This window comes from Podarcis tiliguerta (assembly GCF_965153285.1).
Source record: "Podarcis tiliguerta genome assembly, chromosome: 6".
Taxonomy (NCBI): Eukaryota; Metazoa; Chordata; class Lepidosauria; order Squamata; family Lacertidae; genus Podarcis; species Podarcis tiliguerta.
Genome location: NC_139539.1, coordinates 76748481 through 76820569, shown reverse-complemented (window position 1 = coordinate 76820569; position 72089 = coordinate 76748481).

The window sequence follows — 72089 nt, the reverse complement described above, 5'->3', positions numbered from 1 at the left end:
GACCACATGGACCAGAGCACACTAGGCACTCCTGTCTTCCACTGTCTCCCGCAGTTTGGTCAAACTCATGCTGGTAGCTTTGAGAACACTATCCAACCATCTCGTCCTCTGTTGTCCCCTTCTCCTTGTGCCCTCCATCTTTCCCAACATCAGGGTCTTTTCCAGGGAGTCTTCTCTTCTCATGAGGTGGCCAAAGTATTGGAGCCTCAGCTTCACGATCTGTCCTTCCAGGGAGCACTCAGGGCTGATTTCCTTCAGAATGGATAGATTTGATCTTCTTGCAGTCCATGGGACTCTCAAGAGTCTCCTCCAGCACCAGAATTCAAAAGCATCAATTCTTTGGTGATCAGCCTTCTTTATGGTCCAGCCTTCACTTCCATACATCACTACTGGGAAAACCATAGCTTTAACTATACGGACCTTTGTTGGCAAGGTGATGTCTCTGCTTTTTAAGATGCTGTCTAGGTTTATCATTGCTTTTCTCCCAAGAAGCAGGCATCTTTTAATTTCGTGGCTGCTGTCACCTTCTGCAGTGATCATGGAGCCAAAGAAAGTAAAATCTCTCACTGCCTCCATTTCTTCCCCTTCTATTTGCCAGGAGGTGATGGGACCAGTGGCCATGATCTTCGTTTTTTTGATGTTGAGCTTCAAACCATATTTTGTGCTCCCCTCTTTCACCCTCATTGAAAGGTTCTAGAGGGATTTTATTCGTTTTATTTGGTTATACACACACACAGTGTATTTTTTTGCATTTTATATTCAGCATTACATATGAAATAATAATAATGAAGAAGAAGAAGAAGAAGAATTCTTACCTTTATGTAACAAGCTGCATATAAGCTTGGAAAGAAAAATCCCCCTATCTGCTTTAGAGGATAAATATTTTTGAGGGTCATGGCACAGGAGGAAAAGGTTAATTTTTTCCCTTCACACCCCTGCTGTCATTTTCCTAATAATAAGTGTCCCCCCCCCCCGCTTTCTGCATTTTTAAGAACCTCTATATTAAATTCAAAGAATCAGTCTGAACTTCAGTTTCGACTCTCAGGTACCTAGTATATCACAGTCTTTTTGTTGGTTAGCTTGTTTTCATTTAAATAACACTGGCCATTTGACACACTTTTAAAGCATTATCCCCCCCCCCCCCATACGAATTGATCCTGTACAGTATCCATGCAAACAGAAAGCAGCCTGCTCATTTTAAAATGCAAGCCACATTGGTGGAAATGTTAAACGAGGCAACCCTGTCTCTTTGGATTCAAATTAGACTTTATCACCATTTATAATTCATTTTGTTCCCTCCTTAACATTGCTTCAAGCACCTCTTAGGTGTTTATATTGTAGAAAGATAAAAAATTCATAGATCTACAATGCTGACCAATAAATTACTTTCATGTCTATCACTTGCCAGGACAGACAATCCTGACCTTGGGAAAAACTCTAATCCAGTGCCTTTCTAGGGATGAGAATGCAGCATTGACAACTAGAAGTTAAACCCGAAGAAGGCCCAGGACTATGTTGTCATTGGTTAATCTTCTTAATATGGTAAGGCAAATCCCATTCTTCATTTTTACATTAACATATTTCAATTTTATTACCATTTTTAACTCTTAAATCGAGATCATTAGAGCTTGGATAGAATGCCAAGGGGAGAATCCATCGAATTAAGGCAGGAAGAAAAGAGAATGTTCCGGATTATTAGCAATCATTGCAACACAGTTTTCATTTCAAAGTTTAGAGGCACTGCTGTTTGCGGCACGCAAAGACCAGCTGTGATACAGTAACCCGTTAAGCAAATGTTGAATAAATGCACCTCTCTTCTCTTCTCCCATTGCTGAAGTGTGATCATTTAAGGCACTAATTGTAGAAGGCACTGCACATATTCTTACTGGGGTATGAAGAGTATTGGGTATATCAGGTTGTTGGTTCTAGATCACTCACTGAGGGCCAAACTAGGCAGAATGTGAAATGTGTCTTTACATTTAATGTGTTTGTTTTATTTTAAAGCAAAGAAGAAGAAGAAGAGGAAGAAGAGTTTGGATTTGATATTCCACTTTATCACTACCTGAAGGAGTCTCAGAGCGGCTAACATTCTCCTTTCCCTTCCTCCCCACAACAAACACTCGGTGAGGTGAGTGGGGCTGAGAGACTTCAGAGAAGTGTGACTGGCCCAAGGTCACCCAGCAGCTGCATGTGGAGGAGCGGGGAAGCGAACCCAGTTCCCCAGATTACGAGTCTACCGCTCTTAACCACTACACCACACTGGCTCTCAATAGTACCTACTTTGTGGGGGGCAATGATAATTTGGGGGATCAAAGCATGATGGGAGGGAGAGACTAACCCATTCCTTCTCAGCTCAGGTCCTGACAAACGTTAGTCCTTTTTATGCTGCTATTTCCGCCCTTGGCTGCACATTAAGTGGAAAGATGCATTTAACATGGCTTCTAAGTTTAGTCATGAACAATCTACATTCGATGGCAATGATTCACACATGCATACCTTATTCTCATTCCTTGAAGCTTCAGTGTTTGAAGAATTCAACTAAATCTATGCATAGAATTCATAGGCGCCACTGCAAATTGTTTGAGTTGACTTGCTAAGAAATTTAAATCTGTGATAGCTCCTTTGCATGTGCAAGTAGCTGCTAGAGGTCATGTTCATCATGAGAGAAACATGCATGTGTAATACAGCCTGTCTGTAAACATTTCAAGAGTATTGTCAGTTTTTAAAACCTCTTCCAGTGTTATATATAATTTATTATTTATACCCCACCCATTTACATTTGCTGTATGTGTTGAGATTTATCTATGTAGCCCTGTAGCTACAAAATATTAGCAAGGGCAAGAACACAAACACCTCCCCCCCAAAAAAACCCTCTTTTTGATACGTGTTATCTAATAATTACAAGAACTTTGAATGTGGTCTCCACCATTCTGATTGAAACGAAGTGTAAGTTAACCTAGAATCAAAAACCAGGCAAAGGTCCTTCTTGGTAGCGGCGTCCACCCTGTGGAATGCCCTCCCACCAGATGTCATAGAAATAAACAACTATTTGACTTTTTGAAGACATCTGAAGGCAGCCCTGTTTAGGGAAGTTTTTAATGTTTGATCTTTTACTCTGCTTTTAATATCCTGTTGGATGCCACCCAGAGTGGCTGGGGAAACCCTGCCAGATGGGGTATAAATATATTATTATTATTATTATTATTATTATTATTATTGTTGTTGTTGTTGTTGTTGTTGTCAGAAACATGAATTTTATCCACTTGCTTTCTGAAGTACAATACAGGCATTAGTAAATATGTAGACTAAAGTAAAGTGTCACCTGCAGACCAGCCCTTGCTTGACAGAAAGCACTACAAGGGCAGGTTGCCTTTACTCCTGCTTTGTGACCACATCATTTGGCAAAACAGGTGCAAATTCTGAGGGACTTTATGGACAATTTGCTCCAACAAGTAGTCAGATCTCTTTCTGAAGCAAATGGTTACCTTGGACTTCCGACTGATATCAACTTTTATTTGATCCCAGCCATTCTGATGGAACGTAATGGTGGGACCCACCAAGCAAACAAACGGAAACCAAAACTAAAAGACTACGTCACTTTTATTTGTGTTCACAGTGTCAAAAGAAGACTTACAGGAAAGCATTTGAAGAGATCAGGGTAGCCAACATGGTGCTCTCTAGAAGTTGTGATCAACAACTCCCATTATCCCTATCCACTATCCGTGCACCACATTGGCTCCCTCTGGAGCAAATGCATGTTCATTGGATGAAAATCCCACCGTATTGAAAGAATATTTATCAGATAGGCACTCTGTGTAAAGTATACAAAGATGTCAGTGAATCAAGGGTGGTATCCAACTAAATATATCTGCTAGAGCAAGGATTTTTACTTGCATAACAGAAATCCTCCTTCTTTTCCTCTCCCTGTATGCCCCACACCCCAAAGAGAGAGAGAGAGAGAATCTTTGCCCTAAATATTCTTCAGCTGTTGCTCAAAACTTGCCTTAGGATTGATTTATTTTTGCTGAATTTTTAATCAGTCTTCTCCAACATCATTTTTTAATTCTTTCCAGTCATATGTGGATTTGTGGCGCTATTTGGGATTTTGTTCCTTCTTACTTGAAAATGATAAATCTGCTCAGCTACTGCTGGTCAAATGAAGGTTAGCTTTTGACCTCCTGGATCATCCAATTGATTTGGGTAAAACTCCCTCCAAAAAAGAATTGCGAGAAGCAATTAGGCTTGCTAACTGGTCAGATTTTGGTCTGGCCTGGAAGGTCATGCCCTGGAGACAGGTAGGAGGGCCTTTGTTTTAAGAATGCAGAAAGAGCCTTTTAGTTACACACAAAAGCACAATTTTGAATTCTTTGGATGTGTATAGGTACTCTATGAGATGGCCCACGTTGGCTATAATCATCTATCGCATTTGTAAAATGGTTTGGCAAATCAGAAATGAGCAATGAGTTTGGCTGCACATGCAGAGCTCACAAGACTACTGCTGCTCTCAGCTGCTGGGGCTGGCTTGCCTGATGGTGAGAAGCTTACCCACTACAAGGCTAGCAGGAGAGAGAGGCTGGCTGTAGTGTAGATAGTGAGAGGATCGAAGTCTCACCTCTTACCCGCCCGCCTTTCTTGTTCTGTTTGCCACAAGCAGCAGTCCATTAGTTCCTGAACCCCACACATATCCCCTCCCCACAGAGCAGGAGGAAGGGGGGGAGGGCTCCAGATAAACACCCCACCCGCTGCATTTTGAGTGTTGGACTTGTTATGTACTGAAGTTCTCACCCTGGGCCAGCAGGGGGATACTGTAGATAGTTATGCAAATGAAGGATCGAAAGTGACGTTCAGTGATTGGATAGTTTGTATGCAAATGAAGGATCGAAAGTGACGTTCAGTGATTGGATAGTTTTAGAAAGTTGCTACAGTAACAAGGTACTGGAGCTCTATATAAGCAGGCTGACTGAGGCCTTCAGCTCAGTTCAGTTCTGGCCTCAGAATAAAGAAGAGCTGTTTGAAGAATCGCTGTGTTGTCTGATATATTCGCCCACAACTTAACAGGACGTAACCAACAGATTCATGTTTCAACAACTTGGAACTTTGCCTTTCTGGATTTTTCCTGGATTTTTCCTCTTATAAATGAGAGAACTTCACAGCTTTGTATTTTCTAATCTACACAAAGAGTGAAAATTTGCCAAAAGGTGTGTTTTTCAGGCACGCTTCTCAGAAACCTGAAAATGCCTATAGTTCTCTGCTGAATGTATACACAATGGAAAATGTGAGATTCTTGATGCAGATACAAGAATTCATATTAAGTATAACAGACCGTATGGGACAGGTAGCATACTTGAACTTTTTTTTACAACTTATTAAACTCTCTAGAATTTTATTACATTTGAAATGTATGTGCAGTTCATTAAAAGGAAAGGAAAGAAATTGTCATTAGGGATTCTATTGAAAGTTCTGGTACAGAAAAGAATTGGCGAGGGAGATTCTTTTATGTACAGATTAATAGCCATAGACTCTTGTCCAGTAGGTGGTTTTCTCTATTGAAAGGATATCAGAATGCAATATCATATTAAGATGAACAACCTTGATAAAACACTTTGATTCTTATCTTTGAAATATCTCCCATATTGAAGTTATCTCAGCTGGTACCATAGCAGTTCAAGGGTCTCTGATGCTTCTGTTGGTGGGGGTGGGGGGTGGGTTTCCTGTGCCAAAAAAAGTTTTTAAGACTCAATTTTACATGTGTGAAATCAGTTTGTTATCATCGTAGGTTTTAATAGTGCATCAAACCAACTCCCCCCCTCCTTGTCATTTTTGTTCTTTTGACTGGCATGACAACTAACCATGAAGTCAGCTGTTCCCATGATTAAATTTATGGGGGTTGAAGTCACTATTATTATTGACTATATGTACGGGGACTGTGTTCATAGGATGGGGATTGACTGCAGTAGAGATATCAGGACAAAAGTGTTAGAACCAGGACAGTAGTCAAATTCCAGTGGATTTGGTGGTAGACTTGAGACTTAATTGGGAAGATCTGTTTGTGGAAACTTGTGATGAATTTGTGTGTGTGTGTATGTGTGTGGGGGGGGCATTATCAGGGTCCCAGAAGGTGACAGCAAAAGCTGTCAATTTTGGAGAGTTCTGTATTAGCCATTTATAGATGTGTGTTTCAGCTGCCTCTTATCATAAGTGCTCTTTTTCATACCTTGTACTGAATGCATTGAAGAGTGAGGAGAGCAGTCACAGTTCTATTTCCCCAAGTTGTCTTGTTTCTGCTTAAGATTAACCCCAGTTGTTGTTTAATTTATTTATTTATTTTTGCTGGGTTGGACACAATGGGAAACTGTGGTTAGTTAAAAATGGATGTGAAAGATTGTTTTCTCCTCCTAGTGACCATGCTAGAGGAACAGAAGGGGGAGAGAGATAACAATCTCCAGGATCAGACACTAAACTGTTATGTACTGAAGTTCTCACCCTGGGCCAGCAAGGGGATGCTGCAGATAGTTTTCACTCAGGTCCACATATGCAAATAAGGAACTGAAAGTGATGTTCAGTGATTGGATAGTTACAGAAAGATTCTTACTGTTGCGTTGTAGTGGAGCTCTATGTAAGCAGGCTGGCTGAACCCTTCAGTTCAGTTCTGTTCTGGCCTGTGAATAAACAAGAGCTGTTTGAAGAATCGCTGTGTCGTCTGATATGTTCACCCACAACTTAACATAAACCATAGTTTTGCATTACACTCAGATGAGGCTATTGTGTAAAGTCTAGACAAAACATGCAATATGAAGTGAGAATATGCCTGATGTCCCCATTTCTTAATGCAACATGGGATCACTGCAAAGTCTGAAAAGGGGTACCTAGTCACACAAAGCCAGTGCTAGTAATGTACTGTAATTTTGTGAGTGGAGTCAGTATTGTGATCCTACTCCCTCCTTGATGTGCAGAATGGGTGGAAAAGAAGGCCTGAAAGTCTTAAATTTCTCTGTTTTTCTGCTAAAGAGCTCTGGTGACTGTTGCTAAGAGACTGCACTAAGGACATACTGTTTCAAACATCACCTCTACCATATACTAATTAAGTAGCCTTAGATAACCTATTCTGCCTCCCAGTCCCCCATGTGAATCATAGGAATAACTTACTCGCTTGCCTTACATCAGGGGTGGCTAATCTGTGGCCTCCAGCTGTTACCAAACACCAGCTCCCATCACCTCTAGGTGACATAGGTGGTCAGGGTTGATGGGAGTTGTAGTCTAGCAACATCTGGAATGCCTTAGGTCCATGATGGCCAAACTTGGCCCTCCAGCTGTTTTGGGAATACAATTCCCATCATCCTTGACCACTGGTCCTGTTAGCTAGGGATGATAGGAGTTATAGTCCCAAAACACAAGTTTGGCCATCACTGCCTTAGGTTCTCTATCCTGGCCATAAGGATCCTGCAATAATGAACATGAAGCTCTTGGAACACCGTGCTGGCATCTGTCCATCTCAAGAGACAATGGAATGCACCTCTGGGGGTGAAGTCCAACATGACCACTCCAGAGCATAAGCCTGGGCCGTGTGTGTGGAGATCCTGGGCTGACCAGATGACAATACCCCTCCTGGCTTTGCTGATATGGTCCAAAGGAAACCAGAGTAATATTTTAGCACCAGCTTGGCTGCAGGTGTTGTCTGTAAGACGCCTACTAACCATCTCACAGACATCATTCTAGAATTGTGTAGGGTTAACTCCTTAACCTTTCCTTCTCCCACAGATGTCTTGCAAGGCAGCAAGGATGGATTTCCCACTACAGCACATGCACCTCCTTGATTGTTGGACTCACTATTAATCTTGTCCACTCAATCCGCTGGAGTCTTTGCATGCCAGGGAAGTCCTTAACTCACTGAGGGTTTGAGACCCATTGGCTACCCTCACCTGGTTTAACTGGGCAGTTGAATCAGTTTCCTGGGGTGTGGCCACTGTTGCATGCTGACAGCTTCTAGGAGACACAAGTGACAGAAGAGTACAGGGTGGGGACCAAAGGTGGACAAACTAGCCCAGAAGGAGCATGGCATGTCCCCCACCAGAGGTACTACCCAAGAGTGCTGTAGAAGCATGAAGTATTATTACTTTGGCTAGTGTCCACCTGACGATTCAGAAAACCCAGTCACTGAATCCTCCTTTTTTCATGTTCCTCCATGCCCTTAAATGCACTGCTTATCCATGGAAGCATTCAGGGCCTTCAAATAAGCTGCAAGTCACATGGCATAAATCAGGTCTATCCTGCTGCAGCACTCTGAAAAACCCACTCGTCAATGCTTATTACTTAGTGCAGACTTGCAGCTTGGATCTCTGCAGCTTTTAGGAAAAACTTGATTTGGTTTATTGGTACTATAAAGCCAATTGATGTCGGATAGCTGTAACGCTGATATAATTTGGCTCTTGAAGGTCAGGCTGAAAGGTTGCACTTTGCAAACCCCCCCCCCCCCATTTTGTTTTGCTTCCTAGCAGGATTTGTGAATCAGGAGAGAAATAAACAGTGAAGTGTTCTTGAGGTCAAGCCAGCTGGGGTCTAGCAGGTAATGGAGATTTGCCACTTCATTTTCCAGAAAGGAAAAGAAAATCTACAGCTTGGGGCGGAGATGAATGGGACAAACTGTAGCATATCAGAGTTTCATTGGATTGTTTCTGTCTGAGAGGGAGGTTTGTTTGCCTGGGGAAAAAAGAGAGAGGGGGAGATATAGGAACATTTGTGGTTGATATGAATGAACAGAGTTTTGAAATATTCATGTTGTTCTTGTTGTTTAGTCGTTTAGTCATGTCCGACTCTTTGTGACCCCATGGACCAGAGCACGCCAGGCACTCTTGTCTTCCACTGCCTCCCACAGTTTGGTCAAACTCATGCTGGTAGCTTCGAGAACACTGTCCAACCATCTCGTCCTCTGTCGTCCCCTTCTCCTTGTGCCCTCAATCTTTCCCAACATCAGAGTCTTTTCCAGGGAGTCCGAGCTGCCTGGCCGCAACACTGCCCACTGGGAAAGGTGAATGGACTTCTCAAAAGGAGCTGTGCATTCAGCATTGTGAGTCAAATTCTGTGAAAGTACTTCCATGAAATCAGACAGGGCCCTTTTCTATGGAACTTAAGGTGCTTGGTGATTATTATTATTATTATTATTATTATTATTATTATTATTATGGCAGGCATTTTAAGTAAACTGCTTGGGTCTTTATTTATTTTAGCTGATTATAGCTTTATTGTATTTTTTTTGGTACCCTCACTCTACAGTGTTTAGAAATTAGAGTGTTAAGCAGTACATACATTGATAAAATAAATAAAAATAATTTGCTACTACTGATCAACCTATCCTGCATCGATCTCTCTGCTGCTATAAGATCTCTTGGGCAGATGATCTAGGCTCAATGGAGGAGTCACTCTCAGAAAAATCTAATGACCAAGTATAGCATGGTAGTACTGCCTGAGACATATTGTTATTTTATTTATTTATTTTAAATTGTATAAACTATTCTTTATCCAAAAGCAGAATTCAGAGTGGTGTGCAGAGAAATTAAAAACTGCAAAAATATTGTAATGCAAACCAGCAATAGAATAAAATTAAGATGAATGCAACCATTTAGGATGTGTTGTTGTTGTTGTTGTTGTTGCTGTTGTTGCATTTATGTCCCATCTTTCCTGTGAGGAGCTCAATATGGCATACATGTTTCTCCCCCTGCCCCAGTTAATTCTCACAAAACCCCTGAGAAGTAGGCTAAATTGAGAAGCTATGACTGAAATGTTCGAGCGGGGATTTGAACACTGTCTACCAGGTCTTAGACCACACTCTAAACTACACCATCTCACAGTTCTAGTCGCTGCTTGCTTTGTTTACATTTTTTTTATTCCCTCTAATTTCATTTCATGCACATAAACATTTCTTTTTTTTACCAAGGCCATTATCCTGCATCAAGAGCAGAAGGTGCAGTGCGCTCCAGCTGCCTCCAGCATCACATTCATGCTCATTCCTCACTGGGCATACAGCTGCTTTAGCAGAAAGCTGGTCACTGCAAACTGAGTTTCTGGCCTTCTCATAATCTGAAATGGCCCATTGCTTCCAAGGCCCCTGTACGTGCAACCAATCTCCAACTTCAAGTAGGAGCTCTGGAACAAACTGATGCTTGATTCTGGTGACTAGTACGCAGAAGGCACTTAAGTTGCAGCAAACAGCCCACCACATCACAGAGCACATGGTCCAGCAGCAGCAAATGCAACATGGAGGGTGTGGACAGAGTGGGAAAGCTATGCCGGATTCACATATGGAGCTATTCCACTGCATACCACTTTGCCTGCATTGAGGGAGCGAGACAGTAGTCAAAAGTGCTTATAACCATCTACTTAAGTGCCAGCAAGAGGTTCTCCGGACTGGTGGTTTTGGGGGGACAGGTGTATTCTGCAACGTGTCATTGATACAACAATAGTGTATTAGTTGTGGATATATACTGGATGGTTCACTTCACTCATTCCTTCAGTCATTCCACTTCACTCATCGTTCTGCGATGCTTCCCCAATGTTACTGAGATATGGGAGGGTACTCTTGTACTACAACAACAAAAGCAGAACAAAACCCACACATACACACCACACCCAAACATTTGTGGCCTAGAAAGATTTCAGCAGCAAGCTACAGGACATGAACTGGTTGGAAACAAAGCAGTATGTCCGCTCCAAAACTTCTGCAAAAGCGAACTGTGTTGAAGACAGGGCCATGTATAACTGCCCTGATACCGTCAAGATACACAATAAAAATTATGTCTGTCTAGGGGTGTCTTAAGGGACCTATTCCAAATGCCTGCCGTACAATGAAGGGTGTTTACTTCAGAATGAAGCATGGTAATATCGTCAACCCTATGTTCTGTCTTCTTGACATACTTCAGTTAAGATGGGTAAGTGGCTGATGCATTAGGCAGGAGTGTATACAGAGAAGAAATAATTTGAAGAGCTTCTGCCATCAGTGTAAAAAAGGAGGGAAGTGCTTTATGCTACTTTAGATAATGCAGTTCTGGGACAGCCCTTCTTGCCCTGCTTTAGACATAATCCATATAATAGCTATATTGAAGAGAGGCAGGCAGATCATCTTATAAGTACCATAAGAGTGCAATCTCTCATGCTTTCCCCATTTTTTCCTTATTTTTTCCCCCATTCAGACTTAAAAAGACTCCCAGAAGTAGTTTATCCATCTTCTGATGCAGATGAGATATTCTGAGTTGTTTTTCTAAAACTCTAGGAAGTAATTGTGATGAGTGGCTAGCACTTAGAATGCAGCATCTAGCCCTGTTTCTGGGACAAGGCATTGTAATGAGAATCCAGTCAGAATGACTCAAACAAAACACACAGAATCCCATTCATTAAAAGAGGAGTGTTTTGATGGAGAGAAACAAATTTGAATATGGATTGTGGGTTTTGCTGTAAATATAACATTCGTGTGTGTGTGTGTGTGTGTGTGTGTGTGTGTGTGTTTAAAATCCTTTAATATGGATTTGCTGCAATCATCCGCAATTTTTCATGGCCATTAGTGCTGAAAAGTGTCTCCAAGTTTTGGCTTTATTATTTATTTATTTATTTATTTATTTATTTATTTATTATGTTTTCTTCACTTTCAGCTGCCTTAACTTATGCTCTGTGTGGCCTCGTGTGGTTCAGCTCTCCACACTTCCACATTTTATCCCAATATACAGATTTTTTTGTATGCAGTTTTGCCCACTGTATTCAGTAATAGATGCTTTTCTATGCTGCAAAATTCAGTGAAGTGTGAATTTCAAAGAACGGCTGTGTTTCCCTTCGCATATTGCTTCAGAAAGTGCAAATTAAGCAGGTTAGCTTTTAAATGCCAGCTGAATTAAACTTCTCTTCTATCCCTACTATCCGCGCTATATGTGGGATTTCCTTCAATAAATGGTCAGTGTAGCAGAAATATCAGTAATGTCAGGATAGGATTCCTGAGTATTGCCAGCATCTTACAAGGATGGGGAAGGGAAAGAGCTGATGATTACCGTATTTTTCACTCTATAAGATGCACCAGACCACAAGGGGCACCTAGTTTTTGGAGGAGGAAAACAAGAAAAAAAATATTCTGAATCTCAGAAGCTAGAACAGCAAGAGGGATCGCAGCGCAGTGAAAGCAGCAATCCCTCTTGCTGTTCTGGCTTCTGGGATAGCTGCGCAGCCTGCATTCTCTCCATAAGACGCACACACATTTCCCCTTACTTTTTAGGAGGGAAAAGGTGAGTCTTATAGAGCAAAAAAATACGGTATTTAGGGGACACTCACACAATCTGCCCATACAACCTTTGTCAAATTCCTTGTTCACACACTCAGGCATGTGCCTTTTAAAACTCATTTGCACAATTTCTATGATGAGCAGCAGCTAAGAATCTACAGATGATAACACATAAACAGTGTGGGAATGAACCAGTAACATCCATCCCACCCACACATGACACACAACTTGTTATGCTCTTCCTACTTGCAACCACAACATATTCTGCTCTGGCACCATGCCATAACCTCCTACAATCCAAACAACATGTTTTTACAGCTATAATCTTAAGCAGACAGATGCTACCGTGGAAAACCCTAAAAAGAAAAACCCCACTTGGAACAGGTGGGGAAATGCAGGTTCTTAGATCATGCTAGAAGTTACTGATATTGGATCTTGGTCTGCTTTCTGTAGTGCACCAATCCAGTTCAATGGTCCCAAATTTACTTGGGGATCAGAATCCAAATTCTGATTGGTTTAGTATTTTCCCAGATTCTGCCATGTAGTTTCAGTATGCAAAAATGTGTAGTTTGTAGTTAAAATACATATAAAAATCCATCGTTTTCAGGAAAGTGCATTGAAAATGACTCATTTTGTGTGGATATTGTGTTAATAATAATGTGAACAATTTAAGTGTGTCCATTCTTTTCAAAATCCACAAAAAACAACAACAGTGGATGCTCTGGTTGCGAACATGATTCGTTATTCGGCGCTTCTGCGCATGTGCAAAGCGCAATTTAGTGCTTCTGCGCATGCGCAAGCACCGAAACCCAGAAGTAACCGTTCCGGTACTTCCGGGTTCGGCACGGTGGGCAACCCGAAATTGCGCAACCCGAAGCATCTGTAACCCAAGGTATGACTGTATATGACTGAGCACTGGTGAAAAAGAAAAAGGTCAGAATGAAGTTGCTCTGCACATCCCTAGCTATTTTGTCCCTTTCCAGAAAAGAATGTAGAGAGCAAGGCTGGGGAACCTGTAGTCCTCCAGGTGTCCTACAACTCCCAATATCCTGATGGTTGCTGATGCTGGGCAGGGCTAATAAGAGCTGGAGGACCACAGACCCAACCAGTTCTTAAATTCTTTTTCCTGCCCAGAACAAAAGTCAATTAAACTAAATCAGAAAAAGCAGCACTCCCAAAAAGATCCCTCCCAATAATGTGATAGGTGATAAATAGGAGTCCCAAAGGCAATTAGAGGTCCCCCCCAAAAAAAATCATACCAAACCCCCAAACCAGATAGCAAAGCCCATGCTGCAAAAAAAGGAAGGGCGCTGCAATGACAAGAAATGGAGTTTGGCGCAGAGCAGGTTTATAAAGTCTGATCCTTGTCCCTTCTTGATTTGCCAGTTTGCCCCACATGTCTGCCCCAGCTCCTCCCCTAGGAAAAACCATTACAGTCTTTTTCCCTGGGGGAGCACAAGGTGCAGCAAATTCACTCAGAGACATTTTCCCTAAGTTGTTACCTCTTGATATCAAAGTCCATTAATCGCCTTACCTGAATTCTGAACTGATATAGTCTACAAGGACTGTACCATGCGCTTTCCCTATATGTTTGAATCAACATGTGCAGAAAAATCTGGTGTGACAATAAGGAAATTATTTCAGCCAGCAGATGGTGGCGATCATATGTCACAGAAGGTAGCATTCATTTCTGTATTAAAATAGATGGAATTATGTAAGTCTACCTATGTCCTCCTTTCTCTGAATACTTTCTCACCACCTACATCTTCACTCTTTTGATGCATTGTCCAGGATGGACCTCAGGAGAAATATGGTTGACTATGTGGCTGTTTTCATAGTTTGTCATGATAAAGCCATTTCTCCTGGACAGGTGTAAAGACGCAAACTGCAGACAAAATAAACGAGGCATCTAAAGAGGATTTAGTGGAGGATTTTGTCAACTTTGTCTAGTATTCCGGAGCACCACCTGAAAGCATAGTGAGAACAAACCACGAAGGAAACTTCTTACATAGCTGAGTTTTAGCTGTAAGGAAGGGATGCATGAACCTCTCTGTTCCTCATTTTTCCAATTTTAGTTTTCCACATCTGTTTGTGATTTTTAAAAATAATCTCATCAGCATTTTTGTGTATCTTTTAATATACTTTTGTTAAATGGATGTATGCTTCATATACACATTTCTGAAAACAAATTTCCCTAATATATACAGTGGTACCTCGGGTTACAAACACCTTGGGTTACAAACACTTCGGGTTACAGACTCCACTAACCTGGAAGTAGTACCTCGGGTTAAGAACTTTACCTCAGGATGAGAACAGAAATCATGTGCTGGTGGTGTGGCAGCAGCGGGAGGCCCCATTAGCTAAAGTGGTACCTCTGGTTAAGTACGGTTCGAAACCCGAGGTACCACTGTACATGTTTAATGTTATTTTCACCAATGTTTACATTTTAATGCAGATATTGCCTTACTAAATGCACTTGTGTACACGGACTTGATCGTGGAACTCATTATCATATTCAGAGAAATGCAAATTTGGAAGGATCACTGCATTTCTCTTTGGCTACTCATTCAAGAAGTGTGGATTAAGTACACCTGAATTGAACCAAATTTACCCCTCATCCCTATTGTAGATACAGGATCTCCCATGCAGAACAAGAAACTTTCAAACCTTCTATTGAAGCAGATTTTCTTTCATCCCACAGCGTACACCCACAGCCAAGTGGGCAAGGCCAATTGTTTATACCCTTACCAAACCATCACCTGGGAATCACATAGTTTGTCCCACCCACCAGTTTGCAACCTATTAATATTGCATGCATTTTGAGAGTAGGGATGGGTGAATCAGTCCATTTCTGATCTCTCACATGGTGTTGCATTCTGCTTCTCTGTGAAAATAATTGTGGAATCTGAATTTAAACACCTATCTTTTAAATGTGTTTCCTCTCAGAATGAGCATATTCTCAATGTATTGTGATATAATTTTGACCCCAGAAGTGCTGGACGTCCATGGATCGTGAAGCCCATTAGCAATGATTAGTCCAAGAAGTGAGGACCAGGGCAAAGATCAAATCCTTCAAGCACCCCAAATGGCAGGGAGGACAACAGAAAAGAGACCCCAAAGGATGCCATCTTCTCAGATAATTGAGGGGACCCGACACAATGTCCTGATGCCACATGTGCAAAATTGCACAATGTTGCAAGGAGCCAGGGAGTGGAGCCAAATGCCATCTGAACATTGAGGGGCCCCGGCCCCCTAATAATACATGGGGGGAGCAGAAGTGTTCGGCCTCAGAAACTGACACCTATGACTATGGTGCTTAAAAGACACTACAAAATGCTGAAACATATTGTGAAAAATGCACCTTTATCAGGTTGCAGCTGAACACTTTGCCAACTTCACACCACAATAGCCAATCACGTTTACCCAGAGGCTGCAATGGTTTCCCTCTCAAGTGTGTTTAGGATCATCTCAGACATTTATTCAGAGCACTCCTTCGGTCTAATATTGCAGTCATGACAATCCAAGGAGCGTCTCCACCCCCATCATTCTGCCCGGACGCTGAGGTCCAGCGCCGAGGGCCTTCTGGCGATTCCCTCACTGCGAGAAGCAAAGCTACAGGGAACCAGGTAGAGGGCCTTCTCGGTAGTGGCACCTGCCCTGTGGAACGCCCTCCCATCAGATGTCAAAGAGATAAACAACTACCTGACATTTGGAAGACATCTGAAGGCTTTGGAAGGCATTTGGAAGACAGGGAAGTTTTTAATGCGTGACATTTTTTATTTTATTTTTTAAATTTTATTTTATTTTTAAAAAAGAAGAAGAGTTTGGATTTGATATCCCGTCTTTCACTCCCCTTCAGGAGTCTCAAAGCGGCTAACATTCTCCTTTCCCTTCCTCCCCCACAACAAACACTCTGTGAGGTGAGTGGGGCTGAGAGACTTCAGAGAAGTGTGACTGGCCCAAGGTCACCCAGCAGCTGCATGTGGAGGAGCGGAGACGCGAACCCGGTTCCCCAGATTATGAGACTACCGCTCTTAACCACTACACCACACTGGCTCTCCCAATGTGTGACATTTTAATGTATTTTTAATCTTTGTTGGAAGCCGCCCAGAGTGGCTGGGGAAACCCAGCCAGATGGGCGGGGTACAAATAATAAATTATTATTATTATTTGAAATATACCATTTTGCAATTAATATAATCCATTTTTAGTGTTGTTTTCACTAATATATGCATATTCTGCACACTTTGCACTGGTATATGCATTTTGGTACCAATAACCTTCCTGGAGGACTGTGAAATTTTGGGAAGTGAGAATTTCAAAAGATGGCCATGTTACAGTTCAGGTATTGTTTGGGGAAGAGCAGAATATCATATTCTCTGCTTCGACCATCACTGGAAGGCCTCATCTTCAAGAAATGATAAGACATGGTCCTTGTGAACTTTCTTCTCAGGAGAGCTGTGGTATCTGTTCCAAAGGAGATCTGTGCTTTTCAGTGACTATTTCCCTCTACACTCCCCCCCCCCCGTCTATATTGCATTAGCTGAACTACCTGTCAACTCTGACATTTCTTCTCGTTCCAAGATATGCTGTGCAATTTACATGTGGATTAATTCACACTACAATACAACCGACATTTTCAAAAACAAGAGCATGGGGTTTTTTGTGCTTCAGGGAGGTTTCTTTGCTTTCTATGTGAGGAGACATAGCTTCTTGTGGGCCGACTAAACCTCTCAAGGCCTTGACAACGGTGTCTCACATAGTGGATGGGATGACTCTGCTGGAGCCTGAGGCGAGACACCAGGCAGATACTTTTCCAAACTCCAGGGCTGATACTTTGGGGAATACATCTTAACCACTGTAATTTCGGGAGATGATTCAATTGCCCTATGGCTTATTTATAACCTGCTAAAATGTTAAACACAATTAGGAAAAACATCCATTCTCCAGAGAGGATTCTCCTCTTAGTAGCGCTCAAAGTCCATGTTAAGCAAAACACACAAGGTCTTTTCCTTCTCTGTTCGTTTGAAATATCAGATGTCAGTGGAGGGAAGAAGAAGAGAAAAGCTCTCAGGGAGGGGGCGCTATGGATTTGTTACACTTTTCCCCATTCCTTGACCAACATCCATTTATTGTATAATGTTCATTATTTCCTCCCACTTGCTCAGAGCAATGTAGCTATAATTATATCCCATTTTTAGACTTCTAGCAAGCACAGGTTGGTCATGCAGGCAGTCGCTGGAGCTGCCGTTCAATTTTGTCTACACAAAAATTTCAAACTGAATGTGGCAATTTTGGCATGTGGCATGCAGGATGGAGGGATCCAAGGAATTTTGAGGAAAGCAAAAGGCTTCCGGTCAGAAGCGTGAGAGTGGGGTTTTGTCACATTCGTTGCTGGTACATGACCCTGAAAAGTTGGCCAAGGATGAATGAGCCCCTTGAGCCAAAGAAGGATGTTAGTCACCTATGTCCTAAGATCAACCTAAGACACAAAGGATTCCTAAAGGGAATGGCAATACACATGCCTGCAATCTCCACCCAGCTGTGATGCATCTTACAACCTCTTGACATCAGTGGGTCAAACCACAATGTTCAGTTAGCTCTGTTCGTTAGAGCATGGTGCCAATCACACCAAGGTAATGAGTTTGATCACCATAAGGGTGCATATTCCTGCATTGCAGGGGGTTAGACCAGATGATCCCTGGGATCTATCCAACTTGATGATTCTATGATCTGTTGTGATGAATGTCAAGTTCTCTTTTTGTCAAAGCTCATAAATAGCATGTAAAAATGCATGGTGATTTTTTTAATGGTTCCAGGTGGCAAGATTTGTCTTTATTTTATTGCATTTAACTTTTTTAAATAAAAAAAACCCTATATTGCTTTCTCATAATGTGCTCAGTGGCACAGAAAAAGACACAGAGCCTTCCACTTCCAGATGAGAGAAGGTGCATGAAGAAGGAAGAGTGGAAACAATTTAAAATAGAATCGCTCTGCATTAACATGGTTAGCAATTCCCAAAATCATAGCGATAAGACCTTTTCATACATAACAACCCCCAGTCCCTTGACACTATCAGAATCGCCACACGCAGAGGCCTGGGCAAGAATTAACACATTCTTGGAAATCTAAGAGATGTCAAGAGGAACTAGTGCTGTTTGCTTTGACTGGTGAATGGTGGTCTGCTCAGATTCCCCGAGGCAGAAAAATGGAATGAATCTCAAGTGGAATCATTACTAGACCCAAGAAAAAGGTCACATCATTTATAGCTTAACAATTTATTGTATGTACTCCACAGTGCCCATTGTGTCCAAATGGTTCAGTAATTTGAAAGTTTGTGAAGTGGAGATGTTTGCTGGTCCATAAATGAACTGTATTTTTTTTCTCTCTCTCTCTCCTTGGCATTTGCCCCTGGAAAACAAATTGTAATTGAAGGGAAATAAATGCATTCCTGGTGAATAATTCCTATGCATTTGGACTGTAACCGTTTTCTCTAAACGTTGACTGCACTGAATATCAGCTACAGGGCTTTGAATTATTTTATTGTAGACAAGATGAGATCATTACATCAGTAGTGGTTATTCATGCAGCTGAAAAAGCAGCCCAGCAGGGGAAATTTGATGTTTTTAAAGCATACTATTATGGTGTGTTAATTGAATGTGCAGATATAGAAAGATGGAAAATAGTGGTATTTAAAAACAAAGAATTAAAAAAGAAGAGAGCCCTATGAAGCCTTGCCGGGCCTTTCAACTTAATTGCACACTCCAGTGAAAAGAATCAGCATGGTCTTGGATTCCTCCCCTCCCTGTCCTCCTAGTTCCACTTTTTCTACCCTACTTTTCATCTCTCTCTCTCTCTTTTTAGAACACCTATGTTGGTTTTCCAGACTATTATTTCAATCCATACAATTACTGTATGTACATATGCATGTTTTGGCCCTGTAAGGCTAGCCATCCTGGAAGTAGAAATAAATATTGAAGGGCAGGGTATAAATGTATCTATGTCTCTATATATGGCTCACACAGGCCACTAGATTCTATGTGTATATACGTGTGTTTAAAAAACCTATTATCTGCTTCTGAGTCACATTATGCTCTTTCCATTACAATCTGTTTTTTCAGGTTCCGAGTTGTGTTTCAGGTTCCAAACGTCTTTCTCTGTGTGTGTTTGTTTTTGTGTGTGTGTGTGCGCGTGCGTGCGTGTGTGCGTGTGTGTGTGTGTGTGTAATATATATATATATAGAGAGAGAGAGAGAGAGAGAGAGAGAGCTATGTGTTCCCCCATTCTCTATAACGGGAAATCTAAAGGTAGTCATAACTTTCCTCACTTTTGGCCAGATTGAATGAAACTTAAAGGCACTTCAGAGTGAATTAAGCCTGCCAAATTCCATACTAATAGGTCCAGGAGCTTTTCATGGGGGGAGTAAAAGAGATTCACTTTCCTCGATAAGCCCTCAGCGTAAGGAAGTGTCACATTGTGGCCAATCTGGGATTCTTAACCACTAAACAAGGGACTGCGGCTAATTGCGGCTCTTCACCAATTGCATACATATGTGTAATATATGTGTGTTTGCAAATACAAATTTGTAATGGTCACCCTGCACATTTTTGATGGTATACCAGAAGACAAGTCATATGGGAAGAGCCCTTAAAAGTAAAATGTAAAGAAAATGAATAGTGGATATATGCACATATCAAACTCTCTTTAATAGACAAGCTTAAGAAATAAGCTTGGGTTCATAATGCCTTGTTTCAGCTTGTCTGAGAGCTCGCGTGGTACTGGGCAAGTTCGGAGAGGTGGCCCATCTAACTTAGAATGAGCTCCTTTTGCTCTGATGTCCTGATTTCTATCACGGATCAAGAGAAACAGATGCTAATGACCTGCTTAGCAAATACATTTGTATTGTATACATTTGCCTCTTACAACCTTCTTCACTCTTCTATTTTTTACATCAAGTGCTTAAAAAGAAGTGGTTTAAATGTTACTGAATGGCTTGTTTCCCTGAACACTCTTGATGTTATATATTGTGGGCCATCTTTCCTCCCCACCTTTTGTTATTGTTCAAAACTGTTCAAAAACAATGGGATTTTAAAGGGTTGGGTGTGTGTTTTTTGGCGGTAGTTCATTTGCTCCCGCAGTTTATTCTTCACCTGGAGTTAATAATCTTCTCTTTGAGGCACCCTAATCTTCTCCACAGAAACTAATTGTGATGTCAGACAGAGGATTACGATTTCAGACAGAAATATATGGGGAAGAAAATGTGCATTAATAGAAAAGATGCTCCTGTTCACTGTGCTCACCATTTGTCTTCCTTCGTTGCCTAACCGTGTCAACTCAGAAGAAAGCCCTGTTGGATTCAATGAGAAAGGAGGGTCAATCTGTCAATTTTGGTTTCTCTCGGTTTCTCATGTTTCGTTTCCCCAGTCTTCAGTTCTCCACATCGGCACATCATTTTACAACTGTTCATCAGCTTTCATTGTAGTGCTGATTTCTCCCATTATACAAATTTTTGTATGCAGATTTGCTTAAAGTACTGTATGCATTTTGCAAGGAATGCCCTTTTGCATGTTACTGTCATTAATATGTGCATCGTTTTGCACACTTTATCCTAGTACTGGCCTTGTTGTGCACACTACGTAGCTGGAGAACAGCACTGCAAAATTTGGAGAAGTGTGGATTTCTGAAGATAGCTCCATTTCAATTCACATGTGTTGTTTCAGGAAGTACACTACTTTGGAGCGCTTCTTTTATATATATATATATATAATTTTTATTCAGTTTCCAATATACAATTTATCTCAAATTAACATTCATCTTATACATAAACATCTTTTGGACTTCCCTCAACCTATTTGACAATTTTCCCTATTATCACTACTCACATTTCTTAATTTTGTGTTGCACTTAACCTCTCTTAATTTTAACCTATTTTTTCAAACAACATTTCAGTCAATCTTTTTCACAAAGCTTCTTGAAAGCCAACAAGCGTTAATTGTTCATCACATAGATTTTTGATATATTCTGTAAATTTATTCCAGTGGAGCGCTTCTTTACAGCAGATCCACTTCCTGGTGGTGTCAGGTTGAGGTCCGGGCCTCCTAGCCACTCCCCCTCAGCGTTGGGGCAGAACGGAATCCCGTGTTATGCTGGGGGAGACCCCAGCCACGTCAGGATGTCAGGAGGCCAATCAGCTCGCCTGGGGGCATGGCCGGGGATGATTTAAGCTTCAGCGTGACTCTGAGGCTTCCTCTCTCAGCCCCATGCTGTGGATCTCCCACAATCCCACTCTTCTTTTAGGTTGTGTCATTGGCCTTGCTATGGACTTTGGTTGGTCATCATTGAGGGGCCTGGTAGGACTTTTTCCACTTGGCAAATTGGCACTAGCCACTTGGTTTTTGCCTACCTTGTAGCAATCATCACAACTTTGTAAGGTTTGGCGGTTAGGGATTGGAATAGCGATGTGTGGGGGAGGGGAGGGGCAGCCATCACCTGCCCCTCCATGCTTAAGGATATTCTGTTAAAGGAATCTGGGGGTGTGGCTTTCATCTGAAGCCCAGGGAGGGGCTAGGGCCATGCCATGACCCCATCGGGAACCCAGGGGGTGCCGGAGTTGATCTGGATCAGCGGGACTCCCTGCACTGGAGGTTGACCGTTACCAGATCTCCTGCAAGGTGGGCAGGAGTCAGATACAGTCTGTTGATGCCAATGCCTATGCCAATACCACTAACATTCTGCAACCAATAAAGTTGTGGCCTAAATTTTGCCCGTTGACATTTAACTTAAAGTTCTGTGCCCTTGTGTCTTTATTCTCCTTGGGGTGGCTTGGGGGCCTTGACACACAACTGGAAGATATAAGGTCATCGAAATAATTGAAAAGGGGGATCAAAAGGCAGTGCTGTTTAATTTAAAGGGGGAGAAAAGTATGGGCTGCCAACAAACACCCTATGGCACCAGACAGTGAAAGGGGCACCTGTAGACCAGCCTTCTTGGGTACTGGGAATGGCAAACAGAGAATGGGGAATGGGGAACAGGACCCCATTGAGGTTTGCCCAGCTGACCCACCCAGACCTAATGGCATCAAAGACTGGTGATGCAGACCTCATCTTGTCTTCACCATAAACTGAGCCTGTAGCTAAAAGTAATGTGGAAACTTTTGTTTCAGCCCCAATGGTTAAGTCCACCCTGGGGATGGGAGTTCAGAGTGAACTAGATGAGCGTTATTTCATTGGAGATCCCACTGCAAAGCTGCAGTAAAGTTGAAGCCCTCATCTGACCCCAATTCAATATTGCCCCTCTTCTTTCTTTCTAGATATTCTGGCATGGGAATGCAAAGCATACCTCCGCTTCCAGGTCCAGTAGGAGATGCTCATATATCGTCTTCACTGGATTAGGGTGAAAATATTTTATTTATCCATTCCTTTATTATGCATATTTCTACCCGCCTCTGCAAGCCTGATCCCTTGGGGAGGTCTTTGGGTGGCGATTCCAATTTTCCAAAACATTTACCAGAAATTCTGCTCTGTACATTGCCAAGAAGGTTGTCTTTTGTGCATTTAGTTCCAAGGCAATCCATTGCCTTTGACATAAAACAATCTTAACTGAATCCTGAGACCGCATTTAATATGCTGTTTGCAGAAAGAAAATCCTGGATTTATTGAATATGAGTATGGGTTCACCTATTGGCCATAAAGCTGTTGTCGTTCTTTTTAAACTATCTTTCATTAACCTTAACGAGCATGTGTGTAAGGACTATACTTTATAGCTTTCCGTTGTTTCAATTAAATTGTTCTGAGATCAAATCAAATAACTTGGGGATTTGCTGAGCTGAAAAACTGCCTTCACATATGGATTGCTAGGAGATTATCCCACTGGGGGTTTGCTATCCGGGAAATTAAAATAAAGATATATATCTGAGTGTCTAACTTTTTTTTTTTCATAAGAGAAGAAACATCTAAAGTAATGAAACTGAGTCTATTTTAAAATGCAAGGCAACCTCTGGAAAGTGAGTGCTAAGAACAGTATAGGAACAAAACAAACAAACAAAAAAAACCCCATTGAGCTCTAAACATGGTGCATTATGATTATGAAACTGGGTCTGATTTAATCCATTGATTTCCTCCCCCGGTATGTTTAATATTTAAAGACTCTTCTTAAACCATTACTCAGACACACACAAAACCCCTTGGATTTCAAAAGATTTTTTTTTCAAATAACAGAGTATGAGAACAAAGGATAATTTGACCATTATCCTTTCATTGCTGTTATTATTAAAGACAAAATCCAGAGGTAGCTGGAGCCTGTGTGTGTGCGTGTATAATCCGTGTCTATAGAAAACATATTTAAAAATATGGTGGTCTACATTTTGATGTTTTCAAAAATATGTATGTAGTGAAGGCAGACAAATTGCATACATACAGTCCCTATACGTCTGACGTAGTTTTCAAATGCTTTTTTTCCTGCTTGAAGTGCATGGTGTTAATGGAACTCATGGCATTGCTGAAAAGAAATTTATTTTGCTACATTCAATAATATCAACTTATCTTCTCTCTCTCTCTCTCTCTGTGTGTGTGTGTGTTGTTGTTGTTGATGATGATGATGGTGATGCAGCAACAAATAATCTTCCCTTGACCAACACAGATTTATTCTTCAAACTGGAAATAGTGTGGTCATTTCCACCCTGCAAGAATTTCAGAGAAGTAGATATGACTTTTCACTTGATTTCAACCTTCCAACAACCCCGTATGGTAGGCTACCCTTGAAGATATGGTGATAAGCCAGTGCCCCACAAAGAACTTGGTGGCTGAGTGAGATTTGAACCTTGGGCTCCCCCCTTTCATCACTACACTTACCAGATCCTATCTTTAAACTCTGCATGACAAATAGTCTTTACACTACTTCCTTGGAGTGCCTTTCATTCCATCTTCTTCAACTACGATCCCTGAGCTGCTTCTGGTATTACAGAATGTGATGTCCCATGAAGCTGCTTCCACTACCCATTGTAGATATTTCTGCCTTGTGAACTGCCCTAGGATCTAGGCTGAAGAGAGGAGTAGAAATTTAATAAATAATAATGATAAATATCTACTTACCAAGATTGGGATGGAGTACAATTCTACCAAATGCAAAATTCAGTGCACATTTGAAGCGTCCTCCTTAGGGGACCATACCTCTTAAGCCAATGCATGATCTCCCATTCATTCATTCATTCATTCATTCATAGACTTTGCTGTGTTCACCTTTGAGAAAAGAAAGGGTTGATATACATATTGCACAAAGTTGTCTTCTCCATCACTGCTGGATCTCAGCCAGGAATATTACTTTTCCCATTGCAATGTCCATAGCTGTTGCCGTTTCCGGAGTGTGAGGGCCTTAGAGACTTCTCTGAACAAAGCTTTTTTATATAAAACTGTTCCCCGTTCTTGGTTCCCGTTTCCGAACCCAGAAACACTGCAACCATGGTTCCCAGATCACAGTCATAACATCTGAATTTTGACCACATAAGACTATACTTTCCCTCCTTAAGATAAACCTGTGGTTTTCTTTCTCTTCTTAATATAGTAAAGGAATGTTCTGTACTTTTCATTCACTTAATACAAATGCTCTCATTTTGCTTTCTTCATTCTTATTTAAATAACAGTGTGTTAGAACTGACTCCATAGCTTTATTTGAAATGTCTTTTCTTTCCAGTGTAGAAAAATATTGAAAGGAGCTTGAAAGAATCAGAGAAAAGCTAGCTTGAGCTACCTGTCCTCTTATACGCAGCTTGCTCTTGAGAATCTTGCATTAAGTGAATAGCAGCACTCGTAACAATCTTAACTGCTTTTGAACTTTTAACATTTTCTCCCAATAATTGAATACTTGTGTGAATTTTACTCTAGATATTGTTATGCACAGAAAGCACATAGCTTTAAAAATTCCACAAGAATGCTGCCAGAGAAGGTGCCATCACACCACACGATCAGTAGGTTTTCCTCTCGCCAAGTTTATAGGATGTCTTATGGTGTGGACAGATGCTCTCATGTGTCTCATCCATGCATGATCCCAATCCATGTACCTGAAGGCTACAGGTGAGGCATGAAGATTCTCATTGCCATGGCAGCCACCTGTACAGTTAGATACTCTAACCATTTAATTCCAGAAGTGGAGATCTCATTCTGAAATCAAACCAGAACTGGGAGACATTCCTATCTACCACTGTCTTAAATCTGAATAATGGCTGTTATCCAGAGATCTGAGCTGGTGCACAACCATTTGAGAAAAGGTCAGGTGGCCTACTTTACAGAAAACACCCCTCTGTTTGAAGCATTGTCAGGGGACAGTCTTTGCTGGAAGGTACTCTCTACTTGAAGGGCTTCATTTTAAATGTAAATTACCCTAAGAGACAGGGGCGCTGACTTGGGACCCAGGTTGTGGGTGCCCAGTGTGTACGACGTGATGTCACATTGCGACATGACGTCATGCACCCCGTGGCCTCAGAATCTGCCTTCTGGTGGCACAAGGCCTCACAAGGCCTTGGACAGCATCTCTGAGGTCTTGCGATTTTTGTGGGTGCTCAGGCCCCCAGGACCCCCTAGAGATGGCGCCCCTGCTGAAAGACCAAAGCAGGAAGGGCTCTGAAGTTGCCCATCAACACTAAGCACATAGACAACAGACTGAGCAGGCCACCAGGCCACCTGGTCACAGTCTTTCCCACTAATAGGAGCTGTGTCCCACTTTTGGGTATGTGTATCATTAGATAAAAGTAGGCAGTGTGCTGTCATGGTGAGATTTGTTGATCTGAGACCTGGGAGATCAGTTTTCAAATCCCTGCTCAGCCTTTAAGCTCTCTGAGTGATCTTGGGCCAGTCACTGCTCTCAGTCTAACCTACCTCACAGACTTCTTGTAAAATGGGGGACGGGGGCGGGAGAATCCTTGAATTCATTGGTGGGAATGCTGGGGCCGAGGCGATATACCTTACAACAAAGTGAACCTGCTGTTTTTGGCTACTGTGCCCTCATAGACCTTATGTTCTTCAGGCCCCAAACCAACAGGAACTTGTCCCTTTAAAAATACAGCAAGATATCAGAAGCAGTAACTTGGAGTTGGGCTTGTAGTGTGGCTGTCTGTGTTTGGTGGAATTGTATTCCTGTCGAGACGTGTCACGCCTCCTCTATTTGCACTCTCCAGCAAGGAAATGAAGACATTTTTGTTCCAATGTATTTTCTAGGTTGCATGAATGAGCTTCTTCCATGGTTGTCCACTTTATAATCACCACCATCATCATCATCATCATCATCATTTGCTGTTTTCTGATTGTTTTAACTGTTTTTATGCACATTGCCTCAAGACATCTGTGTGGAAGGCTTCAAACGAATGAATAAGGCAGGCTTCCTCAACCTCGGCCCTCCAGATGTTTTGAGACTGCAGTTCCCATCATCCCTGACCACTGGTCCTGATAGCTAGGGATCATGGGAGTTGTAGGCCAAAAACATCTGGAGGGCCGAGGTTGAGGAAGCCTGAAATAAGGCTTATCTTTTCCTTACAGCACATTTCCTTAGTGCTGGCTGCAGACTTCCTGTAGGTTGCTTGTTAAGGCTGTGGACCAGATTTGACTGAACCCCAAATCCTGCGCCACATTGGGCCTCTTTAGAGGGACCTGGCCTCTGCCCTAGATCACTACAGTTCAGGTTGAGATCCCAGAGCCATCTGACATGCAGGGAAGCTGCTCACACCAAAGCAGCACTGCATGGTATCTGGTCTGCCTGCTTAACAGCTGCTAAATGAAGGGCATCTGATCTTGTGTGGTCATTGCTCCTTCACAAGCAGCTTCTTTTGCATGCAGAGAACCTTCCAGTGCACACCCAATCTTTTTAAAATTAAATTTTCGCTTTATGTTAAAATAGAGCTTTTCAAAATCTTCAAAAACCTTTAGCCCCACTAAGAGACACATCTACGTTGAGATGGGTGTCCCCTGGGGCAGCAGATGGCTAACTGCCCCAAAATGGGACCCACACATTGGCGCCACAGTGGCGGTGGGGGTTTCTATGGGGTTGTCCTCTTTTCCTTCCCTTACCATGCCTTGAGCAGGGGGAAGGAGTTATCACAGTGGAAATATAAACAACAAAAATAAGCAATCTGGGCATACTGGTTTCCATTTAGAGACTTAAGGCCAAACCAGATGTGTCTCCTATGTAAGGATTAACTGAGCTTTGCAACAGCTCCTTTCACATTGCGTACCAATCGTATGCATTGTTAATATAATAACCAACAATAAATATATATATATATTTAAAATGAAAAGGCTTTTAACAGCTTATTCCCTGACAAATTGGTTTTATGCTTCTCTTATTTTTAATTTTTAATGCATCATCATCCCTTAACTTATTTTTATTTTATCTCTTTTAAGGATACCTTTGGAATGGAAGTCCTTTGAAGGCAAAGGCATTAATCCTGTAATAAACAAATAAATGAGCATATTGCTTATTAATTAGTATGAACTGTTGTGCTCTGACAGCTTAGAAATTCTGTTGTCAGGAAGTTTAATTGTCATTAGCATTTAATTGTCATTAGATTTTTTTTCTCAATTTGTTGCACAAATTCTGTACTGATCAGCCAAATGGCTCTGGCTGCCTGCAGTCAGGCACAGCAAAGAGTAATTTGGTGACAGCAGAAACATGTTTTAAATCCATGTTTAAATTTCATTGAGATTCCCTCTGAACAACCAGAGAGAAGAAGAAAACTGTTTTTATTTTCACAGTAGGCTATTGTCGATGGTGACCATTTGGAACAGTGCAACGTTGCTAAATGACTGCACAGAAAAGACTATTATATTGTCAGCAGGTACTTCCATGCAATACGTCCCACAAATATTATTTAACACACCAAGGGGGAGACAGTTATACTGGGATGCGTTGCATTATGTTCAATGATGGGCAAACTGACCCCATTACAATTTGGAATGAGGCAGACAAGTTACAAATCCAATATTATAAACCAAGACAAAAGCTTTCCTCCATTATAACCTTTTGAAGTATCTCCATTTTGTGTGTGTATATACATCACCAAAGTCAATATTTGCCTCCTAGCATGACATTATTTCTCTGCCATGTGCACCAACCATATTTTCTGTTAGAAGTAATTATTATTCTGGAGTACTAATCTGATTTGATTGTTATTCGGTTCTGTTCTAGTTGGGGGTCAAATAGACTTTTAAATGACAATTTGAAGTTTGCAGTTCCTGATGTGTATAGATTATGAATTGCTATTAAACTTTGCTACATATAAATGTTAGTGATTTATCTTTATTCTTGCTAAATGATGCACATTGTAAAGTGAAACACGTATAAGATACTAATAATGATATGTCAACTAGAGCTATATTGATTGGCTAAATCTCGCACCCCATGCTCACTAACGTAGAAGTAATATTCACTCTTAAGTCCCCAACCTCTCCTTCCCCATCTTCAGGTTTTTCCGGTTTGTACCAATCATGGCTTCACCCCTCAGCAGAAGTCTCTTCCCCTTCCTTGGTGCCCTGTCAGTTCATGACAGATTATACATCTGAATATTCAAAATTGCAACCCCTATTGTAAGTCAGTTCCCAGTAAGTAAGCCGCCCTGAGCCCGGCTTCGGCTGGGGAGGGCGGGATATAAATAAAAATTATTTATTTATTTATTTATTTATTTTTATTTATTTATTTATTATTGGCACTGAATCTGTGAAGTGGCTTCTGAGAATGAAACAGGTATGGATGGCTTGCCTAACATTGTAGACTACCAAGCGGCAATAATTCTCCCAGTGATTTTAGGCCAACCCATGCATGGACAGGAGTCACCTGAACCTATGATAACGTCACCATTGTTACGATATGAATGCAACGCAGCTGCAAACCAGCTTGGTGAAAACATCACATGATGGGGCTGACTGTGGGAAACAATGTTACAGTCAGTTCACAGGGCGATTCACCCGAATTTGCTCAGTGTGTAATTTGAGACCTTCCTGTTGTGTTTGCAAAGGAAGTCTTCGTCACTTGCTTGCTGAAGTCTGAACTGATCGGACATGTTTTGTGTAGTGCTGCAAAGTCAGAAATAAAGAGATGTTAATAGACTTTTCTGACTATCTCCTTTCCCTGCAGGGAAGCAAGGAGGGAGGAGGTGTGCATTTTCCCACGCTGGGAGATGTCGCCTATTGAGACCTATCCTGGACTTGCGGGGATTGCAGCCAGGGAGGTCACTGGTAAACAAGCTGAGAGCCAGGGAGAGTTGCCAGTCTCTCCCGAAGAGGCTTGTTTTCCAACAACCATAGCGTGCCAGTGCAAGCTTCTTAACCAACCTGAGCTGCTATAATCTGATAGGGTTGTCATCTGAATCACAACACACAGAATCTAACAGGGATCCTGGAATAATGGTGGTAAATTGGTTAATAATAATAATAATAATAATAATAATAATAATAATAATAATAATACAACTTCCCTAAACAGGGCTGCTTTCAGATGTCTTCTAAAAGCCAGATAGTTGCTTATTTCCTTGACATCTGAAGGGAGAGCATTCCAAAGGGCGGGCGCCACTACCAAGAAGCCCCTCCACCTGGTTCCCCGCAACCTCATTTCTCGTAGTGAAGGAACTGCCAAAAGGCCCTCGGAGCTGGACCTCAGAGTCCGGGTGGAATGATGGGGGTGGAGACTCTCCTTCAGGTGTGCTGGACCAAGGTTGGGTTTTAAAGGTCAGCACAAGCACTTTGAATTGTGCTCGGAAACGTACTAGGAGCCAATGTAGGTCTTTCAGGACCAGTGTTATATGGTTTTGTGGGCCACTCCCAGTCACCAGTCTAGCTGCATTCTGAATTAGTTAAGGTTCCTGGGTCACCTTCAAAGGTAGCCCCATGTAGAGTGCATTGTAGGAGTCCATTGCGTTTGAGCTGAAGGAAGGATCGATATTCTCAAATCACAGATCTTACATGTGCAGTCCTGCCCATGGTTTAGTGTGCTCACTCTAGATCATGGCAGCCAAAGCTCCAAATTACTTCCAAAAAACTCAAATGGAAAAAAAAGTTAGTCTTGTGTATAAATGAGGAATGGATTGATGTCTCTTCTGTACATATAAGCACATGTTAGTTATCCAAACACAGTTATAAGCTGTAATTCACTGATACTCAGAGAATCAGATTTTTTTTAATGGAATATGGTATATGTTGTTTCCAAGTAAATAATCTAATAATGAACTGGGTCATCCAATTATTGAAATTTATTATTTGATTGCTCTTCAATCATTCTAAGAATGAGTTGCCCATCTGAGCTCAGTTTATGGAGGACAGATGTTCATAGTGCAGACTAAAGCAAATACCAATTACCGTTCATTAATATCTTGCTGGCCAGATCATCAGAGAAGACAAAGAGGGAGGGGGCAGAGTGGATGGAATACACTCATTCTTAAAGGAGCCTTTGCCTCTGTGTCACCGTTTATAATAGATACTTAATGACCTATGAAGCATGTCTAGGATTTTTGTTTTGACTAAGATATTCTTGCTCTATAAACATACGTTTTTTTATTTTCATTGGTTGCCAAGCAGGGGCTTTTTCCATTAACATTAAATTCAACATGGGGGAAAGCGTTTCTTGATGTCTTCTGCTACCTTAATCTTCATCTCTCTGATGTGATAGCCTTTTTCCTTTTAAAGATCTCATTATATTATTCTCTTCCCACAGCTGAATATGGTGTTAGTCACTCACTTTCCATCTCTCTTCAAAAAGTGTTTCACACCTGTGGACAGCTTGATTTCTCAATGTACTTTGCTTTGAACTTTTAAATCAAACATTTAATGAGCATCCATCTTATTCTGCTCAAACAGTGCAAGGCTTTCGTTTTGGCTGCCATCATATTGCCTAGATCATATTGTTGTATTATTATGCAAAAGCTTCCGAAATCGTTGTTACAATTGCTTTCGTACAACCTGTGAAAATTCAATTTTAGCACTTCCAAAGAGCTGTACTTGTCTAGATTTGTATTGCAGTGCCAGATTTACCACATGATCTATGCATGCCTACTCAGAAGTAAGTTCCATTAAGGGTGTGTAGAACTGCAGTCTTACATCTTATATTAGTAACTGCAGAAATAGAGATCCTATTTATAAATAATTGTTCATTATTTTTGCATATTCCAACTATGAGTGCAGCTTTGATAATAGATGCATTTGATATAAAATTATAGATATGAATTAGTTTTCCAAATTTACAGGGAGTCATAAGCTGCTTGAGTAGGATTTCTGGGGGAAATATAGTCTTCAGGAAAGGAATATTTTCACGACTTGATATGTCTAAATGAAATGTCTTTTTACTTCACTTGACCCCGATAGAATAGCATTTTATGCAAAGAGAGTTTCTTGGGTTCTGACTCAACAAAGGAGCTACTTATACTGTGTGCGTAGCAGAATTTCACACTGAATGAGAATGTTCACCTATGTAATCATATTAGCAATGCACCAAACATCCTGGGGGTGGGAAGAGGAATCCTGCAAGAATAATATCTGTGATTTTTGTTCAGGAGTGCTATAAAGATCAATCACACCAACATGGCAACTATATATATGAATCATGTCTACAGCCTTTTGATTTCTGCTTTGCTGGTTACTGCCATTCTTGTCTGAATATTTTCAGCATGTAGCTAAATGATAGATATCTCTATGAAACCATCACTTGGGATAGGTCACATGCCCTTTGTCCATACTGTTGTTTTTTTTTTCTGGAAGCAATTAACATGGAAATGAGCACAACTTTCCCACTAGATTCCACTAGATTTCCAGCGCCTGCTATGTTATGTGCAATATAATATAAGACTTATCATTGAAAAGTCAGGAAATCCAAATAAAGGCTGTTGGAATGGAGCCTCATTTTCTAGCTCATAGCTTTTTCTAGAAAATAGATAGATAATAGATGATAGAGAGAGATAGAGAGATAGATAGATGATGATAGATAGATAGATGATAGATAGATAGATAGATAGATAGATAGATAGATAGATAGATGATAGATAGATAGATGATAGAGGATAGAGATAGATAGATAGATAATCCGGTGAAGATATCACCTGATAGATAGATAGATAGATATCAGGTGAAGTCCCCCTACTTGAGGCTTTGGACTGAAACTGCCACTTGGAGAAGACAATAGAGAACTAGACGGACTATAGATCTGATTGGACATAAGACAGCTTCATCTCTCAAGCGCTTCTCCTTATATCACCTACAGTTCTTTCCCCTGTATCTGCACAACATTGGCAAAGTTATTGTGACTTCTCCTTACAAGAAATGTAGGTTTGACTGTAATCCCTGCCACTCTAATCATGATCTAAGCTACCCATGGGGTTTAATATATTCATCTTCTCAACAGTCATATATGGGAAAGTTGGTCCAATCAATATTTTTAGCCGAGGACAATATCTCAAACAGCAGAATTTGTCTAATATTTCACTTCCTTGGTTTCACTTTTTAAAAAATCTTTCTGGATTAATTCGGCAGTTTGGCATGATTTATGGGCATCTGCCTTTCGCAAATACAGGGTCCCCTGTTGTTTAATATTTATCTAGTGCTGCTCCGAGATATCATTTGTAGCCACTATTAGTCTATTTTTGTTCCTATGCAGATGATACACAGCTTCGCTTGACATTCCTTCTGATTCAGGGACCAAGTTCCCTTTCGATACTGTCACCTTTTCAGACATTTATCATTCAGCAGAGAGGAACCGACTGCGGCTCAAGATGGGAGTAAGAACAACAAATTGTAATATGCTGACTTCCAACATAACCCTGGTAGATTTACATATCTTCCTTTCTTTATATGGATTGCTAGACTGTGGACACTTCACATCCTGACTAATGCTCTGCTTACTCATCTGCTAAAATATATTCTGATGAGAGGAAGTTCTCTCTTTCCAATTCATAAAAGATTGTAAGTGTATATCCCTGTTTCCCGCTCCTTGGGCTTTTGGAATTTATATAACCTATCTCAGCCAGACTGAAAATTTAACTTCTGCTGGAACAAACATATAAAGTGTTAATTAAAAGCAAATAGACACACACACACACACACACACACACACGTTCAGCTGCTACAGCTGCTATTTCAGCAGCTGGGGAAAAAGCAGAGAACCACATTTGCCTTTAGTATTTAAAGTCAAATACCTGGGATTATTTAAGATCAAACTTTAATTGAAAGTAGCTAGATGAAACATAGATTTGGAAGCAGCAGAAATAATATCACATTCTCCCTAAAAGCCAACTTTCTTCCCACCTACCCACATGTATAAAGAGAAAATAGACTTGTCCATTTCACTTCTACTGAGTGAAACTTACCAGTTCTGCCTTCCCAGTCTTAGCTCCCATTGTCCCTGATCATTGGCCATGCCGACTGGGGCTGATGGGAATTGTAGTACAAAAATCTGATGGGCACAAATTTGGTGAAGGCTGATCTACTGAACTGTATTTCCCTGCATATTGATCCTGCATCCTGGAAACTTGGTATACTTGGAATATATTCTGCAGGGTAATGTGAATGCGTTCCACATGCTGAGTCCCCCCCCCCCAAAAAAAATCCTTAAAAATAAGAGATGTCCTATAGCAGCTGCCACCCAATTAAGAGCTGGGAGTATTCCCCCCCCTCCAATTCTGTATGGCAACATAAAAAGGAGATAAAACCTGAAATTCTGGCCATACTTACTAGGCAAGAAACCCAGTTGAATATAGTATAAATTACTTCTGAGTAGGGATTGAGGAGCAGTTCAATTCAGGTTGCATGTTAATGGGAATCAACCTAATCCACATTTCCCAACAAAATACAATTGCTGAAATGCGGCTATCATTTGAAGATTGCACTCCTTGAATTTTGCAATGTAGTTCTCCAAGCAAAAGAATTAGGATGAAGTGTAGAGAAAGGTGCATCTACAGAAATGTATTAGAGGAAATTGCTTGGGGAAGCATGTCTATATTAGGCAAAATTGCATTCAATTTTGTGCAGATTAGGAGAAATTCACACAACAATGCTGAGAAAGTCTCAAGACTTTTCTTAAAAGGCAAACTGATGAAGGAATGTGACAAACTTAAGAATGAGGGTGGGAATGACAACCTGGGAGAAATGGAAACGGACAGGTTTGCCCATACTTACCGCTGAATAAGCATGCTTATACCTTGTTGCATGAATGCCACAGATAAACTTACATCAGGGAAGTACACAATGTGTGTGTACCAGCATTGTCACCTGTGGAATATGGGCTACTGCATCATAAGCAAAGATTCAATGCACCACTGACTGTGAATAACTCATTCGATAGCAGGAGTGCCAACTTGAATAAAATAGGGGGTCAGGTAAATCCCACTTCACATGACACAGCACACACACACCATTGGTGCCCATCAGCTGGGGGGGCAGCCCCCTCAAATATTTTATTGGGGGGTGGAATGAACCTTGGCACCTAGGAGTTTGCTCCTAGGGTCAGTAGTACACAAGACTCTTTATTCTTGGGAAACTGTGTACGTGCAGCTACTCACACAGAGTCAATTAAGGTTTGGCAGCCAGCCAGAAGGCAATCTGAAGGAGTAAGTCTGCCTGGTGATAACAGAGACATGCAGGCAGCTCCCTGATTGGTCAAGCTCTCTCAAGGGAGTGATAATTAATGGCCTACTAACTGGAATGTGTTAGTTCAGTATTCAGAGGTTCGGAGTTCTGTGTGTCAGTGTAGGAGTTGTGAGTCATGTATGAGAGAGCTAGCAAAAGATCCGTGTTCTGTTCCTGTAAATAGTCCACTGTATATAATAAACACCTAACTACAAGTTCCTGGTTCCTGCTTCGTCTATCCTGTCGCCAGTTGCTTCCGTGGATTCTGCATGTACTCTGCTAGGTCTGGCTAAGGTCCTGCAACTAGTCGGAAAGTTGTGAAACACCAAATAGGTTTTACCAATATTTATCATGTTGGGCTCAGGAATTCCTCTGCAGCTTGTATTTCTCCCTTCACTTCCCAAGTAATGATAATCCTACCATGTATTAATTTCTATTAAATATTTATTAAATATAATGATTGCTGTAGGGTTTCTGGAATGTCAAGAAGCCAAGAAGCCATGGTTATGAGATTGCTTTCCTTTATTTAATATATGCTTGATCCATACATTTCAGTCATGTGAGATTCCCAATGACTGCCCCATCTCCAGTAATGTGCAGGAAATGTGGTACCAAGCTACACCTTCCCTGATGAGAGATGGATATTTATGAGGAACGATACATCATTCAGTTGCAATTCCTACTAAAATGTATTTAGAACCAGCTCTGTAGAGGGATAAAGTGACATTGTACCTGTCCCCAGAGCCTGAAACCGAAGCAGATATCATTATTAGTTAATATTTTTCTTCGATTCTAAAGACTTGCAAACTTCTCAGCCAGAATAAATGCAAATGTTGCATATTTAATACTGTTGCTTCCCTCCCCAAAGACGAAGCATGAGAAAAAAATAGATTCTTGTTTGTCCCACAGCCAGTATAAGGTACCAATACAATATGATCTCCATTATAATAACCTACTTTATGAAGATTAAATGGTTTTGCAATTCAAACAAGGTAAAATTGGTTTAAAGCAAAATCAAACACTGGTTTGCTAGTTCAGGATTTGAATAGCGGAATGAGAAATCTTTTTTATATTGCTATTGTGCACTGGTCAGCCAAGAAGTAATTGCTTTTTACAAGGCAAATTTGCTTTTACTTTTCTAAGGTAATGAAATGAACCTGAAACATTTCCTTTGAAATCAAAGTCACTATCACTCAAATGTCACTGGCAGAATTCCATCATATAGTTTCGGCAAACACATAATGGGAAAGATGTGCCTGGAATAGATTGACAGAATTCTATTAGGAAGCCTTATCATACATTCATCTATATAATTATCTGTGTTGTAAATCAATAATGATTTGATTTCTTCACATTTATGCATTACTAACAGGATGTGGGAGAGCAAGCCAGAGAATTTTATAATCCCCCTCAAGAAGAAGAAGAAAAGGAAGAAAGACTGGTATAGGTTGGTTTGCACTAAAATAAATGGTGAATATTTCTGATATTAAAGAGGTATCAATTACATGTTCACAACATCATAATATTAAGACTGTGACAGTTAATCAATAGGTTAATTTGGTCAATTAAAAATGTGTTACCAATCAATCAGGCAATAGCGCTATACAATAACTGCCAATCATTTTAAATACAATTGTTTAAGAAAAACACCAGAGGGTTTTATGAGTGACAGCAGCTTATTCAGGCCGATAGGAAAACCCAAAAAGAATGCAAAGCGCTCCAAACAGATCTATCTAAATTGAATTGAAGAAACTTGAAGATTTCTATCTTTGTGGATTCTCATTTGAATTTACCTAATCTGCACATCTGGGACTAACCTGTGGATTGAAATGTAGCTGTCCAGGTATTTTGCAATGTTGTAACATAGTTCTTGGCAATGGGGGAAAAAATCAAAATACACATTGAAAGGCATATATTGGGAGAAAATAAAGATTGAGGTGATATTAAAATGCTATTTAAAGAGAGGGGGTTTTTTAATAGAAAAAGCAAAATTATAGGCAAAAACTTTTGAAAGTGATAAGGATGGGAAACAGACAGATGTTTAAGGTGACTGACCAGCAAAGAGCAAACAAGATCTAAAGTGGAGTGTCCCAACTTACCGTATTTTTTGCTCTATAAGACTCACTTTTTCCATCCTAAAAAGTAAGGGGAAATGTGTGTGTGTCTTATGGAGCGAATGCAAGCTGCGCAGCTATCCCAGAAGCCAGAACAGCAAGAGGGATTTCTGCTTTCACTGCGCAGCGATCCCTCTTGCTGTTCTGGCTTCTGAGATTCAGAATATTTTTTTTCTTGTTTTCCTCCTCCAAAAACTTGATGCGTCTTGTGGTCTGGTGCGTCTTATAGAGCGAAAAATACGGTATATATTCATGCCTGTAATTAAATAAAGAGATATTGGGTTGTGTAGAAAGCCCAAAACAAGAGGGTCAAACCAGTGTATAGCAAAAGGGGGCAAATTCTGCACTAAGGCAGAGACTGAGAACAAAACAGGCAGCAATTATGTTTAGAAAGAAAAGTCCCACTGTTGCCAATAGAAATGTAATTGACATGTGTGTGCCTGATGGGGCAATGATTTGGAAAAGGTTAATGGTTGGGTGGAAAGAGAAGGTTTAACTTCCCCCTTTTCATGTGCTATCATCCCGCTCAACATCAGGGGTAGACATGGAATAATAACTTTTGCATCAAATGTGTGTGTATATATATAAGCTACAGAGGGTGCAAGTTTTTCTTCCAGTGCCCAATCTGAGATGTATTTATAAATAGGCATTTTGGGTGGCTTCCACAGAAGGCCACTTAGAATAAAGAAGGTTACCAGCACTTCAGGTTACTGTTATGTTGAAATGAGTACCGGCATGGTTGGGTTTGTGTTTTTTTTATTATAAAAAATAGCATTTACTCCAAAGTGGTTGAGAATTCTGCTTTTGTGGCTCAATCACATTCATTGCGTGTGCTGCGTTACGTACTGGGCTGATTGGTGTCAGGACCTTTCCATTCTCTTTAACCAATTTAGTCTCTCCCGCTTTATTTGAATTTACAAATGAAAGAAAGAACCTGCAGAGAAAAACACATCATAAATGCATTAGCAAGGGCTTTAGAAGAACATACTAGAGCTGTTTCCATTAGCATTTAATTGCTCCTTTAGCCTAGTGCTTGTGTGTATGTAAATTTTTTCACCCTCTGTAATTCTCAATAAAATTATGTTGTGCCGAAGGGGTGATCTGAAGCAATTCTGTAGTTAATTTAAAATTCTTAAGAAGGGAAAGGTCTGCAGTAAATAAAGTCTAATATTTCGTATGAAGTTTTCTTCGATGGCCATCAAACACAGAGATCCCGAAGATTCAGTCCTGAATATCTGTTGCAATACCAGAGAAACTGTTTACAGAACTGTGTCTCTTATGAGAAGACGCACGCACACACACACACACACACACACACTGATCTGCGTCTCAGAAATAATTAACATATTCACATGGTGAATGAGAGTAAATAAGTGGAATGATTAGGGGCACGTTAACTGACCTCATCACATTAACATTAATCCATCTCCTTTCTTCTGCGTGACCAGCACAGTTCTATATTGAGATGGGTTGAGTTTTTATGTGTCACAGCAAATGCAGACAATGGGTGTTACTAACACACACTTCTATAGTTCACAATAGCTCCTAGAGTTATTCACATGTAAAGAAACACACCCAAGGAGTGGGGGCATACAGGCAAGACCTGCCACCTTTGACATGTCCCTTTTATCTGGCTCCCAGTCCTTCACATTCCCTGTACAAGAGTCTAAATTGCATACCCTCCAAGTGTCCCAATTTTCCAGGGACAGTCCTGGATATTCAAAAGCCATCCGTCTTCTGATTTGATCTTGGAATGTCTCTGTTTCCTCCATCAGTGCAATGGCTGCTGAGCTTGAAGAGGAAGATGAGCTGGCGCTTGTCCCAAACAACAGCGGCTGCTGCAAGGGACCATCCCATTGCCTCTCCACAGCCTTTACTGCTGGCCACCTCCCTTGCGCATCTCGTAATGGCTATTGGAGAGCAGCCAATGAGGAGGAGAGGCTGAGGCCACTGAGGTCCCGCCCTATGCGATGCACTGGCTCTGAGAGGCAGACAGAGGGCAGGGCCACCCTGGGTGGAAAGAAAGAACTACGTCAAGGAAACCTTAATAACCTTTGGACCTCTGTTCAGAGCTTCATGAGAACAGCACACCTGCTGAAGTCTGAATGAAGCACATCAGTAGTTTTCGCTAAAATTGGAAAGAAATCTATGAAACGCCTGCACAAATAAGAAGAATCAATGTATCAATTTCCAGAATTTTTTGACTTCCTGTACTTTGAAATGTGGCACATTGATAGATCTCATCAGGTAGATTACATAGGCCAAGATTTAAATTCTAGCAGCCTGATACCAAACATTGCTTGGGAATTCTACAAAATAAAACAGGGCAGTTTCAAAGATTCCATCTATATCGATTCAAAATGGTGTCCAACTGAAACTAAACGAAGACAAAAACCTGTGCTTTTATCCTCAAGAACCATAAAGGATTCTCTTTCTTTCTTTCTTTCTTTCTTTCTTTCTTTCTTTGTTATGAGATCTAAAGAGGTGTCCATTTGCATAGCAAACAGACAAACAGCTTTCCCAAATATATAGTACATAAAATTTAGAAATTTACCCTGGCAGGAAATCTTTTTGCGACTTGCCTTAAGTTAAGGCACACTCCTATGCCCCTTTACTTTATAAAAGTCTTGCTCATATTTTAAAAGAAATTATTTATTTTCCTCCAGGTGTATCCTGCTTATGGGATCATTTTGCCTGGCCTCACAGTGGTTTGTATAATGGTGAGGACACATGGTTTTTGTGGCGATGTCATGAGAAGGTGGAGGGTCTAGCCTCTTTCTAACTTTCCCCCCCTTTTTTGAACAGTTTGTCATTAAAGTGACAATTCTCTGAAAACTTTCTCTTTTAAAAAATCAGAACATTTTGTGTACATCTGTGCCTCTGTGCATCCACTGACATATGGAAATTATTCCCTTTTAAACTGATTCACAAAGTCCCCTTCTTTTATTTATTGAAGACCCACAACAAAGCAGCATGCCATAAATGTCTTATCACTCTGGGTCCGCTTGTGTTTATCATTTAGCCTTTTATATTTTCTAATTAACGTTCCAATTTCCAACTAATGTTCTATAATTAGATCTATAACTCTCCACAATGAGGAATCATGTAAAATTCACCATTTGGGACAGCAAACTGTCTGGGAGAGCTTTATTATTAATTTAATGACAACTTTGAATGCCCGCTGTAAAACAAAAGAAAAAGCGGATTTCAATCAGACTTAAACATTTGGTTCTAATCGTTTCTTTCCTATTTAGGTGGAGTTAAATGCTCTAGTTAACTCAAATGATCTTGTGCGTATAGATAGATGTGTCACTCAAAGATTACATGATAGTTTGTCTTTATTTTTAAGATGATGGATCAGTTCATCAAATCACAAGTTTAAATGGTTTGATAAGGGATTGACATACCCTCCAACAATCTTCATGTGAAAATAGGCACATTTCTCACTTCCCTCCCAGCTGACCCTCCTCTCTCACACACACACCCATTTTTGTCCCCACACCACAACCCATAGAGCATTTCCATCACTACTACACCAATGGGACAGAACACAGCACACACACTATCCTGAGAAAACCCCTTAACCCTGATTTGATTTGATTTGATTTGATTCTTTGGTAGCCTCATGAAGGAGGGACATGGGTGGTGCTGTGGGTTAAACCACAGAGCCTAGGGCAGCAATTTTACTATCTAATGAGACCATTGATCCATAAAATGAAAGCAATAATCAGTGTACTGTACTATAAAATAAATAAGACAGTATTGTAGATGATAAAAATTATTATTTTTTCTTACCTGCACTGATGATAGTCATTGTTTGGATGGCGGGCTTTTATTCATTTCTGCGGTCACACAATCAATCAATCAATCAATCAGTAGTTGAATGGGTTCCACACAGTCACAAAAACAAATTAATCGAAAAAGCCTCAAAAACGAAAACACAAAATAAATAGCATAAGCAAAAGCACCACGCTTAAGTTGTTCTGGAAGTCCGTTTGACTTCCAAAATGTTCAAAATCCAAGGCACAGCTTCTAATTGGTGCAGGTGCCCCAGAAACAATAGCCAAAAGCCCCATCGAACTTTCAGCTTCCGAAAAATGTTCAAAAACCGGAACACTTACTTCCAGGTTTTCAGCATTTGAGAACCAAGGCGTTTGAGAACCAAGGTACCACTGCATTACAAACAGATGTTAGCATTCCAGCACATATGTAGTATTTTAGGTGAACATAAGGAAATAAGTAGGAGGAAGAACTCTCTGAGGATAATTTTGTAAATTTGTGCTGTGGCTTTTGAAGATTCAGAAGGAGTTGGGGATGGTGGGTGGGTCATATGGTGAGATGCTACAGGGTGTGGCTTTTTTTGTAAACATGCAGCATGCTGGTGTACGATTACCTCTGTTCATATTTAGCAAAGGTTCGTCTTTAAAATGGTTGTTGTTTTTTTCAGGCAGAAGAACATCCAGAGAGGCTATAAAGAGAATTCAGCTTCAATGAGCTCTGAAAAAATGAATAGGAGTCATTCAGGACACCTTTGTACAACCTCCATTCTTTTCAGTGCAGTCTGCTTAGAAGATGACATTTCGAGATGCTGTTCCACACTTTCCGACTGGTTCTACATTGGTTAAAGTCAGCCCCTGACTTAGAGATGAAAAAGAGATCTCTCTTGATAAACTGGTGCCACCTTTTGGAATTGATCTTTTGACTAGCAAGAAGCCGAATCCCTATGACTTTGGCATGGACCTCTGCCCCCAAATAAGGAAGAGCATTTTTAGCAAATCACACAGTGTTGAGCCCCAAAGCTAGTAATTTTCAAAAGGTGGCTTACCTTTAGGGTTTATATAGTTCTAGTTTCCTTCCCCCCCCCTATATTTTAAAGAGTATTGTCACCAATTCAAATAGCAGTGCTGAAATCATAAGCCTGGCTACATTGTCAAACCTTGAAAATGACCCGGAGGGAATGTCCTCCCCTAGGGCCTTCCCTATATATTTTCAACTCCTGCTCCGCATTCCTTTATTTCTTTTAAAAGAAGAATCATAAATTTTTCACATGTAAAAATGAATGACTTGATTCTAACTGCTAGTGCACTTTCATTCTTGGCTAATGCTATTAATCACAGTGTTTTATAACAGGAAAAAAGGAGGAGAAAACTGTTGGTGCAATAGTAATATAGAAATAAGAATTCCTGAATACCAAGATCCATGTTTGGGGCAAGTGCTCTTTGGTGCAAGAACCCCAGGAGGGATTTAAAAGTCACAAAATATGCAGCAAAGCAAATTATGGAAATATAGGCTGCTAGACCTTTTAAATATGTCCTTTCAAGTGAGTTCCAAAATCTCCCTCTTCTCCCAGAACAGGAAAACTTATGTCTGGTAAGTTAGAAACTGGTTTACTTACAAACTCTTCAAATGTCAGGGTTCGTGTGCTTTTCCATACATCAGTCAGAAAAACTGCAAAAGCAGTAAAACTCAGCTTAGTTACAAAGTGGTAAAAGTTCCTACATTATTGTGCCACTCAGTAGTGGCTTGAGAGAGCCATGCGGTTGAGCTGAAGCAACCAGCTCAAACATCTTCACACACTGAGCTTCACACTGAAGGGGAACAATAGGCTTGTTTACCTATTTTCTCACAAAAGTGAGGGAAGTGACATAGCTAAGCCTGGCATGACAGCCTACTCTGTGGTATTAACCCCTTAATGAATTAATTAGACTTAAGCATGTTGGGTATATGAGAATGGTTATTTCTCAAAAACCAAGGCATGGCATGACAACACTGCATTGAACTGTGCAATAGTTGTTGTTGTTGTTGTTTAGTCGTTTAGTCATGTCCGACTCTTTGTGACCCCATGGACCAGAGAATGCCAGGCACTCCTGTCTTCCACTGCCTCCCAGAGTTTCGTCAAATTCATGTTGCTAGCTTCGAGAACACTGTCCAACCATCTCGTCCTCTGCCGTCCCCTTCTCCTTGTGCCCTCCATCTTTCCCAACATCAGGGTCTTTTCCAGGGAGTCTTCTCTTCTCATGAGGTGGCCAAAGTATTGGAGTCTCAGCTTCAGGATCTGTCCTTCCAGTGAGCAGTCCATGGGACTCTGAAGAGTCTCCTCCAGCACCATAATTCAATAGTGCAATAGTACAGCAGTAAAAAAAACAACAACCCCTAACTCTATTTTGATTCTCTCCCCCAGTTTGCTCATTTTAGTAGTGAAGAACCAGCCTTGTTTTCTCCGAAAGAAAGGAAAGAAGGTAAAAATTACCAGACATGCCACAAAGGCCAAAAATCCAGTCTTTCTGTTTCTCTGCTCCTACAGACGCCAGGGTGCTTGAATCAGATGCAGCTCACTCTCTAGCCCAATCTATCCGGTTGATTTACAAATGTTGCTTCTGTCTGCATGGTGCTAATAAGGACTCTTGCTGTGCTTGGCCTTGTGCAGAGATAAAGCCAAGAAGCTGAGCCACATGATTAGGCAGTGATATACAGTCGCAGGGGAGAAAAGGAGGCAATGGGGTAGAGCAGGCACTGGATCTTATCCTTCAGTTTGGAGACAATCATCATTACTCATGGGAACACCTTCTTTGTCAGGACTCTGTGACTTCTTAATGTTCAGATTAATCACGATTTCATTACTGGTTCCTTCCAGCCATGCTGGGACCTTCTGCTTCTGGCCATTCTGATTTCCTCAATAGTTTCCTCCTCCTAGAAGCAAACTAAAGCATTGCTTGTGGACACGTAAAGCAGGAGAAGATTTAGAATGGAGAAGCAATGGCAAAGCGGAAAGTTCCCTCCCATCAGATGTGGAACTCTCTCCCATCAGATGTCAAGGAAATAAACAACTATCTGACTTTTAGAAGACATCTGAAGGCAGCCCTGTTGAGGGACGTTTTTAACATTTGATGTTTTATTGTGTTTCTAATATTCTATTGGGAGCCACCCAGAATGGCTGGGGAAACCCAGTCAGATGGGTGGCATACAATTAATAAAAGTATTCTTATTCTTATACTATTTCTGGAACTCCAGTTTCATTTCTCTGATTTGTCTATTCCATTCCCCCATCACAAACCCTCGTGGCTTTTCTCCTCTTGGGGCTCTTAAACAGATTTGCAAGGACATTTGTATTCACTCTGTATTATTTCTTGGAGTGAATTATTATTACCGGTTTGTTTATTTATTTATTTATTTATGAGGAAAGAATTGTCTACCATCAAAGGGACTATCATTCAAATTCAAACCAAGCAACCTTTCTGCACGGAGGCAATGGCAATATCATAGCCAACGAGGTTAATTCAAGGCATGATTATTGCTAATTGAAAACTTTCCTACTTAGCCTGAGAAGATGGGGCCCTCACTGACTCCAGCTACAAAAGCTGAGGTTGCTGAACAGACACTTGGGCTGGGGGGCTGTTGCTGTTGTTGGGGTTTTTTTTTGGTATCTTTATTTTAGAATTTGTTGTGACATATGTGGAAATTGGTTGTGTATTTTTTAAGGTTTTATTTGTTGTTAATGGCTGCTTTTGTTATGTTGTAGTTATGTATCTTTTTTCATGTTGTAAACCACCTTGAGCATGGTTTGAACTGTGGAATGGCAGTATACAGTGCTAACTCTCGTTCCAGACAGGATCCATTCTGGAGGTCTGGTCAGATCCTGAGGTTTCCGCAACCTGAGGACCGCTTCTGCACATGCGCGCGGGGTGAAACCCGGTAAAATACTTCTGTGTTTGCCGCGCACGCATCCCAAAGTTTACATAACCAGAGGGTTATGTAAACAGAGGTACAACTGTACAAATAAAATTATGTATGTATGTATGTATGTATGTATGTATGTATGTGATATTTTAGCTTTTAAATAGTTCTTTAAGAAAGTATTAAAGTGGTACCTCGGGTTACATACGCTTCAGGTTACAGACTCTGCTAACCCAGAAATAGTACCTTGGGTTAAGAACTTTGCTTCAGGATGAGAACAGAAATCATGCAGCGGCAGCGTGGCAGCAGCAGGAGGCCCCATTAGCTAAAGTGGTACTTCAGGTTAAGAACAGTTTCAGGTTAAGAACGGACCTCCGGAACGAATTAAGTACCTAACCCAAGGTACCACTGTATTATTCCCCCTCCCCTCCAGCTCCCAGCTCCTCTATACTCCAAGTTCAGTTTTGCCTTTGTTGCATCCCTGATGCTCATTCAAGAGGCAACCTCTTGCTTCTCTTCTGCCTCCTTTCCGTGACATCCTCTGAGGCTTATAACTGATTGGGAAAGGTACGGGAGGTTACAGCATCTGATTAGCTGCATCCTTACCCACTACCAGTGTATTCAAGCTGATTGCTGATCAGGCAACTTCTTCTTTCCATTTCTCACATCTCTACCAACCTTCTTAAAAGCAGTACCTGGGGACAGTTGCGGCCTTACACGGGGTCACCTACTGCTTGTCATATTGCTGTTGTTCATGATAATTTGCTGGGGCCCACTATGAATCTGGGCGGTCCTATTAAATCATGTAAACATTCTCATGCAAAATTCTGAATTCCATTTGTATCAGATAAACCTACATTTAGCCCCTGGCAAATGGTAGCCCATCTTTGTGTTTTAAAGCTGCCAAATTTGTATTTTGCATAGAATATATTTAATTCAGTCCCTGAGTAATTTTTATTTGGCACTTCCACAAGTGTTAACCACTTTAAAAAAAAAAAAAATGCCGGGAATGCAGTAAATAAATTGATTACCCCTTTGCTAACCTGTCTGCCAGCACTTTGTTCATGAGAGAGAGAGAGAGAGAGAGAGAGAGAGAGAGAGAACTGGAAAATATCTGAAAATCAGCAGCAAAACCAGTAAGTACAAAAAGTCTAAATAAACCCCATTGTTTATTTTTTCTTGTGGGGAGGGGACTTAATTCAAAATACAACATTGACTACAACGTCTTTCAGCTTACCTTCAAGGAATTGCAAAGTGTTTATTTCAAATCCAGCTCATCTTGAGGAATGGATGCTGCTGCTGAACACTTCATATGACACGTAACAAATCAAACAGCTCCATCTATCTTGCATCCCCTTTTTTGTGCCTCTGCTCAGTAGCTAAATGAAAACTTTGGAAGGAGCAGAATAGCTATTAATGCGTGGCTGGCGTTCCATCAGCTTCTCAGCACAGGCAATTTGTTTAAAACACTTTTAAAAGGGGGTGACAACTGAGATATATAAATGATGCATTTGGAAACTCTTGGCAAATTTATTTTCTGCTATTTTACTGAGAGATGCTTTCTTTCTTTTTTCCCCACCCCAAAATAGGAAGGGGCGGAGAAAGAATTCCCTAAAAAAACCAATAACTAAGCTAAATTTCTTCTAGGAGTTTCTGTCAAGTTTTGTACATGCCTCTTTATATTCTCCAACCCCAACAAGGTACATAGCAATAAATAATTGCGTGTTCAGACCTAGAAATCTCCCCCCTAAATAAATTCAGACTTGACTCAAATTTTGGCTTTGGTTTTTGGCAGAATTTAGGCCACAACTTTATTGGTTACAGAAAGTGACTGGTTGCATAGGCTCTGGTTCGACTAGCTCCCTGCCTTGCAGGTAGCGCTGACCCAGGACACCAGCATAGGTCAGCCAAGGGTGAACACCTGGATAAGCAGAAAGCCGGGAACGGGCTAACTCCGCCACCCAAATGTCCCCCTGGACTCAGGCATGGCCACAACCCCCTCTCAGGGGTTGACCAAACCATTGAGTCCCTGGATTCCTTTAACAGAATACCCTTCACATAGGGATGGCAAGAGCGTTCTCCCATCTCTATCACCTGAATCAGAGCCTATCCGCAACCTTACAAGTTGTGATGATTTGCTATGCGGCAGGCAAAACCCAAATGGCAACAGCCAATCAGCCAAGTGGGGGAAATTTCTGCCATGCCCCTGTCCCAACAGCAGACAACACACGAGGGCATAGCAAGGTCAAGCGCAAAGCCCTAAAAATAGGGAGAGGTGGGCGGGTGTTCTGAATGCACGCACCGAAAGAGGAAGCTCTGGGTCGCATGCATGGGCATAAATAGGTCCCTCGAAGCATTTGGACTGCATCCATTGGCCAGATTGCACCCAGCTACGAGGGACCCTACCAATCGGGTGTTGTGGCTGACCAATCGTACCCACCCACAACACAGGGAGTTGGTTGTCCAGGTCTCACTGCAACATGTGCCCTCTTTAAGGGAGGACCCGATTTGGTGTAGCATAATGGTGTAGCATAACCCTGAACTATAAACAAGGGGAGGGCTTCAGCTCAGTGGTAGAGTAGCTGCTTTGCATCCCCCTCAACTACAATCTACCTGAGTATCTGCATGAGTATGTTCTGGTATGGTTCTTCCTCTGAAGGTTCCTACTGTAGACAACCAAAATAAGAGATGGTCTGGAAACCAATCTTTATGAAGAATGGTGGAGGGGATTGGGTATGTTTAGCCTAGGATAGAGGGGACTGAGAAGAGATATGATAGCCATCTTCAAACACCTAAAGGGCTGTCACATGGAGGACGGAACTAGCTTGTTTCTGGAGCAGGGTAGGACCCTATGGATTCAAGTTACAAGAAATGAGATTCTGACTAAACATCAGGAAGGGCTTTCTGACAGAAAGAGCTGTTGGACAGTGGAATGGACACTCCGGAGAGATGGTGGGCTCTCCTTCCTTGGAGGTTTTTAAGCAGAGGTTGGATGGCCATCTGTCCTGTATGATCTAGTTGAGATTTTATTCTGCACATCTGTTTCAAAACTGATGGTTTTACCTGTTGTTTGACACGTTTATGTTTACTTGCCTTTGAAATTTTATTGATTCAGTATTATCCTATGTATATTTTATTGTAAACCACTTAGAGGTTGCTGGTTGTTTTTCAAATGAGTGGCATGGAAACTCTATTAAAAAAATACAGAAAATAATAATAAAGCTGATCAGAAAGGAGGGAGGTTGACAGCTGCATCTTTTGCAAAATTGAGCCTTCTCTCTGGGTACAGCATTCTTTATTTAATTTATTTCTTGTGTCAAACAACAATGGGTTGTATGCGATGCCAGTCCTACTTCAAGTAGTACCACTGAAGCTATTGAAGATGACTAAATTGGCTTCCTTCTATTCAGTGGCTCTACTCTGAATATAACTTAGCAGAATACAACCTAATGCATCCTGTTACATTATTCCCTGGTTTGCGGATTCACTTTGTGTACTGTGGTAAAACATTGTTTTGGGTTTGTAGGGCAGTAAATTTGTGTTTTCCTTCAATAAATAAACAAATAAATAACACACTGGTACACTAAAGGGTGTAGGATGACAGGGAAATCCATAAATAAAGCAAAGGTTCTTTGCGGCCTGCCATTCTGACAGCATATTTTGCAAACAATCATAAATAACACTCACTGCACCCTATCAGAGACAATTATACCACACCATCAGCTCCATTGTTTTGATTTATTGGGGTCTCTGAAGTGAAAGAAATAGCTACCTGTCATCCCTAACGGCAATCTAATACACTTGATTCCATCTCGCCCCCTGTTCACAACATTCACGTCTTGTTTGTGTTATTTGCATAGTGCCTCTTCTCTCTTAAAATATACAAAAGCTTGCATATTGGCTTGGGGGGGGGGGAGGATAGACCCTGTGAAAGTTGCAGAGTTAAGGACTGAAGCTAATCTGGCACCAAAGTTCAACTGAAGTTGAAATCTGAGTTTCCTGCTTTGAGGAATTTCAAGGGGACTTTTCAACAGAAGGAGTCAAGTTCCTCAAATGGATGGGAGTGGAGTTCTACATTTTATGAAAATGGAAACTGAATTCCACCTGAGTTGAAAGGGGATTTTGTTAGCTTGAATGGTTAAGCGAGTATACTGCAAGCCCAGAACGCCCCTGTTCAAACCACTCCTTAGCTGTCAAGTCAGTGAGGAATGCCCCAACACCACCCATTAAGAATTTTATTTATTCTATAACATTTATTGATAGGTTGCTTATTTGACCAGACATTTTAAATTTTGTAAATTAATGATTGTTTAGCTGCTACTTGCAACTTGCAACTACTTGTTAACTACTACTGTACTTGTCGTAACCACTATTTGCTTTTAACTACTGTTGCTTGGAACTACTATTTGCTTGATGCTGTAGTGTGGTTTATTTTATGATTTGGTTAAGGTTTCTTCCCAATATTTTGCACCCTTCCTTGATATTGATATAAATTAAGAGTAGGTTATAACTTTTAAAAAAATTAATAAATATGGGGAAAATATTGGCCAACTTTCAGATTTGTTCTGAGAACAAATGTGTAATGCTCAGGAAAATATCAGGAAGTATTATTGCAAATTATTTATTTTTATTCAAGAAGGAGTTCTGAGTAGAGATCAGTGCCGGACTTACGTATAAACTGAACAAGCTATAGCTTAAGGTGCTACTCACTTGCAGCCCCCCTCAAAAAAAAAAATTAAAGGAAAAAACACTGAATGTTCATTTCCAAAATATGCTGGGTTTTATGTTGTGTAGGCTCCTATTCGTTATGTGCAAATGGTTTTAGATACCTATTAGGTCCATAAATTATCATATTCAACACAAAAAACAGCGACAATTTGTTGTTGACAAAGGACAGCTGGACATATATAGGGTCCCATTACCTTCAATAGCTTAGGGCCTCATCAATCCTAAATCCGGCCCTGGTAGAGATATAACCACATGTACCAATATAAGCGGAGCCAATGTTGATAAATGCTTCAAATTAACCATGTGTTCCATAGCAGCTGTACCAAGAGACATAATGCAGATGCAGACATAACGCTTTCTCCAATTTTGGCATCACATGCTCCTGGGTGTGCGCCTTGACTCCCGAAATTATCCCTTTAAAGTCCAGGTGGTCCTTTTGCATCCCAGGCATCCTACTGGAGTGAGAAGGGGGAAGGTGCCTTATGAGGAACGGCTAAGGGAGCTGGGCATGTTTAGCCTGGAGAAGAGGAGGTTAAGGGGTGATATGATAGCCATGTTCAAATATATAAAATGATGTCACATGGAGGAGGGAGAAAGGTTGTTTTCTGCTGCTCCAGAGAAGCGGACACGGAGCAATGGATCCAAACTACAAGAAAGAAGATTCCACCTAAACATTAGGAAGAACTTCCTGACAGTAAGAGCTGTTCGACAGTGGAATTTGCTGCCAAGGAGTGTGGTGGAGTCTCCTTCTTTGGAGGTCTTTAAGCAGAGGCTTGACAACCATATGTCAGGAGTGTTCTGATGGTCTTTCCTGCTTGGCAGGGGCTTGGACTCGATGGCCCTTGTGGTCTCTTCCAACTCTATGATTCTATGATTCTAAGGTGAGGCAAAGAACGGTGGATTGGCTTCATTCACCCCACTCTTCCCTTCTCCCTCCAGTAAGCAACAGCAACGCACTGAGTTTGGAAGTTGGCAGAGCAGTGGTGTCCTGCCTCTGCCACCTCACTTGCCACTACTGGTGGCTACTGAGCCAGACCAACGTGCCCCCCCATTTTGGGGGGGGGGATAGAAATTTTGGGAAAAAATGAAAAAAGTTCAAGGTGAACTAGTTTTACAAATTGCATGAAACGCAGTGCATATAAAAGTGTTATGCTTGAAATAAAACAGGTAACCGCCCTCCTTTTCCTCAAAAGCCTCAAAAAAGCAAGAAACCATCAGCATAAAAAATAATCACCAACAGCAAATAAAGTTAAGGTCCGCCTCAATATTTAAGCCCCATAGAAGGTCTACCCTTTGAGTAGTGCTTTTAAAAAAAGAAACAGAAGACACAACATATACATGCAGTTTATTCTATCTCATTTTCTGAACTACTGCTACTATTTTCCATTTCTTCTTCCTCTTCCTCTTTGTCATTTTTCTCATGGACTTCTAAAAAATGACTTTTTTCCCAAAGTCATTTTTTAGAAGTCCATGAGAAAAATGACAAAGAAGAAGAGGGAGAAAACCCGTTTCCCCCTATTTTTACTGGGGTTTTTTGGCAGGCCTTCCTATCTCTACTTGAGGACAGCTGGGGCAAAGAGTAAGACAAAAATTTTTTGCATGCCCGGCCCAGAACTAACAAACATCCAGTTGCTGAATAGTATGTTGCACTAAGGTTCAAACTTTGTTTGAAAGGAAAAGGAGTATGTGTGTTTTTTAAATTGAATTTGTTATTATATATCATAAGCCACATGATGGTAAGAGAGCTTCTAATCAGTTTACAAAAATATACGACAGAACATTAAAATGATTGATAAAACACAGTTAAAAGCAGGTATTTAAGAGTATTCAAAAGATGATTGAAGTCAGCAGTGGTTAAAAGGAAGAAAATTGCATGCATCTGCTACGTGTTCAGATGGGCTGGCCCTAACGAAAATGTTTTCAGCAGTTGCCAGAAAGAGTTGCCAGGTTATCGACATTGGCCTTGCTATGGAACTCAGTTGGTCGCCATTGTGGGGCCTGGTAGGAATTTTCCCACTTGGCAAACTGGCATGGGCCATTTGGTTTTTGCCTACCTTATAGCAATTGTCACAACTTTGTAAGGTTAGGCGGTTAGGCATTGGTTGATCTTATGATGGGGGAGGGGAGGTGTGGCCATCACCTGCCCCTCCAAGCTAAAGGTTATTCCGTTAAAGGAATCTGGGGGTGTGGATCTTTTCTGAAGCCTGGGGAAGGGCTAGGGCCATGCTGCAAACCCGTCAGGTACCATGGGGGAGCTCAAGTTGGTTTGCATTGACAGGGCTCCCGCTACTGGTGGCTGACCCTTACAGGACTCCCTGCATGACGGGCAGGAGTCAAATATAGTCGGGTCAATTCCAATGCCTAAGCCAATACTGCTCACATTCTGTAACCAATAAAGCTATGGGTATGGCCAAAATTTGCCCAATAATCATTAACCTAATACAGTGGTACATCGGGTTAAGTACTTAATTCGTTCTGGAGGTCCGTACTTAACCTGAAACTCTTCTTAACCTGAAGCACCACTTTAGCTAATGGGGCCTCCTGCTGCTGCTGTGCTGCTGGAGCACGATTTCTGTTCTCATCCTGAAGCAAAGTTCTTAACCTGAAGCACTATTTCTGGGTTAGCGGAGTCTGTAACCTGAAGCGTATGTAACCTGAAGCATATGTAACCCGAGGTACCACTGTATCTGTGTCCTTGTGTCTTATTCATCAACGAGGAGGTGGCTTTGGGGTCTCAACACACAAATATATACCAGATTTTTCCATGTATAAGACATGGGTTTTTCCCTAAAAGATAATGTCAAAAATTAGGGGGCGTCTTATACACAGATACACCTTCCCCTATTTTCTTAAATCTGAGTCCCCCAAAATAGGGGGTGTCTTGAACATGGGGGCGTCTTATAGATGGAAAAATACGGTATATTGTAACAGACACCACAGGGGAGGATGGATACAGGTACTAAGGCACAATTTATTTATGAAAATGTGCCCTTTGGATGCTTCATCTGAAATACTTCTTGTTTGTAGTTGCTTTCAATTTTTTTGTATATAAAAAAGAGGCTCTTCGGCAGTAAATGGACCTAATTCAATAAATTAATGCAAATAGATTGCTATTCCATGGTGGCCATCTGGAGGGAAAGCAAAAAATTCTACTTGAGGAGTTTCAACAAGCAGCTTTTAAGATGCTATTTGAGTGGTGCTTTGGAGTGCTCATTTTCTGCTCAGCTACTCATCCTTTTCACAGTAGCTGTTAGCACTCATATTACTGAAGGCAAAACATTCATCTTAGTTTAAACAATAACTCTGTTAGGGCCTGTGAATTGAGTTTGAAATGGTGCTGGCCATTGTCTAGTCTGGAGCAAAGGAAGAGGTGTAAGCTGCATACTGGCTGCATCTGCACTAATGCATTTAAGCATCATCATACCCCATTAAAGAGTCATGGCTACCCTCAAAGAATCCTGGGAAGTGTAGTTTGCACAGGGAGCTGAGAGTTCCTTGGATATCCTTAGTCCCCTGAAACAGCTACAATCCCAGCATTCCCTGGGAAGAGGAAATGACTATTGAACCACTCTGAGAACTGAAGCTGAGAGAGGAGGATAAGGGTCTCTTGTTGTTGTTGTTTAGTCGTTCAGTCGTGTCCGGCTCTTCGTGACCCCATGGACCAGAGCACGCCAGGCACTCCTGTCTTCCACTGCCACCCACAGTTTGGTCAGATTCATGTTTGTAGCTTCGAGAAGACTGTCTAACCATCTCGTCCTCTGTCATCCCCTTCTCCTTGTGCCCTCCATCTTTCCCAACATCAGGGTCTTTTCCAGTGAGTCTTCTCTTCTCAGGAGGTGGCCAAAGTATTGGAGCCTCAGCTTCACGATCTGTCCTTCCAGTGAGCACTCAGGGCTGATTTCCTTAAGAATGGATGCATTTGATCTTCTTGCAGTCCATGGGACTCTCAAGAGTCTCCTCCAGCACCATAATTCAAAAGCGTCAATTCTTTGGCGAAGGGTCTCTTAATAACCCTTAACAAATTACAGTTCCCAGGTTTCTTTGGCAAGAGCCATGATTTCATAAAGGGGTATGACACTGGTAAGGGATGCGGGTGGCACTGTGGCACGTCTGGTAAATGAGCCACCATAGCCACTAGAGGGTAGTGAAAATTTGAATCCCGGGCTTTTCAGACTCAGGTGGCGCTGTGGGTTAAACCACAGAACCTAGGACTTGCCGATCAGAAGGTCGGCAGTTCGAATCCCCGCGACGGGGTGAGCTCCTGTTGCTCAGTCCCTGCTCCTGCCAACCTAGGAGTTCGAAAGCAAATCAAAGTGCAAGTAGATAAATAGGTACCGCTCCGGCGGGAAGGTAAACGGCGTTTCTGTGCGCTGCTCTGGTTCGCCAGAAGCGGCTTAGTCATGCTGGCCACATGACCCGGAAGCTGTACGCCGGCTCCCTCGGCCGAGCGCCACAACCCCAGAGTCGGCCATGACTGGACCAAATGGTGAGGGATCCCTTTACGTTTATGATACTGGTGTATAGAGCACCAGAGGCCATTGTCTCTTGAAGGTACAAATGACATTGTGCCTCTTTAGTCCCTTAGGTAAGTGGGAAGAATTGCTGTTGCTCCAGCAATACAAAACACAGACTCTGTCTCACAGATAGATTCACTCACTGACCCCGGACTGACAGACATACTGATGAGCTGACACACCTTGATCATTTATAGTCGGCACTAGGCTGTTACCATAGCAACTGGCTTGGCTGACTATGCACCTGTTGGCTTAGCTCATCCATTATTATTTATTAAATTTATATACTGCCCTATACCCACACATCTCAGGCTAGCATGCTAATAAAGGAAATTAACCCCTTCCCCATGTCCACTTACTCCAACATAACTTACCTTAGGGGTCGGGGTCACTCCCAGGTTAAACTGCTGCTCTAAGCCTTTGGAAGTAGGGCATGATACTTAAGTAAGAGAAAGTTATGCACTAGAGTTTTCAGCGCAGGCAATATCAGTCTCTTTTGCAGGACTTATTTTCCCCGACAGATATATTGTCCTCATGTGGAGCCATAGATTAATAAGCTCATCCTTAGGTTATGGGTCACCTATTCATATTTTGCTACAAGTCACCAACAATACCGACTGAAATTTTATTTTGCAAGTTTCAAATGGCAAATGTGAGTTCTATTTATAGTATGTGGTGGGTGTTAGGTATTCTCTTTTTCAAAAGTTTGAGATCTGGTTGCCTGGTAGGAAATGAAGGAAATGGCCTGTTTGCAGCTGAAATCTTTGGGCAAATCAAGAATGGCACATTACCTTCTCCAATGTATTAGCTTTCACAGCTCAATCTTTATATTCTTTTTTTTTTTAAAGTTAACAAGAAATGCCCCTTTCTTTTAGAAGCTATCACGTCTGTATCAAGAATGTCTATCTTCCTTCTTCTTCTCCACTGAAGTTTTTAGCTGACTGACAGGTGTTCCACTGATAGGAAAGACAGCATCGTTGTGGTGTCATTTAAGAGACAAGCAAAATTCCAGAGCAGAAAACAGAGGTTCACATTTTAATCTCATCCTGAATTGAGTACAAAAGAATTAATGCAGCCTCCTTGCTTCTTACAGGACCGTAGATTCAAAGGCAGATGAGGTCCCATTCACACATACACAGCAGCAGCAGCAGCAGCTGCAGCACACACTCAGGTGGGAAAACAACTAAACAATTGGTCCTACCTACAGGGCTATTTAGGGATGCGGGTGGCGCTGTGGGTTAAAGCCTCAGTGCCTAGGGCTTGCCGATCGAAAGGTCGGCGGTTCGAATCCCCGCGGCGGGGTGCGCTCCCGCTGTTCGGTCCCAGCGCCTGCCAACCTAGCAGTTCGAAAGCACCCCTGGGTGCAAGTAGATAAATAGGGACCGCTTACTAGTGGGAAGGTAAACGGCGTTTCCATGTGCGGCTCTGGCTCGCCAGAGCAGCGATGTCACGCTGGCCACGTGACCCGGAAGTGTCTTTGGACAGCGCTGGCCCTTGGCCTCTTTGAGTGAAATGGGCGCACAACCCTAGAGTCTGTCAAGACTGGCCCGTACGGGCAGGGGTACCTTTACCTTTTTACAGGGCTATTAATTTGACATATATAATGACCAGTGGAGTGGGATCACACTGCCTTATTTCTATTGCAATTTCATTCCTTCAAAGAGCTCAAGGTAGCATGCATGCTTCAACCCCCACCCCCCACCCCCAGTTTTGACCTCGTGACAACCCTGTTAGGTAAGTTTTTTAAAAAAAACTTATCTGAATTTAGGAACCTAGAAAGCTGCCTTATAGTGATTCAGATCTTTGGTCTGCCTAGATGAGTACAGTCTACACTGACTGACAATTGCTCTTTCCAAAACAATACGCAGATCAAAGCAAAGCGATCCTTCAAAATTCACACTTCTCTGAATTTTGCAATGCATTTCTCCAGAGTATGCTATTATAAAGTTTGCCCGCAAAAGGAATATACTAGTGAAAAAGACATTAAAATACATTACAGTAATTGCTTTGCAAAAAATGTGTGTATTAGGTAAAACTGCATACAAACATATGTATATTAGGAGAAACCTGCTGATGAATTGTCATGAGGTCTTTTTTAAAAAAGCAATGTGAAGAACTGGAGAAAGGGAAAAACGATAAATTGAGAGAAACCAAAACTGACTAGTTCACCCATTCCTAATCTGAACCCAGACCTCCTTAGCCAGGGGTCACCAACCTGCGGCCTGGGGGCCGGATAAGGCTGGAGGCACTCGTTTATCTGGCCTGCGATGACTCCCGCCACCAGGCGCCACATGCTCTTACCGGCATAGCACAGCATGGGGCCCCACTTCCAGGTCGAAGGTGCATCAGAAATAGCTTGTGTGCATGGGCCTCCTCCGCCCCGGATGTGTGCCAGAAATAGCGTGTGCATGTGCGTACAGGCATATGCTCCTCTGCCCTCCGGCCCACCACGTTATTGTCACTCAAAAGTCAAGGAAAACTTAGAGACCCCTGTCCTTAGTCATAGCCCAACACCTTTTGTTTTATTATTTTACTATTTGCATATTTAAAATTACTTCTGTGTTGCCTTTCAAGAGAATGATTATGGTTTACAAAATTAAGAGTAATGCTATAAACCACGCAGCTGCAATAGGAGTTGCCAAAAGATTTGAAAAGTTCATTAAAAGCCAGGGCAAAGAATTAACAGTTTGAGAATGTTTGACTAAACACACAGGTTTTTAAGGAGTACAGAACACCAATGTTGTAGGTGTTCTATCTCACTAGAAGCATAAGACCACACCAGTTCATCACAAAGTACAGTGGTGCCCCGCAAGACGAATGCCTCGCAAGACGGAAAACCCGCTAGATGAAAGGGTTTTCCGTTTTGGAGGTGCTTCGCAGGACGAATTTGCTATGGGCTTGCTTCGCAAGACGAAAATGCCTTGCGATTCCTGGTTTTTTTCCCCCCTCCCCCCTTTTCCCCAAGCCCCTAAGCCGCTTAACAGCTGATCGCTAAGCCGCTTAACAGCTGATCTAAGCCGCTTATCAGCTGATCTAAGATGCTAATAGCCTTTTAGCAGCTAATCCGCAAATCCCTTAAGCCTTTAATAGCCGCTAATAGCCGCTAAACCGCTAATGGGCTTGCTTCGCAAGACGAAAAAAACCGCAAGACGAAGAGACTCGCGGAACGGATTCTTTTCGTCTTGCGAGGCACCACTGTACACTTTAGATACTCTTAACACACCCTAATAATGCTACTAATGTAATCATTATGGATTAAGGGGTGATCTCAGGGTTCGTAAAGAGAAGGAAAACAGTGATCATTGTCACACTTGCCTCTACAGGCACACACTTCAGGCCGGAATCCTGTGCCCACTTTTCTAGGAAGGAAGTCCCATTGAACTCAATGGGACACATTTCTGAATAGACTTGTACAGGATTGTGTGCATAGCTGCCTATGCTTCTGCCAGCATGGCTGGAGTGTTTGTTTTGGAAGCAGATAGGATCAAGGTACCTCTTACATCAGCAATAACCAAAGGCCATCTTGCACTACCCAAGGCAAAATCATCTCTTCCCATCTTGCATTTGCTGATGTGAACTCTATCCCACAAAAATGTGTGCTATAAACAATTGTTAGGTTGTGTACACACCATACATTTAAAGGACATTCCCACCCCCATCCCCATAGTTTACCCACCACAGAGTTACAATTCTGAGCATGCTTAAGAAACTAGTTCCCAGGATTTAAATGTATGGTGTATTGCAAGAAGTGAAGTTACAAGGAACCAGGCAGAGGCCTTCTTGGTAGTGGTGCCTTCCCTGTGGAATGCCCTCCCTTCGTGTGTCAAGGAGATAAAGAACTACACAACTTTTAGAAGACATCTGAAGGCAGCCCTGTATAAGGAAGTTTTTAATGTTTGATATTTTACTATGTTCTTATATATGCTATAAGCTGCCCAGAGTGGCTGGGGAAACCCAGCCAGATGGGGGCTGGGGTATAAATAATAAAATTATCATTCTTATTAAAGCCTTAAACTTTAAATGTACTTTATTGTAGGAGTCAATGCAACAGACTAGCAAAGCAAGCGTGCATGAGTTTTCAAGACCCCAAAGTCCAGTTCAAAGCTTAAAAATTGAGATCTGAAACCAACTGATGTCAACTGATCAGCGGTGGATTAGTGAATAAAAAGAGAAGGAATGAAATAATGGCAAGAAGTCCATTTTCTAATAATGGTGCAGTATTACATCATGTTCTGCCTGGAAGAGCTCCCTGGCTCATTAGAATCACCCGAGCTGTAATATTTTCCATAATGATTAAAAACAATTGACTTCCCAGTATAATAGGATAAGGATGAGTTCATAATGTAAATAGGTCACCGCTTCATTTGCTACAAATCTAAATAAGCTAAAGACTAGCTTCCTGAGCTTTTGCTGGTAAATTCAAAAAAAGTAAGAATCTCAGTTCTCCCTCCTCCCAGTTTCAGTTGCTTCCAAAGATCTGTTGGATCCATTGGTTGCCTCCCTGATCCTTTGCCCCAGAACTCACAGCCTACCACTTACCAACCAGAGCTGAGTTGAAAGTTATTATCTGAGAACTGTTGGGCTGGAAAATTTGGGGTGGGTGGGTGGAATTCTGGAGTAACTTATTTGCAGGGAGGGGTCTTCCTTCCTTCCTTCCTTCCTTCCTTCCTTCCTTCCTTCCTTCTTGTATTGCTGAAAGATGCTTTATTAAATACAAATCCCAAAATTTGGGATCCCCTGCAAACTGATGCCAAAGATTTGTACTCATTTTGTTCCATTCTGTACTGTGAGCCCCATGTTTTGTGCCGCTCCCCCAAATTTCAGGATTTGTATTTAATAAAGCTAGAGAAAGCAGCCACCGTGGGCTCACCCTTGGCCACCATTTCCCTCTCTCGATGTTCTGTCTATCAAGCCCTATGAACTCTTCCAAATGACCCTCCTTTGCACCCCAAGTATTTATGCCTGGCTGGAAAGTGTCATTGAGTTTGGATAATGGCACTTGCTTGTTTGGACAAAGGGCAAGGCAGGGCATCTAAGTATGTGTAGAAACCTCCATACAGTGGTACCTCAGGTTAAGTACTTAATTCGTTCCGGAGGTCTGTTCTTAACCCGAAACTGTTCTTAACCTGAAGCACCACTTTAGCTACTGGGGCCTCCCGCTGCCACTGCGCCACCGCCATGCAATTTCTGTTCTCATCCTGAAGCAAAGTTCTTAACCTGAAGCACTGTTTCTGGGTTAGCGGAGTCTGTATCCTGAAGCGTCTGTAACCTGAAGCGTATGTAACCCGAGGTACCACTGTATTGGACAAAGATAAAGTTGACATTAGGTGTTCTGCCCACTTCCACCCATTGTCTCATCTACTACTGGCATGTGGCCCTTGAAAGGTTGCCCAGAAGGAAATGTGGCCCTCAGGCTAAAAAAGATTGCCCACCCCTGCAACAGGCAGAAATATATAATTGGATTTGTCCCAGTCCCTTTACTGATACACAGACCTTCAAACATTGCAGGGCAGACGTACTTGCCCACCATGTAAAGCATGACTCGGTCTTGCTGTGAGATCAATTGAGCTGAAGACAAAGGAAGTATTCTCATGGTTCATTTTTCTACACAAAGCTTTGCAAAGACCGGCAGCTGAACCCCGCACCCTGAGCATTACCTTGGTGCGGGGAAACGAGCGGAGAAGAATGCTTTAACAATTGAAATGGTAGTTGAAATCTCTGAAAGGCAGGCTATCATTATTTCAGCTGGAGCTTTGCCAAGATATCAGGGTTAGCAACCCTGTACACTGGCACAATGGCTTGGGGAATCTTAATGACGGCGAGTGCTCAAGACCTTGTTTTAGGTCTCATTTAGAGACCGCGCAACCTGCAGCTCATTGACCTTTTGTACCACACAGGAGCAATGAGTCAGTAACTCACTCCGGCAAAGGCGGAGGTGGGGGAAATACCACTGAAAACATCTCCAGAACCATTTTCTGCCTCACTCCTTAGTCACAGCTTTGCAGGCAACTTTCTGATAGCCTTTAGCTGCACGGAGCTTGGGATGAGCGGATGGGCAGGAAACAGAGGCCTTCTCAAAATGCTTCGGTACCCTACCTGTGTCGTTGATGAGACGTTTTCTGGTCAATAAAGGCTTATTCACAAACTGTTGGACACAGGTATAAGATGCCTCTACAGTAGCTTTTGTGATAAAGACAGTACACTTGTTGATTTGTACATCTCAGATGTTATGTACATACTGTACATTCATGGCATGCTAGTTGTGAACAACAGTGCAAGTGTACAGAGGTACACAGATTGTATACTCATTAAATGAACATCCCTGCAATGTATCCTGGATCTGTGACATGCTAAAATAACACAAAGAAACAAAAACCAAGGTGGGGAGATGGGGAGGTGAAAGTAGTGTTGTGCTGAAAACTGTCCTCTAATTTCTGGAATGTTTTTTTCTGCTGGGAAGAAGGCTGCCATTATTTCTGCACCTTTTTCAGGGCACTTCACAATTTTGGTGGAGGTGGTGTTGAGCTTATTTTGTTGTTAAGAAGTGGCTATGTATGGTGTGTATGTGTGTTTTCTATTGAAATGCAGGCTTGAAAGAAGCAATTTATTTATATTGTAATTATTTATTTATATTGTAGCCAGTAGAATAGGAATGTGGTTCCCACAAAGGTTTCTGTTGTTTGGAAATGGTTTGAAAAGTCGTGACCCCTGTGTTATGCTTCCTCAACAAAGGGTGGAATTCAAAATACTGCTAAGGAGATTTGGGGAAAACATGAGGGTTCATGGGGGTAGGACAGTGAAAAAGCCCCATTCCACTAGCAGGACTTGTCACGCTGTCTCGTGCTAATACAACTATTCAGTCCAGGGTTGTTGTGTGCGCGTCCCCCCCCCCCCCAGTAGCTTTTTTGTGTTATCATTGAGATTTTATTGAGAGGATGTTGTGGATAAAGCCATTTATTTATATTTTCCTTCTTTATTTCATGTGGCAGGGGAAAGACTGTGGGCATTGGACTTGATCACTAATTTGTAGCATTATAGTACGATTGTTAAGCTAATTGAATTTTCTGTTTGGAATGGGATTGGGTGAAATTTGTCCTCATTAAAACCTTAATAGCAGGCAGACAACAGTTACACTGGAGGGAATCATATCTCATATTGTTCACTGGGGGAAAAATAGAGCTGCTGTAGGTCATTACGGGATGCATGTGTGATGTAAACATAAATAATTTATCACCATAAATTTGGCAAAACCTCGCGCTTCTGTATTAACAGATTGGCACGAGAAAGCAGAGATGAAGAAGAGCTGCATTTCTCAACAGCATTTGTTAAAATATCTCAACAGGTGACCTACATTATTGAAGTCAACTTTGGTCTTTCACAGAGAATAGGAAATGGCAAGCAGGATGGAGGATCATGTAAATAGGGTGGCCTTCTGTGAAATAGGACAAGACTCCTGCATCTTTAATGGCTGTGCAGAGGAGACAGTTTTAGAACAAGCTACACCCGCTGAAATGTCCTCTGCCACCCAACAAATAACATTGGCTGAAACATTTTCGTGAAAACCCAGCCCTACTCACACAGAGACGTAGGAGGCAGAGAGTTCAAATTAGGGGGAAATTTGGGGGGAAGTGGAACGAAACGTACCAAGGTTCTGAAGTGGGCAAGGATGGACAGAGCCCCACAAAATGAGATGCAGTTGGAGACGTACCTTGTGTTGGGATACTGCCAGGGAGATAAAGTCCATCTTGACTCCACGTCGTCTCCGGACGTCCATCGATCTCCCGTAGACACGCAGTATCAGCAATTAGCGACAGGAGCTCCAGAAATAGCTTGACACATTCCAGAGCTCTTGCATGCCCTATCAGCAGAGTTCACACAGTGAAAGATGCACACAGGAGAGCATTATTTCCAAGTTTATTCAGCGTTGATCAGAACAAAGAAAAAAACGACTGCCTGCTTGAGAGTTCCGGCAGAGAGAGAGAAACGAAAGCAAAGACACAACAGAAACATCCTGTGAGACAGGAAATGCGCAGGCTGTGACGCAAACATCCTGCTCCCTTTTAAGGTGGAACAGAAATATCCGAACACCTTGATCCTTACCCCTGCCATCTGGTTTGCTCTCTGTTTCTGACCTCCACTTCAGTCCTGACTTCTGGCTGGTTCCGTGGGTCCTGGTTCTTCGTTCAGCCCAGATTGCCACTCATAGACTAGCCCTGAGACCCAGGGATTCTGTCATTGTAGAAGCAATGACTACTGACACACGGTTATAGATACAAGCAACTGTCTGGCTGTAAAGAGCGACCTGCATTAGTTGTGGTAGGAGGAATGCTCATGAGTGTGGCAACAGGGGGAATTCAGGTTGCAGCTATGACCCTTCTTGGGTGCCTTTGGGTCAGATTAGGTGTGGAGACCCATGTGACCTTATTGTGTCATCTTCTTTTAAAATGTCACTGCAGAAGAGAGGAGCGGAACAGGGTTTAAGAATGTCACACAATGCAATTCATCTGTAAATAATGTTTTTGTTTCTTTTTAGTGTGATATGAGTATGTTTCGCTGAACAATTTCCTCCTACAGAGAATTTATAGTTTGAGGCAAAAAAAATTAAACGATGTTATTCGTCTCAGTCTTGGATTCTTGCTCAATAACCATGTAGAAACTGGGGAAAAGAATGAGTTTTCTGATTTCAGTAGCCAGGTTGCAATACAGTGGTACCTGGGTTTTTGGACATAATCCATTCTGGAAGACTGTTTGAGTTCCAAAAGGTTTGAAAACAGAAAACTCAAAATGGAAGCCTCAAAATGGAAAACTCAATACGGAAAACTCAATATGGAAACCGCAGTTCCAGTTCAACTTCTGAGGCGTATTCGAAAACCAAAGCATTTACTTCCAGGTAAGACTGTTCAGTAAATATGCACAAAGGTAATTCCAAATATAGAAAACACAACAGGAGAGAAAGAGAAAGGTTTTCAATGCTTGATGTTTTATTATGTTTTTATATGTGCTGTAAGCCTCCTAGAGTGGCTGGGGAAGCCCAGCCAAATGGGCAGGGTATTATTATTATTATTATTATTATTATTATGTAATTAAATGAGTTAAGTGCCCATTTACTGCATATATCATTGCAAAAAGATATTACTGTTTTTAACCGGTTCATTCATTCTTGGAAAGCTTTTAAATAGAGAGTTTTGAGACCTAGATAAATCAGCTTTTTGTTTTTGTTTTTTAAGGCTCAAAATACTCAAGAAACTGTCTCCTACACCGTGAAACTTCGGTGAAACTTCAAACTACAGATGTTGAAGGAATTTGAAATGAGTAGGAGTCATTCAGGGCAGCGATCACTGCCACAATGCTGCCCCCTCTCTGCCTGTGTGTGCTCATATATCCATTTGCATTGCCTTCAAAAGGCTTTCGCCAGCTCTCAGAAAAGGATTTTGTCCCCATGTAAGGGTCACGGAGAAACATAACAAAAAGATCTGATTTCTGCATTTCTCTCTCTCCCCCCCCCCCCAAGCCTGAATATATCTTAAGCGTTTGAAACCTCCTGGGAAAATGTAGTCTACAAATCTAAATGTGATATTAGTTTTCAGATTTACAAAATGGAAATAACCTAAAGTGACTCTTAAACCTTTAAAGTTGCTTCCACAAGTCCTTCCACAGTGGGGACATAGGTTTCTGGGTGGGAGCTGATCACGGTGAGGGTTTGCCAAACATGCCTTCTTTTCAGCATGCTTCTCCCTTTCGTCCTGAGTTCGTACTTCTTCAAAGTCAATGACGCCTTTGGTAGACGCTGATCTCCAACTGGAGCGCTCACAGGCCAGTGTTTCCCAGTTACCAGTGCTTATACTGCATTTGAAAGATAGAAACCCCTTTTGCTGCCCTCCAGTATTTCACTTTCCATTCTTAATTTGGGAATAGAGTAGTTGTCTTGGAAGATCTGTGCGATGTTGAAAGGCTCAGTTCACCATCCTGATTTAAAATGGTGTCCAATTGCATCGAAACAGAGAGGAAAACCTGCCCCTTGATCTCAGGAAGCATCATGCAAAATTTGGTTACAATATCTTAAGAGGTGTCCAAATGCATAGTGAACAAAGAAACAACATTCAAATTACGTCGTCGATTCACCCTGATTTGTTTGGGGTTTTTTGTTTTTTAAAATAATATTTTATTAAGATTTTCACATAAGAAAAAAGAAAAATACAAAGGTAATAAAGAAAAACAATTAAAAACAATTCCATTTTCATGATATATCCTGCATTTGCCTACTTCCCGGACCTCCCCACACCTCCCCTCTTTGTATTCCAGTTCAATTTATTTATTCAGCAAATCCTTTCCCTCTTTCCTATCCTTGTCTTGGTCTTAATATATTATGCCTTTAAATTTTCATCTGTTAACATTCCATTTTTCCATATTCGTACCGTTGTTACTAAAAACCCCTTAACTTCTATCCAACATCATTCTAACATTCATTAATTTTATAATATTTCAATAAATAGTCTTTAAATTTCTTCCAATCTTCCTCCACCAATTTGATTTGCTTGCACAGATTTTGTGGGGAGGATATCAGCTATTTGCTAAGCATTCATCACTATTTGTTTCTAGGGAGGTTCTGCAAGTGTTATCCCCTCAATTTCCACTTCATTTTCCCCATCACTTTCCTTATCATAAAAGTTTGTTTTTTTCAGGATTGGGAGAGCAGGTTTCGTGTGGAAAAGCTCTAAATCAAGTTGAATTTGCCAGTCAATGGTTTGGAAGTAATCTCATGTTGGCTCAAACCAAAGATCGGTTTCCCGCAACATTTCCTCTGAGAGCGGCCCACCAGAGTTCTCTGGAAGTATCGTATGACTAGGAGAACATATCTCCTATTATTTGTTCCCAGCTTTCAATAATTTGTGATATACTGTCAGTGAACATGGATGTTCCTTTGTTGTACCATGGCTAGCATCTGTCCCTCAATGCCTGGTCATTGTAGCTGCATGGCTGGGCTCAAAAGATCATGAGGGGAAGGAAAATAGCTTGCAACACCAGGCCTGAAATACCTACATTGGCTCCAAGTACGTTTCCGAGCACAATTCAAAGTGTTAGTGCTGACCTTTAGAACCCTAAATGGCCTTGGCCTAGTATACTTGAAGGAGTGTCTCTATCCGCATCATTCAGCCTGGACACTGAGGTCCAGCTCCGAGGGCCTTCTGGCAGTTCCCTCACTGTGAGAAGTGAGGTTACAGGGAACCAGGCAGAGGCCCTTCTCATTAGTGTCGCCCTCCCTGTGGAATGCCTTCCCATCAGATGTCAAGGAAATAAACAACTATCTGACTTTTAGAAGACATCTGAAGGCAGCCCTTTTTAGGGAAGTTTTTAATGTTTGATGTTTTATTGTGTTTTTAATATTCTGTTGTTAGCCACCCAGAGTGGCTGGGGAAATCCAGCCAGATAGGCGGGGTATAAATAATAAATTATTATTATTATTATTATTATTATTATTATTATTATTATTATTCCATTAAATCATTTGGCGGTGGGGAATGTGTATATCAGGAAAAACTGCGTGCAGAAATGTGCATATGAGGAGAAAGCTGCACTAAATTGCTGACCAATTTTGAGGAGGAAAAACAGCAACCGATGCTGAAATGTGAAAAACTGAACTTCAGAGTGGAGAACTGAAAATGACAGATTTCCTCATCTCTAGCCTCCAGGTGTTGCTGGACCAGCTCCCACCACTCCTGACATGTGGTTTATGTTGGCTGAGGCTGATCAGAACCGCAGACCCTCAGCAGCCACAGAGGGCCACAGGTTCCTGAGCCCTGGCCCTCCTAAGCTATTTACAACAAACCCTTGCAAAAAGAAAAGAAAAGAAAAGATAGAAAAAGAACCTTTGCAAGCATGGAGCAGATAAGATGTGCCTGGTTTGTTAATAAAGGAGAGGCTAGTTTTGTGCCAACTGTAAGAGTCTGCCACATGCCAGATGTACACAGCATGATTATCTAACTAATAGGATTAGCTAAATAGCAGGCCTTGGGCTTGTGGCAAGAGTCCCACTGCCGGCTCTCTGTACCCACCAAGGGTGGAAGCTATAGCATCTGTGCCTTAATTTGTTTGAACTACAAGAGCCCACCTGAAAATCCTCTTTAAAAGCCATTCTTTCCCTTTCACGTTTGGAAAGAGGGATTGTTCAAACAATGCCTGTGTCTTTCTGTGCTACCGTTCGACTGCCAACTGGGAAAAGCTCTTGGGAATGTTAAACAAAAAGCATGCAACTGATGCTGGAGAGGAAGGAATTGCATCACTTTTGGCAACAGCGCTCGCCCATCAGATCTGAAGCGGTTGGTAAATTCTAAAATGGAGCCCGAACTCGGAGAATCTAAGTGTTAATGTTTTAAAAAGAAAGTAAAATAGGAAAAAAATCTACACTTCTGTTTTAAGTCGACTGGCAGCAAAGTGCTAGGAAGACTTCCTCAAAATTCATTTTTGAAAGCTACATTTTAACCAGGATTTAATTACAGCACTCCTTTACTGCTGAGACTCTAAAGATTCAATATTGTAGCCTTAAAGGATCAATAATGGTACGTTAAGAAATAGCTGCTCCTAAGAAATATAATGGTAAGGCAAATTAAGGCAAATGGAAATAGTTCAGATTTCTGAATGTATGTGTGCATATGTGCATGCATAGATAGATAGATAGATAGATAGATAGATAGATAGATAGATAGATGATAGATAGATGATAGATAGATAGATAGATAGATGATATAGATAGATAGATAGATGATAGATGATAGATGATAGATAGATAGATAGATATAGATGATAGATAGATAGATGATAGATAGATAGATAGATAGATAGATAGATGATAGATAGATAGATAGATAGATAGATAGATTAGATAGATAGATAGATAGATAGATAGATAGATATAGATAGATGATAGATAGATAGATAGATAGATAGATAGATGATAGATTGATAGATAGATAGATGATAGATAGATAGATAGATAGATAGATAGATAGATGATAGATTGATAGATGATAGATAGATAGATAGATAGATAGATAGATAGATATAGATGATAGATAGATAGATGATAGATAGATAGATAGATAGATAGATGATAGATAGATAGATGATAGATAGATAGATAGCTAGATGAAAGAAATGGCAACATAGGAAAACACTAAATACCAGATATGGAAGTAGAGTTTCCTCTTTCTTCCTGGCATTTATGAACCTGAATTATTCTGCTTGTTAGGGTCCCTTTTGCTAATCTGGGCAAATGGCACACATCTTACTCATTCTAGTTTTTTCTGTTCTTCCTGGTTAGCCTGTTAATGGAGAAATAAAAATCCCAGCCCATCTGGTAAGTAACAGAGCAGTACAAAAGGTCACGGACTGCCTTGGTAAAATATGTTCCTGTTGCCGAATTATCTTTTTTTAATATATAAAAAAACCCTACATTTCCACCCCACACTTACCCATTTTTGTTTAAAAGGCACGCATGTCACATCCAGGGCTTTCATATTCCACAGCACCGGAAAACCCTAAAGGTAGCACAGCGATGTTCCGTGGAACCATTCTAACCTTTTCTACGGCCCTTGAAAAGCCATGCACATCAACTCCGAGTGTGTTGTATAAATCATAGTATTTAGCCAACAGCTGTGGTGTCACACACACTTGTTTTCCAAATGTCAACCCCTCCTAAAACGCTACTTGGTGTTCTCCCCCCACCCCAATCACTATTCACGGCTTGGCTGTAGGTATTAAAATGAACCGCTTGTCGCGTTGTATGGATTACACCTTTTGTAAACCATTCCTTATGATGATGTATGACCCACTGTAATGTACCTCAGAAAAGCAGCAGCGCTCTTGTGAGTCACTGGATCCAAAGAAACAGGGGAAGGGCTGGATGTTGACAGGAGAACACTAGGCCATGGATGCAAAGATCCCTGGTTCAATGCTCCACATATTCAGATTATTATTATTATTATTATTATTATTAATTTGTATCCTGCCCATCTGACTGGCTTGCCCTAGCCACTCTGGGTGGCTTCCAGCATATATAAAAACATAGTCTGACGTGGCCCAACAGGTATGGGGAGACAGAGGTCCCCTGGGCAGCAGCTGCAGGCAGGTCCTGGTCTTGCCAGTGTGGTGTAGTGGTTGAGAGCGGTAGTCTTGTAATCTGGGGAACCGGGTTCGCATCTCCGCTCCTCCACATGCAGCTGCTGGGTGACCTTGGGCTAGTCACACTTCCTTGAAGTCTCTCAGCCCCACTCACCTCACAGAGTGTTTGTTGTGGGGGAGGAAGGGAAAGGAGAATGTTAGCCGCTTTGAGACTCCTTAAAGGGAGTGAAAGGCGGGATATCAAATCCAAACTCTTCTTCTTCTTCTTCTTCTTCTTCTTCTTCTTCTTCTTCTTCTTCTTCTTCTTCTTCTTCTTCTTGCCTCCAGGGCAGCCATGTTTTATAGAGCTGCCGCAGCATAGCCCCAGCTCAGCTAGAATGAGGGATTTATGCTGGATCTGTGGGTTTTGGACTGTACTGTTAATCTCCCTATTGGATTTGCACAAGTTGGCAGGGCCATACGATTCCACCTTCTAAATCCATACTGATCTGCACGACTTTAGGTTTCTTCTCCTGCTAAGTGCCTCTGTTTATATCCTGCAAAATGGAAAGCAGGCCCAGGCACAGAATGCTTGCTATATTTCATCTGTGAAATGATAGTACTTTGATATTTCCCTTGGTTCTAGCTTTATATTGTTGTCGGGGCACTTATACATTTTATACATTGCATTACATCTTGCAGTAACATGAAGCTGTGCTGACTTTGAATGGTTTAATGGGTACAAATGCAATTTAATGAGAGTGAAAAAAATTAAATAAATCATCTAATCTTTACATCTGGGATAGATCACCCTCATTTCAATTTTATTTTAAGATTTTGTCCTTCTTTACCCTTTAAACGGCAGTTTTAATCCATACCTTTGCCCCCAAACTCGTATTTTAATATTTTCTGTTCATTTATTATTAAAATTGCAATAAAGGGCTCAATAGCCACTTAATTTCTGGCAAACAAGAATGTCCTTAACTTTGGTTTATAGATTTACCACACATTGTTCCACAGTTTCCGACTGACATGGGGAGGCAGGTAGCTCTCGCTTTGAATAATCTTTCTAGCAGTGCTACATGAAGTTGTTACAGTAAGTGCTACACTTTTAACACTTTTTTCAGGGGGTGTGTGTGTGCCAGTACTGCGTACCTTTGAATACCCCCAGAAAGAAAAGCACTGCTTTCTGGAGATACAGACGTAAGGCATCCTGCTCTATAATGCAAACTGACATACTGCTCAAGCACGGCTGGTGCTGAGGGGGTAATGAATTGACCCTCTGAACTGCCAAGTCAGGAAATAAGTTGTGTGCAAGGGCTGATCATCTATGCAAAGGCCGCTCAAACCGTTTTAGGATGTTGCAGCAGTACCAGAAACAGCTGCCACTGCCTGCAACCATTGCCTGATACTGGGGCTGCCAGAACAGGAATCAGTCTTCATCATAGGAGCTAACTCCCAGGGGCTGAGGTCCCTTCAGGCCACCAATAAAATATTTGAGGGGGCTGGGGACCCCCAAAGTTAATGGGCACTGGCATTCAAATTTTGAGTGTGTACCACATCTTGTGAATGATGATGAGGGCCAGGGCTTAACCCCCCTGCTCCCAAAATTTTATTCAAGTTGGCACCCCTGGTCTTCATAAACATCTAGGGGCACACTTTTCAGTGGAACAGACCATGCAACATCATTTTCCCAACAGGGATGTTGGCACTTGCAGTTCCAGTCCAGCCCCTGGCATAAAACGATGCCATAATCCAGTGCCTGCTTTTCTGTTTTTCTGCCCAAATGCAAGTTTCCGGGGAAGCTCAGGGAAGCAATGAAGGAGCAGCTCACAGGTCAGGGCGAAACACTCTCATCTTTCGGACAAGAGTGAAATCCACTCAGAATTTCACATTCAGTTACAAACCCAGAGTAGGCAATGTATATCTACATATGTGTTCTCCAATGCGGCAGAGTGTGGGCACACTGAAACAGATGTTCCCTGCCACTTTGCAGCATTGGAAGCAGATTGGAAGCAGTTCTCAAGTGCTGGCAGACATTTCCTTAGGGCGGGGGGGGGGAGTCCTAGTGCTATGAAAGTCTTATTTTATTTGACTTGACAAATACCTCTGAATAAATTTGTGTAGCACCTGAGTGTTTTATCAGTCTCTGGAGAAAAGCTCTTGAGATCCAAAAAAAGGCTTATGTTCTCAGTTCTTGCCTGAGTATGACAGATACTGCTGCTTATCACTTGCCACAAAAAAATATACTTAAAACGGAAACCCTTACAAACTGCTGAGTTATAATTCGATTTACTAACATTGAGCACCAATCTCTATCAGACCAAGCTAAGCACTTTTAAGTCCCATTGATTTCATTGGGGGAGTTAAGGACATGCTCAACTTTCTCCCCTGGAAGTTCAAAGGAATTAAAAGTACTTAAATGGGGGTGGATCTTGTCCACTGAGTTCACGTTAGTTTGTTGAAATTACCATGTGCCAAGGGGAGGTGGGAAACTGACTCAGAGCAGTGCAATGCACTCCCAACTTTTTTTAGTGTTTGAAAACCCATTTGAAAACTCTTGTCCCTGCTCCTGAATTGCTTTGGGTAGGGTGGGTGGCTCCTGGGGTAGCATAAGGTGAATTTCTTTGATCTATGGGTCACAGATCAGGAACACAGGGTGGATGGGGTAGGTGGCCCTGAACAACCCTAGGGAGAACTGTAGCTTGGTTTGCTGTTTATCTTAGAGTACTGTTTCTGGCTGCAATACAGTAAGTCTCTAGGGGTACAGGGAAAACTCAGTTTAAATGTGCTGATGCAATTCCTATTTCCTGAAAGTGTCTACTAGGAGTGCCTCAGGTGGACTTTCTGGGAATTATGGTGGACGCAGAAGGGGTCCACCCAACTGGGGACAAGGTAGTCGAGAGTGGATTTCATTCTCTTTATTCAGCTCATAGTGGTGAGGAGGAATGAATGTTTCCCCAAAATATCTGCTTTATATACATTATTTACACAATGGGCTGCACGTGACTGGCTAATTCCGGGATTCTCCTGTAGGCCAATCAGGTTGTGGATTCACTTCCACCTGGAGCTAGATTGCAGGGCTCCTGAGGACCAAGCATACCGCTGCATTGTTCTAGGACCAATCAGACTGCTGCATTCTGAATCCTATTGTTCTAGGACCAGTCAGAGTGCTGCCTTTTGGATCCTATTCAACTCAGTACATAACAGACACACAAACAGCTGGGCCATTTCATGGCCTCTCTGAGGATGAGGATGTGGAGGGAGAAGCAGAGCCGCGGTTAGGCTTGAGGGTCCGTGTCCTGGGGGCTCAGACTTGCACTGATCTTGGGGCTCAGACTTGCACTGATCTCTCCCCTCCCTCAGCCTCCCATCCTGTCTGTTTGCCCTTTCCCATCCTGGCAACTGGTGGCAGCAATGGCCTCCACCACTCCAGCTGAAAAAAAAAGCCCTGCTTCTAGTCTACACTGCTATCTGTGGGAGGTACGGACTCAGCAGATTATCAGGATGCTCCTCCTTACTAAATGAGGGCTTGTTCCTCTTTACATCTGATGAACTGACTGTGTAGTAAATACAAGCTACTCAATTGTCTGAAAACTATCTGATAGGAGCACAGCACACTTCCCCCCTGATTTTTCCCGCCCCTGAAAGCCCCAAAGATCTGGGAGTGGTTTATCAGGCCTTCTCAGTGGTACGAAGTTGTAATGAATCTTTCATATGATGGATTGACACTGAATGATGAGACGTTGAGCCCAACGGGAAATAGAAGAAAGGTTTATTAACAAAGATGACTTCTGAAGGTCCCATCTCTTTTAACACAAATGCTCTTCCTCAGGGACAGCTACTCAACGTCTAAATTAAGAAAACAATACACTGATTGAATCCTGCCTCCCCCCAGATTAATAACTTATTCAACAGATGTACATTTGTTTTTGTTTTTTTAAAAAAGTATTCCGTTCAAATGTACTGATCATAAAGACACTGTTGTCTCAATGCCTGGCTGCCTAATGTAGTCAGACATTTCTAACTTTACTTTTCAATCCAGTTTTATTTCAATCCAATCAATGTAAATTGATTTTTTATACAACGATCCACTTGTGGAAGTGGATGAGTGTAGATA